This window comes from Harpia harpyja, chromosome 17 (assembly GCF_026419915.1).
Source record: "Harpia harpyja isolate bHarHar1 chromosome 17, bHarHar1 primary haplotype, whole genome shotgun sequence".
NCBI lineage: Eukaryota > Metazoa > Chordata > Aves > Accipitriformes > Accipitridae > Harpia > Harpia harpyja.
The window spans coordinates 24,823,461-24,893,889 of NC_068956.1; the positions used below are offsets into that span (position 1 = coordinate 24,823,461).

Sequence of the window (70,429 nt, forward strand, 5' to 3'; positions counted from 1 at the left end):
GCCAACCTGCTGAGGAGAACTTTAACTAGGAACAAGGAAGTCTCTTGATCACAGACCCTGGGTTTGGGGAGAATTTCAGCCTGCCTGACATCTGCTACAAGCACAACACCTCAGAATGCAAGCAGTTGAGGAGAGTTCTGAAGGGCATCGAGGATAACTTCTTGATACTGGCTGGACCAACCAGGCGTGATTTGCAGCTGGATCTGCTCTTCACTAACAGGGAAGAACTGGGGGATGTGGTAATCAAAGCCTGGGCTGTAGTGACTAAGGAGTTCGTGATCCTGTGGGGCCTGAGGAAGGAGAGCAGCAGACTACAGCCCCTGGCTTTAGGGGAACAGACCAGTTTATTCAGGAAACTGGTAGGTGGGATCCACTGAACAGCAGCTCGGAAGGGTAAAGTTGCTTGGGAAAGCTGGCAGGAGAGCACAAGGATCCTACTATGGAGAAAAACAAATACATGTATTAGTATTTTCAGCAGTGAGAAAGCAAAACTGATGTGCTGTGAAAACAAAAAGAGTGGCTAAATGGGAAATTAAATTCAGGCTGGGGTTATCATAAAATCTGTATTGTTTGGTAAATTCATCCCATTCAGATACATTGTGTTTCAGTATAGGCATAAGTAGAGTTACTTGAAAATACAGTGAGCAGGTCACGTCTGCAGAGATGAGGGACTGTGTTGTGGAGAGCAGTGACTGAAAAGAAATTAAGAGTTGACAGTGGCCAGGACAGCAAAAATTAATTTCCAGTCTAATGCTATGGTATAAGCAAATAATGGAATCCTTGACTATATAACCAGGGATGTGGCAAGTAGGAAGAGACATTGTTTCCCTTCCACAGATGGCATTGGTGAGATTTTTTTGGTAATACTGTGTTAGCCTCTGGTGTCCTTGTTGTCAAAAGAATGCTGAGAAATTATTTGAGGCTGGAGGAAATTCTTTGCATGGAGAGACTTAAAGAGCACAATCTGTTTGGCTTATCAGAAAAAAGACTGGAAGGTGGCTACAGTGATCTTTAATCTTGCACAGTGAGAGGTGTAACAAGAAAAATACCTAGAAACTGAAATCAAACAAATTCAAATTAGAAATTATGCACATTTTTTAACGGTGGAGGACATTAATGGTTGGAATATGCTGCCAAGAGAAATGGCACATCCAGTATCTCCTAAGGGCTTCAGCTAAAGAATAGATGGTTTTCTTACAGAAGTACAGTAGTTGAACAGATAGAATTAATTCCCTGCCCTGAAAGTCCCTCAGAGCATGTAGTTGTTGTTATTACATAGTATTTGAATTACCATAACACCTAGAAACACAAGGCAGAGGCCAGAGCACTTTGCCTCCTTAGTCACTACGTAAAACATTAAGAGAAAACCCCATTCTATGTTCTGAAGAACTTACACTCCAAATGTGCAGAGGCACCAAGAGACACAGAGGAGCAAAGAGAAAATATAACAAGTGTGAACTGCTGCTGCTCATCTTGCGCCTCTCCTTGTTTCATAATCTTGTGGTTTGGCAGGCGCCCAGCTTACTCTGGTGTGTGTGGGTAGGCTGGCTTTAGAAACTGAAGAGTAGGCATGGTACAGGTATGTTTGTGCCTGTATCATCTATCTGTGACTACAGATGGGTTTGGCGAGTCTGGGGCATGTCAGGTTTTTATTAATGTTGCTTGACAAGAGAATTGGTCCCATGAATCTATTTACCCCTCCGCTAACCAGTCAAACCACCAACTAGTCAGACTATTGCTGCAGTATCTGAATGCAGACATATCACATCTGTTGTTGGACTAGTATACAGTACGGCTGCAAGATCATAGCATAATAGGACCATAGGATAATTCAGGTTGGACGGGACCTCTGGAGATCTCTAGTCCAACTTTCTGCTCATAGCAGAGTCAGATCTGAGGTCAGAACAGGTTGCTTTGCGTATATATACCTATTTACTTGTTCTGGAAACTCTTAAATTTGGATCCAGACATAATAGCGGGGGGGGGGGTTGTTACTTGCAAGAAAACCATCTGAATTCACCATCTGTATTTTTATTGACACATAGCCCAGTGAAGGTCATCCACCATTCTCATGATATATTAACCAGCCTTGCTATGGAAATGCACATTTGTGGGCAGTGGGTGTTGCAGGATTCATGCTATGAGGTAATAGAGAGTAAGACATAAAAGAAATTTTCCCCAACTTGTATTTCATAATTCCAAGAAAACCTGAAGCTGCATCAGATTATATAGAAGTGGAATCTTAATGCACTATGTGAGTGAAATTGGATCCTTGGGAACAGAAGAGACAAACAGGAAATATATTTGGAAAGTCATGTTATATCAAACCATCTTGTACTGACTGACAGGTAGTTAAACATCTATATTAGTAGATTAATCTTTGTAAATTATGTTGAGGATACATTTCCAGAAAATACAACTATTTTCATAACAGTTGTACATGCTCTCTGGGAGCCATGACGGGGGGTGGTGGTAGACTAACTAGATATGGGAGGATCTGAGCAAGTTGTTAAACAAGTGATACATTTTATTCGTAGGTTCCAAAGAAAAAAATTCAGTCTTAGTTGTAATCATAAGCAAGACATTAATAAATTATTATCACAGAAAACTATACAAATTATAAAAATCATGATATTACAATTGTACAATAGATAAATATTATTTTATTCCTTAGCACTTTTCATCAGTAAATCTCAGAATATTTTACAAAGAGGTGTGAGAAATAATATTATTAGACCAAATCTGTAAACAGAATAAATTAGGTGAGAGTTCTCTGACAGGGTAAAATTTGTTGATTATGATTTTTTCCTGTGCACTCATTTCAGAAGACCAAAGCTTTCCTCAGTAAGGGTGTTGGGTTTTGTTGGTTTGTGGGTTTTTTTTTTGTTTTTGTTTTAAGCAGAGAGTAATATTTGTTTCTTGCAGTGTTCACACATGGGGATATTTTGATACTTCCATTTTCACGGCTCAGCTGATACTGGGCATCTTGCCATATATATATAGCTGGCAAACAATTAACCTGTTATTACACAAAGGATTACCAGCATCTGAAAAGTTAAAAGAGAAAATAAAAAATTTTATGCTACTAAACTGAATACAAATTTCTACCAACAGCACTTAAAATATACATTGGTTAAGAGAAAGGTCCAATAAGACTGTAAAATATAAGAATTTAGTTGTGTTGAAAATAACAGGACATTTCTAAACTGTTACCACTGTTTAAGTCTTTAGACTCCTAAAAGCAGGTAGAATTCTAACTGAAAATACAGTTACAGTTCTTAGAAAAAGAGTCCATTTATAAAATGGTAACTCTTTTGAAAGATGTCATTGTATTCTGCAAGAAAAATGTGTATAGTTTGGGTCTTGGTGATCTCGATATGAAAGGACGTGAACCAGGCACAAAAACAATAACTGTGTGCTTTTTGACGTTGTTCTGAACAGAATCTTTTGGAGAAATAGGGCCATAAGTATATTTAGAAATAAGGGGTTTTAATATTGTAATGAAATACTTCCAATAATAGAAACTTTCCTTAAAAATTAATGGCTTTGATCTTTGACACAGGCACTAGGGAAACCAGTGTCTCAGTAACTCCAGTTTCTCCTTAGATGAAAACCTCAGGAGTCAGTGACAGTGCTCTAACACTGGAAAAATGGAAAATCCATTACTAGAGGTGAGAAGTGCAAGACGCTGCTTCATTCTCAGTGTTCTCTACCAGAATACCAAGCAAAGCTTCCTGCTGCAGTCAGCAAGATAGTATTTTTGTGATCTTCACAGCAGTTCTCCAAAAGCAGGATTAGCTGTCATGTAATAACAACAGTGATGCACAATATGACAACAGGCAGCCTCCAGGTGAAGAGTCTTTGTATCATTACAGTCCCCCCCACTAATCAGTTCTCTACAGTACCAAGATATAAAGGAAGCTGAGGAGGAATATGTAAAATGCCATGCAGATAGCTACGCAGTGGAAAAAATTATCAATAAGGGGTAGAAAAAATACTGGAAAGAGCTTTGTGGAGATAATAAAATTGCTAAAGAGCATTTACTGTTAATAGCCTGTGTTTTTCATGACACTAATGGGTGGTTAATTATTTTTGTTTTAATTGAAACATATGTCACAGTGAGCAATATTTTGTGCTTCCGCTGATCTAAAGCTATTGTTCAAATGCATGTTGCAATCAGTTCTCAAACAATGCTCTCTGTCAGCAATACAGAAGTAGAATGATTTTTATTTCTTCTCTTGGAAGATTTATACTCTGGAAGACCCACAGTTCACCTCTGTACTTGCAGATGGTCAGTTAAATACTTCCATCTGGTTATACTTGTTTTTCTCTGGTTATACTTAGTTTTTTCTGAAAAAAAAAAAAAAACAAAAACCCAAAGCAAAAAAACCCCAAACCCAACAACCCAAAACAACCAACCAACCACAAGTTATTGCATGAGCAGCAGAACTAATAAAGCTCCATTTCGTATGGATTTGTGCCCTGTGTCTTTATACTGCAGTAACCCAGGCATCACCTCTTTGTCCCGTACGGCCTCATTTCCTCCTTTCATTTCCCCTGTGATTTAATTTCCTCTTCTCCTCCTGCAGCACTTCTTCTGTGTTTGTTTTGTCCTGTTTTGCCCCTTCACCTGCACTGCCTCTCTCCCTTGGATAAGCTGCGGCTGCCATGGAGCAGCACATATGCTAATTAGCTCACTTACTATTTTGCATATTCCATGAAGGACTCCACAGCATTTCACAAACATTAATGAATTGATCCTTAACAATGACCCTGCTCCATAAATATGCACTATTATTCCTACTGTACGTATGGAAAGTTGGTCTAGTTTATCCTTGGTTGGTTGTAGCTTGGTCAAGTTTTATCTTTTGTTAATTCTGCGTTTCACTTCTCCTTGACTAACCATTAATTTGTTCTTTTCTGGCTGTAGTGTTTGTTCAGAGCAGCTGTTGTTGTCTCATTGACAGGGTTTGTCAGAGCGTAGCCAACTCTCATTATTTTATCGCAAGCCTTGTGATATATGATAGTTCCCTTGTAACCACAGTTCCTGGGTTCAGGTGATGAGGATTACTTCAGAAATTCACCTTTTGTTTATTATAACAAGTTTACCGCTCAAGAGGCTAGAAAACTGAAAAATGTGATGGCAGGACTGAAAATGTTCAAAACAGGGTGAAAATAAAAGCACATGTATTTTTAAAAAATACAACTATTTTAAAGCATCTGTACCTTGTGATGTCATGGGATCTGTCTCAGGTTCATCATTTAAGATACTGGCATGTGTAAGACTGCAGAAGCTGGAAAGGAGGCTGGCCTGCAAAAAGCAAATCACTCAGTGAAGGCTGACATTTTCTGACCACAAATTCAAACTCTGCTAAAGCACCTAGGAGAGAATATATAATTGGAATTATAATCACATGAGAAGTGCTTTAATGCAGAGAACAGTGTGGTTTTTACTCCTGTAGTTTCTGTATTTGATTCTGCCTGCCTTTTCCTTCAAGAGGAGGCTATGAAGGCAGGATAGGATTTTCTTTTAGCATCCAGAAGATACGCAGAACTAGAGTAAGACAATAATGTTCACTGAAAGATTGTTACAATCTGCTCAGTGCTTGAGGTTGCAATAACTCTGGTTACTTCATGCATTATTAAAAAGAGCATTCTGTAGCACTATTAAAATCATAAACATTCTACTTTGTCTTTATGTATTTATACAGAAAAACAAATTTAATTTGGCATAGTTTGAAGATAAATTTAAATTTGTGCTTACTGGAATTCAGCTAACACTAAGTAGAAAACATTCCTTTACTTGAAATAAAACTAGCAATATTTTATATAGCCCTTTCCTTCCAGCAAGGTTCTTTGCTATTTCGTACGCAATTAAAAACAATTATGTTAATGGCTCTGATTAGAACAATTAACGAGAAATGCAAATGGCTACCTCAGATGCCAATATGCTAATACAATGCCATAAAGTATTTATAGAATAGGGAATGATTCCACCCACATTTTTACTTTATGCTGTTGTATCCATCAGGCATGCTGCCTTTTTAAACTACAGCACCTGATGTTGAGAAGTTTGAATCACCATAACAATCAAAACAATCTCTGGCACCTATGGAGGTCTTCGGTCCAATCCCCTGCTCAAAGCAGGTCCAGCTAGATCAGGTTGCTCAGTGCCGTGTTGTGTTCTAAATAGCTTCAAGGATGTGAACTCCACCATCTCTCTGAGCAACCTGGTTGAGTTTTTGACCACCTTTACATTAAAAATGTTTTCATTATCTTGAGTCAGAAATTTCCCATGTTCTAACTTCTGTCCATTGCCTCTTCTCCTTCTACTGTGCACCTTTTAGAGGTGTCTGTCTCCGTCTTCTCTGCACGCTCCCATGAGAGAGCAGAAGAGAGATATAAGATTTCCTTCTCCTCTGCCAGTTGAGCAAACCCAGCTCTTTCAGCTGCTTCTCCTAGAAGAAGTCCCTGTGCTTCAGCCCCATGACCATCTTGGTGGCCCTCCACTGGGCTTGCTTCAGTATGTCCATGTCTTTTGTGTCCTGGGGAGCCCAGAACAGGATGCATACTCCAGATGTGGTCTCGCAAGTGCCAAATGGAGGGGAAGAATCCCTTGTCCTGCTGGCTAACCTCTTCCTAATACAGTCCTGGATGTAGTTGACTTTGTGGCAAGGGCATATTGCTGTTGTCCACCAGGACCCTCAGGTGCTTTTCAGCAAAGCCCCTTTCATTGCAGCCAGCCCTCTGCCTGTCCTGTTGCATGGAGTTATTCCAACCCAAGCACAGGACTTTGTGTTTGCCTGTCCTGAACTTAAAGGTTCCTGTCAGCCCATTTCTCCAGCCTGTCTCAGTCCCTCTCAATAGCAGCCCTGCCCTCCAGTGATTTGACCTCTCCCAACAATTAGGCTCAAACTCACCTGAGAATTAGCAGCAAAAAAATTGTTTTGTAATATAGTTTCAGTGAGATTTTATCAGTTCAAACTCAGTGTGCCATTACAATAAACTGTTCTTATATATGATACTTTACATCAGGTATTATATTTCAGCAGCAAAGCTCGTATTCAGATCTACTTAAAGCTAAATCTCTTTGCCCTCCAAAGTTAAGCCTGTCTTGAAAAACCAATCGGCATAGGTTGAGCTTCTGTTAAAATTATACTTTATAGTGAATAAAATGGTCACATGCTAGAAATCAGATAAGGAAAAGGTCAACTAAGTCTGGCCCTCACCCGTCTGCAGTTTTTCCTACAGTATATTTGTTTTGTTTTGGCCAATCTATTTTAAGGTGATTAAAGGCCAATTCTGTCCTGTTTATTCCTTACAGACAAAGATTCTTTGAAGACCCTCAAAGTTTTGCCTGAGCAAAATCATCAGTATATACGAACTGACTTTGTGCCACTGAAATCACTGAGAGGCCATTGCATGAGTGTTAGATTAAAAAATTGTCTCCTAGTTCCCAGCTAGCAGATTAAGGACAAGCACTGAAACATTTACAGCCAGCAAAAAATTCAGCTTCATGTTTCGTGGATTGTGATCATCTTCAGTAATAACAGAAGTATCTCAGAAATAATTGGTGCATGGTAAGTAAGCTAGCTGGGACTGTTGTGTACAAATCTGATCACTGATACTCAAGAGAGATGTGTGGGAATGGGAGCAAATGCACAGAGCCTGCTATGTGCCTGGAGGCTCCAAGAGCCTGGATTATTTAGCTTAGTAAAATGAAGGTGTAGAGGGGATATTCTTCTGTGTAAATAATTACAGAAGAAGGGCAAGCATTGTTGTTCTTCCAGCTAGAAGTACACATAAGATCAGACATAAACAAATGAAGAGAAAATAGTAAGTTCGTAATCATTAAGCCAGTTATTTCTTAAACTGTAGTTAATAGCTCCCAAGAGGGTTAGCAAAGGGCTTAAGGGAGATTGTGAAAGATCAGATTTTTTAAAATATATTTTAATATTAATTCTATACTTATATTCAATACGTTATCAAAAGAAAAGCCCCACAAAAATCTCCACATTATGCAGATTTACTGCTGGCAGCAGCTCAGTTCCCTCATGACAGAGGAGAAAAAAGTATCTGTAATTACCAGCTGTGTCAGCCAACAAGTGGCTAATCACCTTTAGTCAAAACAACTAAATATACAGTGAGGCTGATGCTGACAATATGAGGAGTTGCTTGTTCCTGGCTAGATGGGTTGGACTCAGGGGAGGTTATGTACAGACCTCAAAAAAGTAGTAACACAAGGAGTTTGAGAAAATGCTGCATTAATGAAACCAGTTTCCTAAGAAGCCACTCCATTAGTAAAGGAGGAAAGGGACATTAACTGCTTTTGAAATGAAGTTTGATAAATGGATTATATTATTTGGTACTGGTGAGAAGCTGGTCACAGTTACACAACAGCTTCCTTGGAAGTTCCTGATGATTTCTGTATGGTCAGTAATGCAGTATTCACTGATGCACATATACAAGTAGAATGCTATGTTACTCAAATAAGCAGCTGAATGACAGAACTTGTTCAGTATTTCAGATTTTACGTGGCAGTCAAGATAATGATGAAAAAAGGCCATTTGTTTAGGTTCAGTATCAATCTATCTGCATCTAGTAACATTTTGAATTAGCAATTAATGTGTAAGTAACATTAGCGTAATAAAAACTTTCACCCATGTGTGTGACATGCTGGGCCCCATCACAATTCTTGGTCTGTACAGTTTTTGCCTTTTCATTTCTCTAAAGGGCACGCTGTCATCATTTTCCACTCCTCCCTCCATGGAACGCCTCACAGGCAATGCAGCTCAGTACAACCACCTGTACTGGCACTTCTGTGATTCCACAGTGAGCCCATTCAAGGAGTTTGTACAGTCATTTTTGGAAGGTGGTTGGTTGCTCAGACCCAAATTTTGTTGATTTTAACTCCCATGAAACTAGGCTCCGGCTTAGATTTACAGCATGGGTTTTGTGGATGAGGAGTTGAACTGACTACCAGAAATAAAAAGGTTGTTAGAGCTAGAATCATTGGGGAGCTAAAGAGACCATGAAAGGGGACAGAAGCATGATTCTGAGATGCCACATAACATGATCCTTTTGGAAAGAGTGAACAATGGAACAACAGGGTCAACTTAAGAGGTGACACAGATGACTGGTCAGTAACTTTTTGATCAGAAGCGCAGGGTAGATCCTGCATTTCTATGGATGGGAGCCTGCCATGGGGTAACCAATTAACTTCACCATCTTAATTTTCAATTTACTCTTGGTTTTGCAGCATCATCACAAGAGGAACTGCAGGTTTCAGTCCTCTTTGTTTAACACCTATTCTCAGTTATTTCTGTTAAAATCTTGCTCCAGCCATAATCAGCTATCTTTTTTTTCAAGTAATGAATGCATTATGTGAGACACAGGAGACCTAGACCCTATTGAAGGGGAATATTTTTCATTTTTCACCTCAAAGCCCTTTACAGACTCTCATTAATTTAAATTCCTTCCACAGCCCTGCTGAATAACCTAACACAAATGGAATGTCACACTTGAGATCTCTGTGTGTATCACTTGGTCCTCTGAGCATAGGAGTGAGCCAGATCCCACTGTGCATTAAAATTTCAGTGAAGGATTCCTGACAACCCCATGTGCAGAATCGTCATAGCACATTTATTCTTTAGAGAGAGCTGTTATCCAGACAGATGCTGCAGAGAAGTGTCAGAAACAAAATGGGGCTCTCCCAGAGAAGATATCAGAATCCTGACGATGGGAGCTTGGGGACTGGAAATCAGGGGGTTTTGGCATGGTACACTCTGGAAAACAAAGTGATGTTTATCTAGTCCCCACTCCTCCGACTTCTAATGAGCCCTCCCTTTCAAGCTCCTTTCCCCAGCAACTTTTGAATTGGCTCCCATTGAAGCTGCTTTCCCTGTCTTGCTCTACCTCCAAGCAGGGAGAGTAGGAGGGAAACACAGTCTACCATGGTGTAGTGAGATTTCCAGAGTACATTAATGGGTGGAGCACCAGCCTGGGACCTTCACAGGGTTTTAGATCTTCACCTTAAGCTGGGTGTTGCCACTTGCGCTCACCCCACTCTTGGGGATGTACTGTTTCTGAAGCAGAACCATATGTGGTGTTTGCTCTATAGCCTAGGAGAAGTTGGAGTCTGGATCCTACAACTGCAGTTTGATCAAGGAAGAGCAGTTTAGGCTGGGTTTCTGAGGGCAGGAGGCAGGGCAGTAAGGGGAGCACCTTGCAGTCTGAAATGTAAGGCTGCAGGTCTCCCCCACATCTGCTTGGCTGCTAGCTCGTTTCCAGGCCAGAACTCACCCCACAACCTGTGCACCTTTGTCTGCTGGAGACAGCCATTATTAAGAAATCCTTCTGTGAGCAACGTACCAAGGCTCTGCAGTCTTGTAAGTGCTCGGTAGGCCACAATTTTGGGAGACGGTGTATCAAATGTTGGTAGATAGGATGGACTGATGGACTTCTGGATCAGACCCAGACAGCGTGCTCAGTGAATGATTCAATGGAGACAAGCTGTGAAACATGATTGTTTCTTTGAAATGTGGAGCTAAAGAAGGATCCTGGGAATGTGCTAATTAAGGTAAATTTTATGAATAAAAACATTACTGAAATTTCAAATAAACCTCTCATGCAATTTATTCAGGAAAAAAACGTAGCAAATCCTGATGTCTTTCTTGGCTCCAAATAAAGCAGAGTTCAATTAAGTTCACAGTTACTGCTCCCTTATGGATTACACTTACATGCTCTGTATGTGGACATGAGTTTCAACATGTGGAGTTTCTTCCCCGTTCCTTCCTGCTCGATGTTGAGATTTGCCCTCTATGTAAATCACTGGCAAGAGTAAGGTGTTCAGCTCACTGAAAATGCCTATCTTCCTTTATTCAATAATGCCTTTTAGGATGTGGCTGCCCATCTTTACTTTGCTTGATACCCTCCCTGAAATCTCTCTATCTGTTGCCAATATGCTTCCTCACCTAAGAGCTGTTCAGGCTCATAACTATCTTTACGCTTGGAAAAGTTTCATGGTAGCTAGGCTGAATGCATATTAAAATATACAGTTTTTCTCTGTGTAGATATCGGGTGCTCTAAACTCTAGATTTTTCATGGTGCAGAGCTGGAATACAGACACGTTTTTTCTAAATATAACACTTTACTCCAAGAGATTTCGTGTGGAGACAGGGCCTCTGTCTGTCATAACATGCCCCGTCAACTAGCTTCGCAGGCAGAACCTGATAGTGTATTTAATCCTCCATATCCATTCTTGTGATCCATAAATATTAAACTAGCTTTAAAATGATGACAGAAAGGGCTTAAGTTTTGCAAGACAACATTAGAATAACTGTGAAGTTAGTCAGAGGATCAAATATGTTTTTATATGCCGCTTTAAGTAATCATGCCTCCCCTAAATAAATAAGTGCTTCTTTCATTCAAAACAAAAATTCCTGCAGTAGGGCAACTTCTCGCTGAGACAAGTTTTGAACTGTCCCTGCACGTCTAGCTCAGGGGAAGGAGGCCCTCTTTTGACTCACTCCTGCCTGCAATCAGCTTCCCATGATGATTCCTGTCTGCTCTAACACTGACGATGCACAAACACAATGAGTCACGCCGTCAGCTCTGGAAGCGGCTCACCAGTCCGCTTCATTTTCAGGCACCACACAGCTGATGCAACCTGTGGCCACATAAAGGCTCTTTGTTGAGAATCCGTACGTTATTTATCTTTGTGGAAACATCTGCCACAGAAATTGGAAACTACGGCACTATAATAAGAAGAAACCCCATTACAATACTAAGAAACCCCAAACCTGAGCAGCCTCTTTGCGTCTGCTGTTGGTTTGCTTCTCCCACCATGCCTTCCTGCCCAGGATTACCTGGATCTCCAGTCAGGCAGCCGTGACTGACACACAGTATCGGAAGGCTCACATTACCGCAAATTTAAATTTCGGTGCACTTCCTTAATGTCGTAAAACAACTTCTTGGCTGCTTATATTTTACATCAGCAAACATAATTCCTTATGGACGGCGGGCCGGCCACTCCACCACAGAACTCCCTCCTCAGGATCCCTGACGGACACCTGCCTCGTTTTCCCGCTCCCCCGCCACCCCCGCTGTCAAACCTCTCCTACCCCCCTCTCACGGCACACCCATGAAAAAAAACCCGGCATTTATCCCTCCTGTAGCGAAAGGCTCAAACTTCTGCCGGCGTAGTTCCGTCGTTATTTATCAGAATCGGCATACAAAGGCTTCCTTCCGGAGATTTACCTCACGCAGGCGGACAGGCAGGCGGGCGGGCGCCTCCCCGGGACTTTCTCTCAGGCGCGGCGCGGGCAGCTCCGCCAAGGCCCCGCTGTTAAGTGCGGCCGCGGCACCGCCTCTCCCTTTTCGTCCCCGGCCGCCATTTTGTAGGCACGCACGGGGAGGCTCGCCCAGCCCCGCTCGCCGGCCTCAGGTGCTTCCGCGGCTCCGGGTGGCGGCGGGAAGGCGGGCGGGGGAGGCGGGCGGCCGCCGGCTCTGGCTAGGGGCGGCAGGGCCTTGCTGGGGCGGGAGACTGAGGGAGCGAGGAGGCCGCGGCCTGCAGGCCGCGGTGCGTGGCGCCGGGCCGGGAGGTTGCTGAGGGATGGAGGGGGGCCGCCGAGGCCAGCGGCGGGTGCAGGTGCGGAGGAGTGGGCCTCCGCCGAGTCGGCGGTACGTGGCGGCGGGCCCGGTTAGCCCCGCGGCCGTCGGCGGGATATCGGGGGTTGAGGAGCGGTCCTGCGCAGGCCGGGCGGCTGGGGCAGCTCCCCGGGGTAGGCCCGGGGATGGGGACCGCCGGGTACGGCGGGGGCTCCGGCTTCGCTAACGGGCCCGGTAGCTGGCGTTCCTCGTCGGCCGGCGGGGCGTGTGCGCCTTGTGTAAGGTGCGATAGCGGGCGATAAATCTGGTAGTGGAGATCTTGTCTTTTGGGTGCCTTGTGAGGAGAGGCTGAGGGAACTGGGCATAGTCGACCTGGAGCAGAGATGTTTTTGGGAGGCACCTAACAGCACCATGATCAAGAAGACGGATTTTGGTGCTTGACAGGGATATGTGGCAGGAGCACGAGACAGCTACTTAAGTAAAAATGAGAAGCTCAGACTGCACGTAAGGGGCAGGGAAAAATCCCAGTTTTTTGTCCTGGGAACAGCTAGGCCTCCAAACAGGCTGCCCAGGGAGGCTGTGCAGTAGTCTGTCTCCATGCTTGAAGGGTTTCATGACCTGACTGGAGAAAGCCCTGAGCAACCTGGTCTGATCTCATAGTAGACCTTGTTTTAAGCAGGAGTTTGAGCTAGGTGACTTGATAGCATCCATTCTAATCTCAGTTACCCTGTGGTCCTATAAATACTGCTTTCTATGAATGTCTAAGCTAATAACATGCTCGAATTGACCCAGCAATTTGGAAGCGGTGTCATTCTAAATAGCCTCAAAGACTTGATTTTTCTGAAATGTCTGAAAATGCCATCAGTCAAACTTCTAGTGAATGAACTAGTAGCTCTGAATAATTTGCATTCATTTTTACAGTAATCCGCCAAAATGACGAACACAAAGGGAAAGAGGAGGGGGACACGTTATATGTTCTCAAGGCCGTTCCGCAAGCATGGTGAGTGTACCTTATGGTAAGAACACTTTGTTAAGTTACTGAGCTGTTGGATGTCAGCAGTCCCTAAGTATCATGTGTAAAACAATGGTTTGTGTCAAAGGATTTCTGACAACTTGGGCTAAAAACTGTAGAATGATGTGCAGGTAAACTCTCAGTTCTTACGGCTTATGCGTTGGTATTCTGATTGCTTGACAGTAGTAACAATGCTAATTCTGTCAGTGCTTGAAAATTAATTTGAAGGTGAAGAAAATATTTCAACAGTTACACTCACTTAAAATGTAGTTGTTTGCCTCTTGGCAACAAGCAGTGGTAACAGCTGTGTTCACAATGAAGTAGTAAATAGTTTAATGCCTTTTCAACTTCTGCATTAGGAGCAAGATTAAAGCTGTAATTTTTCCTGAGTTAGCTGGATTTTCTTAAAACTGGGAGTGTGTGAAGAGGTAATTACAGCTTTAAAAAAAAGATAGTTTGATTCTCAGTTTTATGTTTTTGAAATTGAATTTAAATTTGAGGTATTTAAAAAAACTTTATCAAATGCATAATCTGTGTTCCCACCCCGTTTTGTGTGTGAAATTTTGGGCTTCATAAATATCCAAATTTGTATTTCTTAACAGGAGTTGTCCCTCTGGCTACCTATATGCGCATCTACAAGAAGGGTGATATAGTTGATATCAAGGTACTTTCTATGATGCTACATAATTAAAAGCTAAAGCAGTGTAATCCTTTTCGGTGTTCAGTTTCTTGAGATAGTCTTTTTTGTTACTTGGGTCGTGTGTGTCAGCGCAAATACCCACTGCTCACTTTTGAAGCAATACTGGAATGGCGATGCTACTGAGCCAATAGTAATGCTTCAGTGTCACATGCTGTTTTATGTGGGTTTTTACATATATGTACAAAAATAATATATTTAACTGTGCTTCGTTCCTGTGTGTTCAGCTGAAAAAAGTGAGTGAAAGATGCCAGATCTAATACTTGGGTTGCTGTATGGTGCCTGCTAGCACTACTTTCGTAGGAATCCCAGCTGTCATTTTAGTAGATGTTCTGTTTTGCCTGACTTGCACCTGCTATTCAGAAGAGCCGTAGTTTATGGTGGTGTAGCTGATAGTTACGTCTCTGTCTCTGTATCATGGTAGGACTATACTTAAAATAAATGTGTACAGGGATGGTGATTGCGAGGCCACATTAAAACTAGAAACCAAGAAGTAAATGTAAGGATACATTATATATATTGTACAGGGGGGAAAAAGTGAAGCAGCATTTCCCATCACTTGGTATTTTCTAGAACTTGTCCTTTAAAATCAACTACTTTCAAAATTAAGTTCTTAATTCATTGAATCCTTTAGTTTCATTTGAAATGCAGGGGTTTTGTAACAATCACACAGAAGATGGTGTGTAATTTGCTTGTTTGTTGTTTGACTCTGAGAACTGTACTGTTCAGAATTAACACTTCTTGACACACTGGAGCTTGATGATGATTGTCTCCTGTGATTGCTTGCTGAAAGCAAAGTGATCGATCATTTCACCGACACTGAAAGCAACCAGAATTGTCATAGCAAAGTTTGGTAGTCTCCAGATAAAAAATGCATGGTTATAAATTCTAATGTATGAATAAAATAGGAGTATTTTTAAATCAATCTCAAGTAATTTGAAATGTGTACTTTAAACAGCTTCTGAAAGAGAAGTCCTTGATGTTGCTTCCCCTTCCCCCAAGTTAAAGTTTACACTTTATTCTTGTTTTACCTCTTAACAGGGTATGGGTACTGTTCAAAAAGGTATGCCCCACAAGTGTTACCATGGCAAGACTGGAAGGGTATATAATGTTACTCAGCACGCCGTGGGCATTATTGTTAACAAGCAGGTTAAGTAAGTAATGAAATTCCGTGTATTGAAACTTTGTATTTGGGAAAGTTGATCTGTGTAATTGCACCCTCCTTTCACTTTGCCAGTTAGACAGTTATTGTCTTGATTGGTCATTCAAGGTGGGTAAATTGTATATCCTTTTTATAACCCAAGCAAATGATGGTCGTTTGACTTGGATCCTGTCAGAGGAAACAGTTTTTATTTTCCTGAGCAGCACTTAAAGTGACATTACCTAATGGGGATTTTCAGCCAACTTTTACATTGGTACTGAAGCCCTTTTTAAATATTAATTTGTAGCTGTATCCAGCTGGATTTTATACAGTTCAGTCAGAAAAGGACAAGTTGGGCTTTTTTCCAGGAACTGGACTGGAGTACAGTGGTAATACAATTCTTTGCTTGTATGTTACAAGGTTAAAATTATGTGTTCTCCACAATCTTGATCCGAAATTGTCAGCACATTGTTATATATTAATAAGATTTCAGTTATATAAGTTATATCTGATTTGCACCTGCAGCAGTGTATTTTGACTGACTGCCCCTTAAAGAAAACTTATCTGTAATTGAGGTTATGGAGTTACTCATGTAAGGGCCATAAAACTAGCTTTGAAGTAGCCTTTTTTTCAAGGGCAGTAGATTAAAAACTGATTTTCTTTCTTAGGGGCAAGATTCTTGCCAAGAGAATTAATGTGCGTATTGAGCATATTAAACATTCCAAGAGCAGAGACAGCTTTCTGCAGCGTGTGAAGGAGAATGAAAAGAAGAAAAAGGAAGCAAAAGAAAAAGGCATTTGGGTTCAACTGAAACGTCAGGTAATATTTTTATTGTAGTTGACACATTGTTGATTCAGTTCACCAAAAAAACCAGCTAGAACCAAACCAGTTCAGTAAAACGTTCTCTTCCAAAACAGTGTTATGCTGTAAACTGAGCTCTTTCTGTCTGTCTTTGAAAAACAAAACCAAAAAATCCCACCCCACATGAATGAAGCTGTTTACAGCATTCTGAAAAATCCAGGTCTTTGGCAGATTGTGTTGGAGGTGTCTGATGCCACCACCCTCACTTGGGTTCGCAATCCTTTTGTGGCAGGTTGCTGCTTTTTTTTTTTTTTTTTTTTTTTTTTTTGGTAGAGTGGCAGCATCGGTGTGCCTGCACCTGAGCTGTCTGATACATTTGGTGCCTGAACAGAACTGCACTGTTCCTGAATGGAAGTTTTAGCCTTGGCTGTGAACAAAGGGACGGATGCTTCCTGTTCTGTTGCTGATCTGCAGCAGAAGCTCTGGCTGATTTCTAGGATCAGTGTTGTCTTGGTTTAGTTGAATTTGGCTGTGACAGTTTCTGTTGTAACCCTTTAAGAAAAGAATTGATAAATAGACTTTAGAGAGGAGATAATGGCTGCTGCTTCTGGAACCCTAGGGTATGTCATTTCATGATAATTTGGATTAGTAAATTGCAGAGGGTAAAGTGTTGTTTTTTTCATTCAGCAATGAAAGTCAAGCACACTTTCTAGCAGATCGTTTTCTTGCTGCTATTCTTTGAATCAAATTTTGAAGAGACTAGGAATGGTAAAATTACTGTAATGTTTATATAATAATGTGTTAAATGGTTGCCAAAATGAATTTTCTGTAAGGTTGCTTTTGAGTTTAGTGCCATGAGTTTTCTTTTTTTTTTTTTTTTTTCTCCTGTTTACAGCCTGCTCCACCCAGAGAAGCACACTTTGTGAGAACTAATGGAAAGGATCCAGAGCTGCTGGAGCCAATTCCCTATGAATTCATGGCATAATGCATGTTTAAAAAGAAGTAAATTAAAGATCTGGTTTTGGACAAGTGTATGTGATTGTGGCCGATTCCTTTGGTTTTTTGGAACAGATGCTTTAGAAAACTTTTATTTTATTGAACTTTATTTAACTTGCCTTGCATGGTGTTTGGTCATTTAAATAATCTGCAGCTTTTGTTGATCAGTTTAGTCATTTTATATAGACCATAAATCCTGGGGACACTGAAATTTGCTAATGCTTAGTGATGATCATGAGGTAATATGAGAGAACATGGAATATTTCACCAGCAAACTAAGAGCATATACCAAGAATTGTACAGTGTCACTTGCAGGTTTAATTTTTGTGTGGGAAAAGAGATAATGGGGTTCAGATCTCATTGATACAAGCTTTTGGCTAAGGGGCCTCAGATTAATACCAAAGAATTGTGGAAACAGTTTTCGAAAGCAACCTCTTGAGAAATGGCTGTGGGCAGATTTTAGTCTTTTGTCATTGTAACCTGCAAAAGGATTTTTGGAACATCCTCAGGCCAATAACCATTTTTAGGAAGTAGTAGTAGTTTAGAAACAAAGTTTTAATTCCAAAACTGCCAGCCTTTGTAAGTTGATTTTTATCATTTGAATTGGCTGGCATAGCTAAACACTTGCATTTTGTATGTTTGTTGTGTGTCTGTTGAATCTAAGCATCTACCTGGATGTTGTAATGCATTCCTCTCACCCCATTGATTTTATTGATACTTCACAAAAGCCCACTGCTACCTGCCCAGGGTTTCTTGAATGGAAGAACATCTTTAGCTGACTACTTACTAACCAGTGCTGTTTTTGTGAGCTTTGTTTGAAATGGTGTGAAGCTTGCTAAAGAAACTGCTGAAGGTAACCTGCTTAGTTAGCTTTGAACATGCATAAACTTAAGCTTAACTGTGTTATAGATACGGATAAATAATCTGCCTTTCTAAGTGTGATGTAAGGCATTGCTTAGCTGCCTCAAGTAAGTGATGTAAAACTAATGTCTATGTTTAGAGAGAGTAAAATACTAGGGAGGGCAGTGATCTCAAGCAATTTGTAGGTATTGACTGTTGAAAATTATTGTATAGTCAGTTGTAGGACAGCTAGTAGGCTTGGGAGTAAGAAATGGAGAGATGATGTTTGCTTTTTCCCTTAATTCTGAAGTGCCTTAAGCAGAAGCGTTGAAACTGTGTACAGATTGCTTATAAATTAAAGGATAAATGGGTATTTGACTCATAAGTATCATTTTCCATTGGGCTTTGCATCTGAAGGAGTTACATGGGAGTTTTTACTGGGTACAATCTTTGGTGATGGTATTTTAAATTCTCTTAGGCATGCTTGTGTAAGTTATTTTGGTTCTATGTCTTGTACTTATCTGCCAAGATTCAAGTGGATTAGCTGTAGCATCATGATGAAATGGTTAACGGTAGCTATAAGTGGTGGGTAGTTCTAAACTTTTGAATTTATTTTCAACAATTTGGAATAATAAGACTAAACAGCACGCAGTGGGTCTCATTTAAGAGCTGTGCTTCCAGAGGTGCTGTGCATTGCAACAATTTTCAATTTATTTAGTCTTGGTGTTTTTAAGGTCACTATGCCAACAGTAAATGCTCATAAATGCATATTTGGAAGCTGTGTGTGGGCTGGGAGGAGGAGGAGGGAATGCTTTCCTTGGTCAGGATTCCCAGAAATGACTGAACTGGGTTTGTACAGGAAGAGAACAGCCTTTTGGGTGGTTTTGGGGTTTTGTTTGTTTTTTTTTTTTTTTTAAAACAGGACAAATTAACTAAGGTTTAACCTGTCTTGTGTTTATAGACACTACCTATTAGTTGCTCTCAGTGCAGTGGTGGTTTTCCTGGTAATCTCAGGTTTGCAGAAGCACAGCACAGATATTTGCAGATCTCTATCTGCTGTTGAAGTTTGCTTCCTATGTGTTCAGCTGCCCTGTTTTTGCACAGTCCTGACAAAAGAGGGAGATCTGTGAATTGAGAAAAGTTGCTGAAGAAACTGCCTGTCAGGACATCTTCAGTCATGAAACTACTGTCTAAATTGAAATGCATCCTTCTTTATAGAAGAGAGTAGTTTTAGGTGTATGCAGAACTTAGAGAAGATTTGAGAGGGAAGGAGAGTGATTTTGGGCAGTTCAGCCTTTCTGCCCCTCTGGGCGGAGGATACACATTTCCTATGGTGTTTGGAGTTGCAAGTTCCTCTCCCCTTCAGCTCTCCCTGGAAGGGGTTTTACACACTAGACCCATAAGCTGTAACTGCTTCTCTGCGCTCCTGTTCTGAGGCTGTGCCTAGCGAGCAAAAGCTTGCAGCGTGCGTGCCAGCTACAGGTTAGGTGTGTCCGCTCCACACTGTGGCAGTTGAATTTTGTTTCATTCCATGATACTTTGAATTGTGGAGAACCCTTGTGAAATCTGCAAAGCTATCGGTTTCCCATTTAATTGGACACACCTTGAGCTAGCAAAATTCAGGAATCCCTTGTTTAAAAGCCAGTTTCACAGAAGTTCAGTATTATGTGTTGCCTGTCTTCCAGTCCCTTTCTAGCGTAAAGTCTTTGTTATCCCAGAGCTGGTGGACAGGCTGTCCCTGTACAACATGCGGAGAGTGAAGTGCTTGTGGATTAGCACAAGCCGTTACACTTCAGTGTAGTGCTTTGTCTCAGTACCACTCAGCCTAATTAGGAGGTGGGGGCTGAGCTGCCTCCTCCATTCCAGGTTTTACTGCCTCAAACCATTGCAGCTGGTTCCCTGCCGAAGGCCCTACCAGTATCTTCCTGTCTTCTCTTGGAGAAGAAGCAAGGAAGCCTTCTCCCAAGCTGTTGGTTTTTGTCTCTTTTAGCGTATCAGTGGCACCGAGGCCTGAGATTTCCCCAGGGCTGTGTAGGCAAGTGTTAGTGCTAATACTGTGTGTGGCCAGGAAGGTCGCTGAAAAGGCAGAAAGGACAGGGGAGGAGGAACCATGCCCGTGCAAAGGGGCTGCAGGCTGAGGACCCCAGGATGGAGAAGGTGAAGCATGCATGCCTAAGGGGGGGTGAGGGATGTGCAGACACCTCCAGCCCCATTCCTGGGGGGGAGGCAGGTGAGCAGCTGCCATGAGGACGTACAAACAGTTCATGCTTTTGTAATCTTCCTGTTGTATGTATCAGATGGGGGAAACAGTCCTGATGTTCACTCCCTTGTCCTTCTCAGTGCAGTCCTGGACTCAGCATGTTCATGGCCCTCGTGATCAAAAGGACAGCTGGCATCCCAGATGCCGATGCTGTGCTGGGGTGTCCTGACTGGTCCAGAGGATGCCAAGAGCTGTGCATACACCTGCTAGAGAACGTGATCCTCCCTATCCCAGCTCAGGCAGACAGGCTCCCGCTGTCCTTGTGAGGTGCAGTGGCTTCCATAATTCAGGGTGTGTGGTGAAAAGACATGGCTAAACTGGGCTTGTCATTGTCTGGGTAGCACCTCATGACTCAGGGGTGTGGGTAGAGTCTCCCACAGTGCAGAGGGCATCCTACTGATGCAAATGGCTTCCTTGCATGGGATCAAGGTACCGGCAACCCCTGTGATTCTGAGGGTGGTGGTATGGAAGACGCGGATCATGAGCATTTCATGTCCATGCACCTACCTCAGTGGATGTGCTGCCAAGGTCTGCATAAGAATCAAGTTGTAGCTGCTGGGATTTGCGTAGTTGTAACCATCCTTGCTGAAGTGTTGAGTAGGGACATTGGTCCCATAAGCAGCACCCATATAGCTCAGGAACCCAAAAAAATGCAAAGGTCTGGTTGAGGTTGCTGATTTCATTTCCCACTATTTGGAGGAAGAGGCTTTGGGTGATGGCCCCTGGGCCCTCAGTCACCTTTTTGTCCATGCCCACTTCAAACTCTTTAGCCATTGATCATTAGGAATTGTGGAATCTAAGGAATACTGCAGTCTTGAACTTGGGCTTGTGCTCCTGAAAGTTCATAGGAGAGTGGCAAAGCCATGCCAGCTCACAGCAAAGGTTCTCACCACTGCTCCTCTACATGGAAAAGCTTTGTGCCTGCTGCTCGTTACCTCACATGGTCTTGCCAATCTTAAGCCCGGAACTTCTAGCTGACTCCACAACGTCAGCAAAAACTCCCAGGAAAACACTGGGCATTTTGTTTCTTAGAGGAGAATGTTGCTCCAGAGGCTCTCAGGATGTCCTCCTTGCTGCAGCCACAGGAGTAAGCCACCTCGCCCAAGAGTACCTGCTGTTGAATGTTACCAGAGCTTGGAATCGGGAGGTGGGTCAGGCAGCCCTGTGGTGTCCCTGGGACTCCATGTGAGCGGGACTGAGTGGTGGTGCTGTGTGAAAGGGGATAGTGATAGACCACAGGGATGGTGGCATGGTCCATCTGCACAGGGTAGGTGAAAGTACAGCCTGGTGCTTCCAAGTAGGTCCTCCAGCCGAGAAAGTAAAGGCTCCTTGGAATAGCTTTGAGGCTCGTACGTCCTAGGGATCGCTTAGTCTGCAGAACGAGGACAGCTAATCTGAGCCCCCACGTGTGAGGAATTTGAGCCCCAACTGCTTCAACCTACTGAGCTGCTCCTGTTGCACCAGAGTAGGTGTTGATGAAGAGACAGCCTGTTGCTCCTTGGAAATTAATTCCTTCACAGGGTTTCCTACCTGGGTTTGCACACTGTCATCTCTGTGCTCAACCATCACGGTTTGCCCTTTGGGGGTGCTCTCAGTAGCAGGTGAGGCAGCATGAGCTCCACAGCTGCCCAGAACGGGGGAGCTCTTCGAGTTTTGGGAGCAGTGGTTGTTTAATACTACTGCTTTCCTAGCTCAGCGCCTGGGAATCATCTGCCTGGAACGGACTCATTTTGGTAGCGTTCTTCCAAGGGCATGCTGAATGTACTCTGATAGCTCTTTTGTAAAGAAATGCATAAAAATAGCCTGTGTTGGCACTGTGAGCAAGGCCAAAGACAAGTGGTGCTGCATGACAATGGGAGCAGATGACAATAGCATGAACCTCTGGAAACCAAAAGCTTTTAGTGGTACAAGAGAAATCTTGTTACAAAAAGAAAAGGGCTCACTGGCATGATGGGAAGTGAGCTAGAAATTTTAAAGACAATCAGTTTTTGAGGTTAAAAGTGGCCTTGATGTTACCGTAAGGGTTCTTAGGCATTAGAGTAACACAAATGATCAACAGGACTTCTTCCACTGTGCTTTTCTGCAGGCACTACTTTAACTGATATTAATTAGTGTGGTCTTTACTGTGAAGTGTGTGTAACCCTTCAGCAAAGAGCAGTGTGTAATTGTCATTAGGTAGAACATTTCTGGGGCACCAGGGGAGAATCTAAACAGGGCAGAACATTGCTCTCGGGGATGACCGGTCCTCTGGCCACTGGTGGGGTGCAGAGCCTGAGCTGTGCCTCTGCTCCCTGCATGAACTCTGCACCCATGGGAAGGGGGGAGCAGTTCCTCCCCATCCTTGTCCCCACGGTGCCGAGGGTTCACTTTCCTCAGGAACACCTCGGCTCTGGTAGAGCAGAGCTAGTGACATTATGCTGGTGCCCTTGTTCTGAGTTTTCATCACTGGAGGGACTGGGGCTGTGGATGTCCGAAGAGGTGCACAGCAGATCGGGTACCTGGACTGTTGCGTGGATGTAGGGCGAAAGTAAGGGGGAGGACAAGAGGAAAGCAAGGAAAAACATGACCTGTTGTCATTGTGTGCATCTTCTGAGAGCTGTATGGAAGGGGAAGGCGACGGAGTGTAGCACCAGTGCACAGCCCCGCTACTGCCAAGGTTCGGCTCGGCTGCCTGCCTGGGGGTGTCCAGGGCATCAGCCCCTCAGCCGGGGCCCAGCAGCTCCCATGGCGGCTCCGTCCCCCCACGGCACTGGGCTGCGAGACCACAGACCCATCCCGCTCCTTTCGAGTACCAACCTGCTGGCTGCTTCCATGTTGTTTCCTGCTGGCTTGTGTTATCTCCCTGATAAAAATAAAGCAGCCCCTGAATGGTTTATTTATCTTGTAAACACTTACATGCTTGCAAAGCTGTGCGCTGCGGAAGCGGTTTCGCAGGAGCCAGGGCAACGGTTTGCAGAGAGACTGAAACATCCACACAGCTGTTTGCAGGTTTGAGGCTTGTTTAGCAGCAGCCGGTGGTGGAGCGCCTTTCTTTGAAACTTTCCTCCGCTTTAAAAACCCAAGGGGCCTAATCCAGACCTCAAGGCCCCGTGGACCGCTTTGGTTTCAGGGCTAGCCGTTGCTTGATCCACAAGCCGGGATTTCAACACTGACTGTGGAGGGATGCGTCCAGGTGTGGGGAACAAAATAGTCTGAGGTAAAAGAATAAATCATTTCCCTGCGTTCGTGACTCGAGTCCCTCGCTGCGGGGAGGGTGCGTACAGCAGGAGCCTGTTGCCGTGGTTGGGGCTGGCGTGGGGTGTGGAGGTGCACCCTCCCAAACCCAGCGAGACTTGTGCTGCCGTCCGAGGGCGACGCAGGGCAGGGTGCTGCCGTGCCCGCTCCCAAACCTGGGCCGCGGTTTGCATGGCCTTCCCCGCGCTGTTGTTGTCCCCCCCCCTCCCCGGTGCCTGCGCCCACGGAGGGGTGGGGGGGCTACCCCGTACCCTGGGAACGGGGAAGGTAGTGGAGAGAAAAGGGCAGGGGTACAACCAGGGTGGGCAGCGGGGGGGGGAAAGAGATTTTTGCGGGGGGACTGCTGGGCGGGGCGGCCGGGCCGGGGGCGGTACAGCGGGGGGGGCGGCACCGCGCTGCCGCCGGAGCCTTTAAAAGCCGCTGCCGAGCGGAGCCGAGCCCGAGCCGAGCGGAGCCGAGCGGAGCCGAGCCTCCCATGCGCCTGCCGAGCATGTCGCAGCCCTTCCTGCTGGCGCCCATCGCCGAGTGCGCCCCGGGGCCGCCCGGCGCCCAGGTCCGGCTGGCGGTGATGGGCGCCCGCGGCGTCGGCAAGAGCGGTGAGTGGGGCTTGGGGGGGGGCTGTCTGTCTGTCCCCCCTTGCCCCTGTCCGTCCCGCCTAACGCGGCCCCTCTGTGTTTCAGCGATGATCGTGCGGTTCTTGACGAAGCGGTTCATCGGGGACTACGAGCCCAACACAGGTGAGGCGGCGGGCGGCGGGGAGCGGCGGGGACCCCCGCGGCCGCCGCTTGGTGCCTGACGGCTCTCTGCTCCCCAGGCAGCCTCTACTCCCGGCTGGTCCGTCTGGAGGGGGACCACGTTGCCGTGCAGATCCAAGACACGCCGGGGAGCGTCCAGGTACGGAGACGCTTCGGATCGATCGGTTCTTCTCAGGTTTTGAGCCCCAGCCTCCTACAGGGCCGGGCTTAGTCTCCCAAGACGGCGCTCGGGCTTCCCTTTGGACCTGTTGAACGGTGCCGTCTATGATACAGGCTTCATACTTTCACGACCCGATGCCCAATTTGTGCTCCCTGTCGTCCTGCAGGTGCAGGAAGACTGCGTGCAGGTGCTGGACTCCCTGTCCCGCTGCGTGAAGTGGGCAGAGGGCTTCCTCCTGGTCTACTCCATCACGGACTACAGCAGCTACCAGTCAGTCCGACCTCTCTACCAGCACATACGCAAGGTCCACCCAGATGCCAGGACTCCCATCATTATCGTGGGGAACAAAGCGGACCTCCTCCATGCCAGGCAAGTACAGGCGAAAGAGGGACTACAGCTGGCAAACGAACTGGGCAGCCTGTTCTTGGAAATCTCCACGAGCGATGACTCCCAAGGCGTCTGCGATGTTTTCCAGTATCTTTGCAAGGAGGTCAGCAAACTACAGCACGCCGGCAGCACGGACAGGAGGCGATCGTCCATCATCCCTCGGCCCAGGTCTCCCAACATGCAAGATCTAAAGAGACGTTTCAAACAGGCTTTATCTCCCAAAGTCAAATAAACCCCCCCGATGAGATCCTGTGTGACTCCATAGACTTTATTTTTGTAAACTAGTTAATGAAAATCTTTATTTTTGTACTAATGCCAGCAGTATGGAAGTAAGTATGTTGAAGCTTGCAATTTCCTTGCCAGTCCCTCTTGTTTGACTGCTTAGGTTATTTTTACAAAAAAAAAAAAAAAAAAAAGTGCTGCATAGCAACTAAATAGAGGTAGTTGGAGAAGGGGGTTTTTGCCAGGAGGTTTTGATTCCATTTCTGTTTTGGGCTGGGATTTGCTGGTTTACTCTGCACAAATTAGTTTCTTGGGCCTCAGTTTCCTGTTTGTAAAATGGGAATGATGATGATGTAACATTATAAAATGTTTGGAAAGCCTTTGATGGAAAGCTTTATATGGAGAGAAAAAAAAAAAAAGCTTTTTTAGCCTGTAAGAATTCTGATTGTAACAGGATCTCTGTTTTCCCTCAACAACTGCTGTTTTATTTGCACCTGTAATCGCCTGAATGATGATAAGCTGTTAGGAATGAGTTCCAATTTCTGATGTGCTGTAGAGATCTATCCCACAGAATTAATCTTTTGAGCCGAAAGCATTTGACAGGAGGGTTGAGTTTCTCCTACAGATTACTGTAGTGCTGAGCAATCCGCAGCAGGGGAGTGTGTAGGATGGCTGTTGCTTTCTCTGGAGATGTGTGATAGGAAGGACTGATGTGTAGGTTCCCTTAATAAAATAGCTACATTTAAAAGGAATCACATCTTTATCTTTCCCAGGGCAATTTTGTAGTCATTGGAAACAGGTCAGACTTCTTACTCTTATTTCACATAAGCTCTGTACCGTACTAGAATGGTTTTTATTAACTGCTTACTGGATGTCTGAACATGGAATGTGGGGTTTGCACTTCAAATATGCCTCTGAATTATGTGCATGGTATTGGTAAAAAATAAAGCTCTGCTCCATGCTGAGTAGAAGGTGTGGAAGTGGAGTAACCTGTACAGGGGGAAACTTGGTGTCCCCACTTAAGCACAACTCCAGTAAGATTTTTCTTGTTGTTTTGTTTTTTTGTTTTGTTTTGGGTTTTTTTTTTTTCAATCTCATAGATTAACTCCAAAGACCGTTTTCTTCTTTCCTTTTGTTAGGAAAAGTGGGTAGCTGCTGTGTAAGTCCCTGTGCTGCAGGGACACTGCTGTGCCTTGCAGTTAGCGGGCAGTCTCGGTTGTTTCTGACCCCTGGGACGCGAAGCTTTCTGGGACACCTCCACTCTTGATCTGCAGATGAAAGTCTTCCTGATGGTGGTAATCGAGGGAGGGGTGACTGAGCGAGTTAAGGATGATGCTTTGCGAGGAAGCATCAGAGCCCCGTGTTAGCACTGGGTAGGGGTGTGGGATGCCAGCAGCAGTATTCCCCATCCAGGCACGTTACCTGTAGATCTCCTTTTTGAAGGCCCTGTGCCGCCCTGCCAAAGGGAATGGGAGAGCCGAAGGGAGCCAGCTCCAGACCTGCAGGAACAGACTGAAACTGGGACTGCAAACTGGGTCCAAAACTCTTGAGTGAATTCATGGAAGTGCAAACGCATGGTGACAGCCTGGACAAATCAAAGTACTGTTTAGAACACATTTTAAATATTTCTTTGCTGTGAGAGTTGCTTTGCCAGGCCCAGGACTCTGGGCTGGGGGCTCGAGAGGAGCAGGGGGACGGGGGGGATGAGAACGATCACATCCCTGGCAGACTCAAACTCACCACATGGGCCACACGTTCACGGGGAAATTTGAAGGGCAGTTGAAAAATCACAAGTGTGGTATTTATGCAGCATTTCACCATCCTGAAATCAGGGATAACAAATTGTTTCCAAGAGAAATTGCCGCTGTGATACAGTTTTGGTGGGTTTTTAAACTGTAGCTTTTGGTTTTGGAAATGACGAAGCTTGATTTCCTACTCCCGTATCCAGTACAGAGTTTCACCAAGCAAGTTGCTAAAGGTATCCAGCTTATACATGAGCAAAAAATATGCTAAAAGGGCAGTTAACATGTACTGGACCTGTCTGCGTCTCGCCATGGTCCTCAAAGACAAGGTGAAGAAGAGCATTAGGCACCAACCTCCAGTGCCTCCCGCTGCCCCTGGCAAAGCAGGAGCTCGGGGCCCTGCTGTGGGATGGGGAGAATTTGGGCAGGAGCAGGAGGGTAAATACAGTCATTTGCCCCATCTCTGCGATGGGGAGAACCTAAAGAGATGCCCCTCGTTACGTAGGCACCCACGTTCAGGTGGAGACCTCCCGTCCCCTCCCCACGCTTTCCATGCTGTTGGGCTGGTTTGGCCCTGTGTTGGGAGCAGGATGAGGCCCCTCGGGGATGTAATGGGGAATATCACTGGCTAAAGCATGCCCACGGCAGGGAGGGAGGGCTGCTCTGACCTGCCTCCAGTCTAAGGCAGCAGCTGAGCTGGGGCATTCTGGATAACGCTTTTGGGTACAAGTACATAAATTAGGCATTTAAGCTGTTTGTCAGGATTTGCCCCGGCTGGCACAGATTTACTTTCCCCCAGAAGTTTTCAGCCTGGGCAACCCTGAGCTGACAGGCGAGGTGCAGGAGGAGCCCACTGGCTCCCAGCTCATTTCGCCCTGGCGTTTTCTTCAGTCCTGGGCGAGCAGGCAAAGAGGGGCACAGCGGGGCAGGGAGGGAAAAGCATCTCTCAAGTGCTAGCAGAGGAGCTCCAAAGCCTTGTTTCTCTTGGGCCATGGCCACTCACGCCCTTCCTACAGAATACTTGCCATCACCAGTCTCTAAGCCCTTCACCCAGAGGCCAGGGCAGCTTCAGGAGGGTAAGTGGGGTGCAGCCTGGCCTTTCTCCCTGATCAGAAGAAAATGTGCGTCTGCCTCCTTCCTCCCACCACCTCCACTATGAAACAGAATCACAGCAATTTCCCCTGACAAGACGCATGAGTGGGTTTTCAGAAGCAGGGCTGTGTGCGGCATCACGCCCTATTATGGCTGCTACTACATCAGCATCTCCCCCCTGTTGGGCTATTTTGTCTAGTTATCTCCCAGCACTGAAATCATCCAGTAATGCTTTAAGACTTCATGAATTTTAAAATAGCTGCTGCCATCAACCCGTTCCATGTGCTTCAGTTCAGGAGCCACAGATCCCTAGACAGAGATAGGGATGTTTTCTTCAAAAGGCTTTATGGATGTCCCCTTGTTTTCTGCCTTGCTCAAGGAGCTGGGACTCAGGCTGCTTCCTCGCTGCTTCTTGCCAGGGTCTTGGCTATCAGCACACAGGATGGTCAGTGCCGCAGGTCCATGCTGTATTTCTGTGGTTTGTTCGGATGAAGGACCGTGGACGAGATGGACCATGGACAAGAAGGACCGCGTTCACACCGTGGGCAAGAGCTGGGTTCCAGCTTCAGACAGGGAGCAAAAGCAGTCGAGGTTTGGATGGATGGACGACTGGAAATAAATCTGCATCCCATGCTTGGGCCTCCTAGAAAACAATTTTAGTCCTGGGGGACTTTCATAGCTTTTGCTGAAGCTGCTGTTTATTTAGGAAGGTCTGAATAGGTTCAGGATAAAGTCCTTTAGGGAAAGTTGACCTTTTGTGGCAGTTGTTGCACTTGGCATGTGACTGCTGGTGATTCACACTGGTAAGACAGCACGATCTCTTCAGTTGCTCCTAAAACCAGGATCCAAAGCCAGTTGTCCTTCTAGGAGCAATATCTCCCGGGGTGATGCTGTCGCTGCATCACTGCACTGAGGTACATGCAATCCTACAAAGAGCTGTCTTCCCGAGGTACCTTCAGAGTGACATCCCTGAAAAGCTTATTATGAGTTAGAACATGGCTCACAAAACAGCAGCTCAGCTTGGATTGGGGTAATTATTGACAATTCAGACCTCCAGAAAACCCTGTTGATTCTCACACTTGCTCTTCCACCGCTCTCCTCTTTCCACCTATCTAAAAAACAGGAGAAAGCAATGCCTTTTTATTGGAAATGGTTTTGAGATAATTGGTTTATGAAGTTTTCTTACTACATTCATTGCTTGATGCTTTCGACTGAAAGAAGTATAAATGCATATTGTGACTTATTTTGCCAGTGTATATTGTGGAGCATAACCAGTTATGTACTATCTTCCCACAGTACCAAAAGAAAAATTAGGGTACAGAAACTAAGCATCCATTTCGCTGGCCTATGATACTTGATTTACAATTCAAAAACTATGTAGTAAAGTTTGCATAATGATTCTAGAGCTCCATAGATGTTACAGCTGCCGTTTTTAAAAATGCACTTGGTTGGTTGCTAGCCATGTTTTCCTTTCTTGACTGAACATAACCATCCATAGGAGACGTCCTCACCCAGAGGCCCTCATGGTGTGAGCTGCTGTGTATAGGTGGCTGCTTTAGCCCCACGCCTCATCCTTTGGGCTTTGCTGGGTAAGTGCTTGGGCAAAGGCATCTGCCCAGGCTTGTGGGGTCATGGTTCAGCAAACTCTATTTTGCTCTTGATCTGTGCAGAATATTGCCATTAAAATGTATCTGTCCAGGAAATTGCGCAAGGTTATTTGTCAACCTGCATTACTGGGAAGCGGTAATTAATTCTTGAAGCTGGAATATTTCTCTTCTAAGGTATTTGGCTCTTTCCCCGTTACTAAAAACATCCTCTTCTCAGGTTTCAAATGGTTGTTGTAAACATTTCATAGTAATTTCCCCCCCTTGGGATGGTAACCCAGTATCAGCAAATATTGTTTCTGGGAGCAGCTCTGAGAATAGGGGACTAAACTCTCCCCCGGCTGGGGCAGTAAGGTGAATTACAAACTCCGGTCCTGCAGCTGATACGTCCTTCCCCTCCTGCAAACAAATCCCAGCGCAGGCAAAGCGATGTGCTTGTTGTCTGGGGCTCACAGCCCTGAAACCTTCCAGGAGCCTTTAAGAACATGGTTTGATCCGAACCATATTCAGCAAGCAGATTTCCCACTGATACCATTTCTTTCGATATTAAAAAGTCGAAGGTCTCTTTAACCCTAGGAGACAGAACTGGCAGAAGCCCGAAGAGTGCAGAGATCACGGAGAAACCACAGCGACAGCAGCGTGCTCTTGGCAGCCCCACAGGGTCTAAAGCAGCTAAGGAGGTGTTGCCTACCAGTAACGCAACAGCAGGCGATAAATATGGATGCGATTAGGCTCATTTGGGTGAAAATAGGTGAGTTGCATTCAGCTGCTGGGAAGGAAAAAGCCTGGCTGTCACCCCATCGTGCCTAGCGCCAGTGATGGGGGCAGCTGCCCCCCCCAGCCCCCAGGAATTAGCCCTGGGTCCGGCCCTCACCTGAACTGAGACATCTCAGCAGCTTCTGAGCAAAGCGTCCTCTACGGCCCATGAAGAGAAGGAGGCACATCTGACCATTTTGCTCCTTCACAGGGAGGAATCACCCTGTGTGAAGCGCCCATCTTGGGCAGCCCCCCCTTAGTCTGTGCACCCCGGCAATAAGGAGACAAGTCCATGGTCCAGATTTACAGTATTTTGTCATTCTTCACCATCTCTGAGCAGCCACATTTCCTCCACCCACCTCTGAACTGAGTTGGGAAAAAGCTGGCCTGGGCTTTAGACATGAAGTAACCACTCTGTCAGCACAGGCAGGAGGGACATTTGAGGATTTTATATCAGAACTATGATTTTTTTTACCCTTTCTCTCACCCCTTCATGTCTCAGACAGCGTATAGAGGCTAAACCAGAGAGCTTTGTTTGGGTTTATTGCATTCTTCAAGGTGCCCAGTATCCCATTCAAGTGGCAATGTCCCTGCAGATTAAGGGTGCTTAAAACACAGCATTGGTCAAGAGGGAATTTTTCCATCTGTCCAAGTGCTGCTCACGTATGGTCTATTAAAAGACCTCCTAATGGACCGTTTTGTGGCTGTTGCACAACGAGGCTTTGGCTGTTATTTAGAATGTGCAGATGAGCTACAGCACCTGCTCTGTGCTGGGGGCTCCCCATCCCTCGGCCACCCAATGTGGGGAAAGATGCCGTATAATATTAAGGAGGGCCTCAAGAAAGCACTGGTGCTTCTGGAGTGAGCACAAGCAGGTGCAATTCTGAAGGTGGGTTTGACTCCATTTTCCTTTCAACAGGTACCAGCAAGTCATTTGCTATTAAAAAGACACATAAAATGTCAGATCTGGAGTTTTATGTAGTTTTCCGGCACATAGCAAATGGATGCAGATGGAATGTGACTTCTGGAGTCCCTTTAGTATTTAAATAGGAAGATGCAAACGTAAGACATAATCTGAATCTCACGTGCCTATCTCATGCCAATGATCTTGGTGTAGAAGAGCCTATCTAGAATTAAAAGCTATTGATAGGAGGCAGAGGTCTGTGCTAATTCGGGCTCATACCTTGAAGATAAAATATGCGTTTGACTGTTGAGGTGACTGCTAATTTTAGCTCTGGTTTTGAATAATGGAATAGCATTATTGGTCTGATGTAAAACTGTGCATATTTCTTATGCAAAATTGCCATCTCAGTAGTGAAACAGCCTACTTTGATTTTGCCTAGATACTAAAGAACAGAGCACAATAAATATGCATGCAATTAGGCTAATTTGAGTGCACAAAGAGGTATTGCCTAATATAGCTAAAATTCCAAGAACTGATGCATCAGATGCAATGAATTGTTTTCCCTGGCTTTGGATTGTTTCAGGGATTTCTGAGCAAGATTGCTTAGAAGATGTTATAGTCCATTTGCCTTTGTTAATCAGATGTTCAGATACGAAGCTGATAAAATACAAGCGAGATCTGAAACAGAACCGAGTTATTTTAATCTGGGCAATGAACCGTCTTGCTGCCTGCATCATTCTCTTGCACAGTAAGGGGAAAACACAGGAGGAAACTGGCACTTTCCCGGGTCCACCTTCACGTGGACACAGCAGAGAAGGAGAGGTAAGGAGAGGTCACTTCTCCTCCCCACCACGCTGCACAGACACGTGCTTCCGAGCTGTACAAAGGGAGCTGGTAATTGTAAAAGCTTCTTACTTACGTGGAGGTAACACGGTGGGCTCCACCTTTCACTGCTTGTGCCCTCCCTGGTCTTCAGTGTCCTCCTAGAAGGGAGCTGAGCTGGGGGACGGGACCTACAGCCATGGGGGAGGCTTCCCCTGGCAATCGACTGTAAGTCTCCTCGCTCGTGCCTATGCTGCCAGCTGAAAGAGGGCTGGTGACTAAATCCCAGTTCCAGGGCCCAGTGGACTGGTCCATATCCACTCTGCTAAAAGCTAATTGTCCCTAGATTATGTAGGTCTACATAAAATAGCATTCAGTCTTGGGTCTCTTCTGGGACCTCTGGGATACTCAGGTCCCTAATGACAATTTTTTCCCTTTTTTTCCTCCTGCAGTTCAAAATATCCAAAATTATTTGAAAGCTGTGTTTGAGCCCATGAGAGTGGTATTTTTATAATGCAAAACAGGCTTTGTGTTGTCTTGCACGAGGCTTGTGGAGGCATTTTAGGGTGCAATGCCTGACAGGGTCCTATTAAAGGTCATGGGGGAGGACCCTCGCACCACCCTGTCCACGCTGTCTTTTGGGGACAACTCGGGGAATGAGTTGTTCCCAGAGCAGTGCCTGGGCACTGGCTCGGAGGGAGCTGGTTGGGGCCTCCCAAGGCAGAGCAAGGCAGTGAGCTGTCGGCTGGAGTGGGTGGTCAGAGGTCCACCACAGAGGTCCACTCCATGACGCTCCTTCAGGCCCCCGAAGAGACAAACCTCTTCACTCCAGTGAAGACCAGGCTTTTTCTGTATAGCTTGCCACTAACATGGAGAGTTTGGCTCCATTTTTTTGTCGTTCCCCTCCATGTAAGTGCAGGCTGGTTTTAGAACTCTCCTAAGCCACCTCTTTGCCAGACTACCCAAACCCATGTCCCTCAGCATCTCCTTGCAGATTATACGCTCTAGGCCACCGACCATCTTGGCAGCACTCCGGTGGACTTTCTCCAGTTTCTCAATGACCTCTTGAACTGGGAGTCCCAACGTGGGACAACATTTCTGGGGCAGCCTCACCAACATTGAGTAGAAAGGGAATAATAACTACCCTCCGACTACCAGTCACATTGCTCCTAACACATCTCCAGTATATGGTTTGCCTGACTCGCATTAAATTCTCACTGAAGTCTCATAGTAAAGCCCAGATCCTTTCCTGCATGGCTGTTATGTAGGCAATAGGATGCCATCCTACACCAACGCATCGGCTTTACACTGCTCCTGTTGTACTCTGAGGAGTTTCTATTGACACAAGTCCCAAGTTTCTCAAGGTCCCTCTGGATTGAAGCTCTACCAGCTCTGCCAAATGGAGCTGGATGTCATTGCTTCTAATCTATTACCATCTGTAAATGTGCTGAAAGTGCCCTCTGTGTCATCAGCCTGGTGACTGATGAAAATATTGAACAATATCAGCTCCCGTGTCATTCCCTGGGGTCCTCTGTTCATTACTGGTTGCCAGATGGCCCATCACAACATTGATTACTATTCTTTGACCTAATGGTCCAGCTAATTTTCAGTCCATCTAACAGTTTGTTCGTCCAACTCATGTTTGCTCAGGTTTTGCATGAAAATGCTGCGGGAGACTTTCCAGTTGTCAGAGCTGTCCCTGATCACCATGAATTTCTGATGATGGACGGCAGCCATGAAGTCACATTGGCACCCTCAGGTGAATCCCGTCTGCTCACCTGGATCTGAATACTTACAGTTTCTCTAGGTAGACCTTCATTTCTTGCTCCTCCCATTGGTTGTTCCTTTCCTTCCCAAATCACGCTGGACATGTGAAGGTGTGGGAGTAAGCTTTGCCAGTGAAAACATATGCAAAAAAGGCATTAAATGCTTTGGGGTTTTGCCTATTATCTGTCAGTGTGTTGTCTCCCCCATTCACTGGTGGACCCACAATTTCTCCACATTTCCTTTTGCTGCTAACGTATGTGTAGCATCCCTTCATGTTTCTCTTTGCCCCTAGCCAGTCTAAGCTCCAGCTAGGCTTCGTCCTTTCTGATTTCATCCCAGAGTGAATGAACAATGCTTGCATGCTCCTTTTGGTTGCCTGCCCATTTTTCCAATTGTCGTTATCTCTTATTCTGCATGTCAGTTAATTGAGAAGATACTTGCTTAGACAAACTCCTGGTCTTTCTGCACAAGGGGATGGTTTGCTCCTGAGCTGTCGTTTTCATACCCTTTGGGCCACAGTTACTCTTCTCTGACCTCCCAGGCCTTCAGCTGGGCTTAGGGCAGCAGGTCAAAAGCATTCCTCTTTGGAATCCCACCTCCAGACTGCAATTCCCCATCCGTTTGCACTTTGGGCCCATGGCACCAGCTCAGATCTCCCCTCATTTCTGAGATCGCGGGCTTAGTGGTGAGGACCCCTCCTGCCCTCAGGCATTTCCACAGCTCAGCTCCCTCTCTGCAGGGCTTGTCTTCTCTCCTCCGTGTCAGCTGTAGAGAAGACAGCAAATAATGGATTTAAGCTGCAGCACAGGGATTTAGGCCAGAAATTTGGAAATCATTTCTAAGGGTCTGGACAGTTAACTCTGGAAAAGGAGCACAGCAATCCCATAAAATCTCACCCTTCGGAATTTTTAAGAACAGTCTAGAGATATATATAAAAAAGAAGAAAGAAGAGGGCAGTGGGGCTAGGTGTTCCTGCTCTGGGGCTGGCAAAGCTGGACGCGTTCCTGAGCCCTGCTCAGCCCCAGCTTTCTGTCATCTCTTCGATGTACCCTCTGCTTTGTTCAGCTGCGAGTCTCTGCCCATTTCAGCTCCTTCCTCCACATCACCTGGTCCTCAAGGGCCCCCCCCGACCCTCACATTTTCTGGGCTAGAGAAATGCATTTCATTCCTTCACTGTCAGGAGCTCCATCTCTTCATGGCTTGAAACACGCTGGAGCCACACTAGTGGGTGCCTGTGAGAGCACGACCTCCTTGGAGAAATGGCCTGTTATCCTCCCCGGGGGGCTGAAGGCTGCCCACCGACCCATCAGCCCGCCTTCCCGGAGCACCCCGCGAGACGCAGGGAGGGTGTGCTGCTGAACGTGAAAGGGATCTGGAAAAATAAACCACAAAAAGTCTTCTCCCAGCATAGCTGCTCCCCCCCGGCGTTGGGATTATCGCTTTGGGGGGGATGGATGTGGCACCCTCCTTCTGGCAGCTGGAGCTGCTCCCATCTGGGGGGGAACCCAAGCCCTCGTGCGTGACCATCAGCTGTGGCTTGGATACTGCCGAGGGGCATTTTTAAATGACTTAATTTAGAGAATCACTCAGCAAATACCAGCAGAAATCTGGTGTAATTGTCATAATTTCCACTCTCGATAGTAACTCCTTTTTGGTTCCCCCATGCTGAAAAGCAACAGAGCTGTGGTCTGTGGTCCTGCGGTCAGGACACTTTCTCCATCTCCACTTCAGCAGCGTACCATGGAAACATTGAACCGCCTCGTCAATCATGACCAAATGCGGGATGCGGGGCTCTGTGCTCGCTGGAGAGGAAAGCCCTGGGGCTCAGGGTGCAGGTACCCCCTTCCCCAAAATCTTCAGCCGAGCCTGGGCTGAAGCTCTTCACTTCAGCGTGCGCATCTCTGGGAAAAAGTGGCATCTAATCACGTTGACCCTTCCCCAGCCCTCCCGCAGGTCAGGTTTACCCCACGGGGGCCACAGTTAAGGAGACTCGCTGCCATCCCAAGTCACAAATCGTTATCTCTGCCCCAGTTAGCGAAAGCCAGATGTGATAAAAGCAAAACCAACCCCAAATCTCCACATTTCCTAATGAAATCAACCTATTCCTTGGTGAACTTGTGCAATCTGCAGTTTCACAGGTCTTCAAAAGTGGTTTATAAAAATATTAACTCATGGGTGTTCACTGCTTTGTTTTAGTTCCCAGTGAACGCTCAGGATTTGCTGCAAAACTGTAAGCAAGGTGGGATCTAGTTTTGGGATGGTATTTTGCACATTGCAAAGGGTGAGGGAAAAGAAGATTATTTTTTTTTGTGGGGCAAATATTGTACATATAACAGCATGCACTCAGGAAAGGAAATCACGGACCCTACAACACAACTATGCTAATAGTTTATAGCATTTAAACAACATTTAAAATGGGGAAACCTCTGGAGGCCTCCTGCAGTTTGTCAATACCAATTTTTGTCCTAAGGACACTTTAGAGCAGCAAACTTCTTAACGAAAGGTTTCCCAAAGCAAATGGAAACTCTGAAAACTTATGTTTCTTATGTTTCTTATATTTCCTTTCTGCTCCTGAACGTAAACTCTGTATAACATATCCACAAGCAGGTAGACTGAGAGAAGATTTTATTACTGACAAACACTGACAGTGTTTCTCCTGCCTGAATAATAAAGACAGATTGGCATAGCCATTGCTGCTGCTCTCAAGAAAATGCAGCGTTCCTCACCAGAAATCAAAAGCAAGCCAAACTTCTTTTCTTATTCATTTTTCTAAATTATTTCTAATGTCGTTTACTTTTGTGTTTAGAGTACAAGTCCCATGGTGTGGCTTTTACTTAAAAACCCTTGGCTCATGGAGATGAATCTCTCCTGTCATTCAAGACAAATTTCTAGCCTTCACATGTGAAAAGAAAAGTGATGGGCTACGATCTAATGTGACCCGAAGGCTCAGAAAATGAGAAGGTATCCTCAGCAACAAAGCTTGTTTTTCAAATTTTATCATTTTTAAATCAATCTACTGACGCGCAGACAGAAGGAGGAAGGAGGGAGGATGGCTTGCGGTGATTTTTCTCCCTTCTCCAGCTTTTCTGTACTTTAAGAGAATGGCCATGGGAGTGAGCTGGGGAAAGCGGTGTCAGCAGAATTCAATGGCTCACAGAAACCCGGGAGCTGCGGCTCTTGAGAGGACCCTCCTGGGACCTTCAGACGGGGCCGGCTGTGCTTTTGGAAGGGAACCGCTGGTTACTGTACATCATCCGCTTGCTTTCCTGTTACCCTTTTCTTCCTCCAGGTTTGTTGAGCCCCTCGATTCATCCCTTATGCTCAGAGAAAATATTGCTCATTGAGGACTAGGACAGCTTTGTTTAATCTTCCCGGGGCTGTGCTCGGAGGCTTGAGCAAGTTGTTACTAGCAACAGCTCTGATTTGAACCAGGCCCTTGTTGCTATCAATCAACACCGGGCAGAGGGAGAGCCAAAGCAGACAGCCGTCCCTGCCCATCCCTCTCCTCGTCCCTGTTGCTGCACCCCTCACCGGGGTGCTGGGTCCCCTCTTTGTGCCAGGAAGGGGGACAGCACCCCTCCAGCCCGGGCAGGATTAGGTGCTCCATCCTCCCGTCATCCCCAAACGTGAGCTATCGGGGGGGGTGGTGTTGGCTGTGTAGGTTGGTGGGGGTTTTTTTCTTCCTGGAGAAGGAGGTGAAAGGAGGAGCTGATGGGTCAGCGGTTAATTGGGTTTGTTTCTGCTGCAGTAGCCTAAACGGGTGATGGATGGTCCGGGAAGGATGTGCTGTCATCCCGCGCTCCCTCTGAGGGAAGGGCTCTCAACAGGGCAGCCTCTGGGAACCTTCTGGAAGGAAGAATCGTTTGCACACATCCATGGGGACATCCTCCGCACCCGCTCAGTCCGGACACCAAGGCTTGGGAAGCGCCAGGTTTACTCGGACCTTCGTGCTCTGGCCCTGCATGCCTCCCAGTACAGCCTCAAAGTGCTGGCTGACATTTATTTTTTTCTTCAGAAGCCCCAGTTGCGTTAGGCAATCTCAAACACCGTGTTTCCAACTCCTGTGTGCTTAAGTCCTCCTCCAGAGCCAGCGCTGATACGTAGCTGCTGCCTGGTTTTGGCAGGGCTGGGCTTAATGCCTGTGGAGCCCAGACTTGCCTCCTTCTGTCAGTAGGACACGGTGGCCCATACGTCTGGGCTGCTTCAGTTTGCCCTCCAGAAATTTCTGCCGGTCAGATGAGGAGAGAATGTAATTTGCTGATTTAATTTCCCACAGATTACTCTGAAGACACCAATCAAGTTGCAGCCGGCTTGCAGCTTTTAAGAAAAGTGCTAGGACATTTCTGCTGCATGGCTGCTGATGCTCAGCTGAGCCAGGGAAGCTGGGAGAGAGGGTGAGATAAACCGGGAAATGCTGCCATGGAGTTTCACCATCACTGCCTTGCAGAGGCAAACACCACACACCCTCCACCCTCATTTCCTAGCTCGTCTGCCCATTGCAAATGCCCTGCGAGGACATCACGTTTGATGAGTGGCACTGGGAGAAACTTCTTCCATTGTCATGCTCCCCTCTGCCATCGTCCGCTGACTGAGCTGATGCCAAGAGCAAGCGGTGATGATGGGACCGGTGACCACAGATGTAGGGGGGTATGTGTGTGTCGGTTCCCAGCGCTCTCCACCCTCTGTCCTTACACAAGCATTGGGGAAGATGTTTGACACAAACATTTTCCACTTAAAGCAATGAAGCAGAGTCTTGATGACATCATTTGCCAAGCAGCTGCAGATAAACAGCTTTTTTTTTTTGCTTTTTTTTTTTTCCCCAGAATGGGGCTACAGGTTGTTTTCCTCCTACCCGACCCAAGCATACCGCACGCTGACACCGCGTTCAGTGCCGGGGGAGCCGAGGGTGCTTGGGGCACAGAGGGTGTGATCAGCACCGTAATGGCTATGCCGTGCATCTCGCCTGGTTGGTAATATCGGTAATAACGCGGCTGGTATGCCGATACACCCACACGTTGCAGGAGGATTTGGCTTTCCTTCCTCCTTGTAAGAAGTGCAAGCAACTGGTCGAACTGGACGGTCAAACCTGCTTCAGTCTGCTTCTGTTTGCAAAGCAAAACCTCCCAAACCTCCACACAACCCACGGGAAGAATAATTAAGTGAGAGGAATGGGTCAAGGGGCCCTGGGAAGGTACTTTTCACAGCTTTTACCTTCCACCTGTTGAAACTCTGATGCTCCTAAGTGGATGTTTTGCCTTTCCAACATCCAGGCAACTTTGGTATTTGAGCTGCTAAAATCAGAGCCAAGTACTTTCCAAAATGGTAGTGAACTGCTTTGGTTGCCCTGGATTGCCCAGCTTCCCCGCCTGCTTCGCTGAGCAGCCAGCCCGTGAGCTGTGATGCCAAACCTTTCTGGGTGCAATGCCTTTAATCCCCAAGGCCCCTGCTACGCTTTGCAGAGAGATGTTCTGATGGTGTTGCATCGTTCCTGAAAATTGTTCTCTGTAATAAGGGCAGAATTATATCTTAGAGCATGAAATCTTACCACTTCTCAAGACAGCTTGAAAGGTAAGGCATTATTTTACTGACCGTGGTATCTGACCTTCAGAAAGCACACAAGGTTGTACTGGAGGCAAAAGCCACCGTGAAGACCTATGTGCCAAAATGAAGGTTTTATTACAAATGTGTACCTACATCTTCTTTAAAGATTTTTTTTTTGTATAGACATAGATAAATTTCAGTTTGTGCTTAATGTGCTTTCTCATTTTTTATTATTTTCAGATTACTCCCACGTACAGTCTGATAGCTATGCCGTATCTTCTTGCAGTCACTGGCTGACAGCATCATGAGCATCTCTGTTGTGTTCACAGCCATGCGTAGAAAGGAACTGAAAAGTCAGAGTTTGACACAAAGAGAATGTCAGAGGATGGATACATAGGTCAACTCTTTCTTTTTCCTTTTTTTTTTTTTTTGTGAAAACTGCCTTTATTTTTCAGGAACAGCAAAGTGGTACTGTTTCTTTTATAAGAGTACAAGTAAAAACAATTTCACTGATTATGGCTAAGAATGAGACCTGAGAAAAACAACCTTTAAGTATAAACCTGTTTTTATGCTACTGCTCATTTCACAAAAGCTTGCTGAGTCAGGTGCTCTTTCTGGCAACCTGAGGGGGAGAGGGATTACATATTCCACACCAAGAAGACAGAAAATGCTTTAAATGTTTAGCTTGGTTTTTGTTTGTTTGTTGGGTTTTTTTTTTTGAGAACAACTAAATCTTCATTGATTTTTTCTGTAGATCAAAGCTGAGCATGTGTAACTGGAAAGAATAGCCCCAGGGAGAGCAGAAAAAAGAAATGCATGACACTTTACATTGATTTAGCCATTATGTTCTACTGGACAAATGGAATATAGCAAGAAGAGCCATTACACATCGTTGTTCCCAAAGGTGGCCTTGATATTTGCAAGTACTTAAACACAATTACAGCTTTAAGTAGAGTAGCAAGTGGTAGAGCTTTGCCCTTCCCTCTTTACCTTTTAAGTCACAGAATTGCACACAGTGCTTCTTAGTCATCCAAAGGATGTCACAGAGGTGGGCAAAGCATCCTATGTTCCTTTTTACAGGGGAAGTACTAGAAGGGTAGAAAGAAAAAACCCTAAGCAGATACAAAGAAGAAGGAGGAAGGCTTTTCCATGCAGAAGAGATGCTCCTCTGCGTTTTACTGGCTGCCGGCAGCTGAACCTTCCAAAATCCTCTAACTCCCAATTCCTGGGGAACATACTCAAGTTACTGCCTGAGGCACCGAAGAGGAAGTCAGGGTTTGAATTGGGGTTTGCTATTTCCAGCTTCACATTTTGGGCAGTGAAGAATGACCAAATCAGCCAGCTGCTGAAAAATCTCTCCTAAACAGAAGGAAATGTTCTATGAGGACTACTTAAAATCCATCCAGTGATTTTAGAGAAAGAGTTGCCACCAACAGATTCTCATCTCCCTTTTTGTTCCCAATGGAGAAGGGACAAACTCAAGTTGCCTTTGACTGGATAAAAATATATTCGGGGTCAGGGATGGGAAACACTGCACTCATCTCCTTAAAGAGCAATACATTTGCTTTCAGCCCAGAAAACCTGGTAAGTCCTATTTAGGACTGAATCACTGCTTCTCAAGCTTTTACGCACATAACCTCACCTCTATTTGTACTTTTTGATTCATTTGCAGGCTTTCAACCCTATTCTAGTTCCGGGATCATGAGCAGCTTCATATCCTACTTCATGTGATCACGAACCCCTTTTTGGATCTGGAAGTCTAAGGATATGTCCATGTACTGAATACCCAAAGTCTGCATGGCTTTGTCCGTATTGCTAAATACAGTGGAGACTAGACTGGTATTTCTGGAGACTAAATACTGCCGGAGACAGACCCCCAGCCTCACTGCCATGCTGCCCTGGGTGTTCACCCTGCTCAGGGCTAGTCCTTCTGTAGGAGATTTCTCTTGGAAAGAGCTTGTTGAAGAGATCCAAATGGAGCCAGGGAGCGAGCTCAGGGCGTGGACAACTGTGTGGGTGATCCAGCGCTTGAGCTCTCTCCCTGGCTCTCTTTTACTCAGTAGTGTACGTGCAACCTTTAAGACTTTACACTTTAACCTTTAAGTTCTTACACTTTTAGTCCACTTGTTTATGGGGTTTTCACATAAACAAGTGTGGGCCTTGGCCAGCAAAGACACCTGTTTCTTAGACAAAGGTAGCAAGTTCTTACTCTTGTAAGCTCCCTTGTACAGGGTGATGGATGTGGACAGCCTGTGCTAAGTGTAGCCTTGTAAGAGTCACTTGTGCTTGAGAGAAAGTACCACTGGGGTTCAACTTCTGTGTGGTATGCAAAGGAAAGGGATGGAAGTCAGAGGACAAGGGGAGTCCCAGATGACCACCTGTCCCATCTCCTGATTGACCCTATTCAACTGTGCCCCTTCTCTGTAGGCTATACTTGAGAAGGAAAGGATAGATGGATGGATAGATAGACAGACAGACAATCTGTTTGATGTGTTAATTGCCTGAACTGCTCTGTTCCCTGGGTTGCTTTCTGTCCTTCTTAGCAAATCTTTAGAACAGAGCAGCAGAAAAACTGAGCTGGAGCTGTCAGAAACATGGCAGAAAATGGGAAGGGCTAAGATAATGTCAAGTCATGGTCACGTTGGTCACCGTTGCCTTTGAGGTTGAAAGGGATACCACCAAATACATGGTATGAGTACAGGAATGCCTGGATCTAGTCTCCAGGACTTTCTGTCTTGTGGGCAAGACCCACCAAAGTCCATTTGACTCAATAAAATCCGTAACTGCTGTCCACGGCACTATCTCATACATCCAGGGCAGTATCTCATGCATCCACCGTTTGGCTACCAGTACTTCCGCAGGTATTTCCCTGTAATACGCCTGCATTGCACACTTGCCCCCCTCTCTTTTCCTGACACCCTCTCTCCATAAGCAAGGCACGAGGACTGTACCTTTGCTAAAACAGTACCTGCTTCGTTCTGGGGACATTTGTGGGGTAAGCGTCAAGACCTTGGGTATCACCTCACCTTTGCTCAAGGACTGTATTTAAGTTGAGGCCCTTGCCCGTGGTCCCTGCCCGAGCCCCGTTGCAGGCATGCCTGTGCCTGGCCAAGTCCCCTGCTGAGCCTTTTCTTTTGCTGCTCCCTGACAGCGAGGGCACACGCTCGGGACACAAAAATAAGAAGAGGCCAGGATCTTTTGACCTGTTTGCTGATGTGAAGTATTTGCAAATCTGTGGAACAGAGAGTCGTCCTACGCTTTGTCCCCTTCGATTAACCGCACTGGATCCCATGACATCTTAGCTTATAGCTGTATAGGTATAGCCATAGGGCTGCACGCTACCGAGCTGCTGCTCCTCTGCCACAGTCGTGGAATCCTGTTTTTGTTGGACCGCTGTGTGATAAAGGTGTCATTCACTCTGTAGTGCTGTTGTTCCCTTCCAAGTGGCTCTTATGTTTCCTCTCCCTTATTGCACTGCTGCAAGATCTTTATTATGAGGAACTAAAATAGAACTAATTCATTGTTTGCTAACAACTCCAGTGTTTGCGAGGCAGCTGCACACTTACTCTCCATAAAATAAAGAATTCCCATCATTGTGGGCCTGGCTTGACCCTCTCTGGAGCCAGTAGGATTTTGTTTTGATATGACTTAAGCCTCAGATGCTGAGACTGATATCAGTAAGTACAAAAAGAACAAGCCCAGCTTTCAGAAGTATTGTATAGGATAGACAGAAGCACAGTTGCTTCAGAGCTGGATATTGGGCATTCTGGTCAGCGGGGCTGATCTTGATGTTCACAGCCATGGGCTGCCCTCCCAGAAGTGATGCTGTTAATTAGCACATATTTTGCCTGCCAGAAGCCAGTCTCTGCTGTAGAAGAGCCATAATGCAGTTCACGGGCAAGCAATTGTACCTGGTGTTTTATGAAACTAGTAAATTTATCATCACAACTCTGCTGAAAGGAGTATTGGGCAGGCAATGACAAAGCCAGAGGAATTGTCTGGTCTAATTCCGCAACCCGAAGTGCATGGCATAACTTTCACTGCAACTGATGGTTTTGGGGTGGGTTCCCTCTTCTGACAGCGTCACCAGCTGTAATGTTCCTATGCCAAGCTATCAATCCCTGTTGATTCGGATGGTTGGCCACTGCTTTGTGCAGTGATCTCCTAAGTTTCCAGGCTGGCTTCCCAGGCTCCTCAATGTCCATAAATTCCAGATAAATGGCCTTTGTGGTTATATAGTGGATCTGCTGCTTCTTTGACATTGGAAAGCAATTGTGCCTGTGTTGGTATATTGAATGATCTGAGAGCAGACCCTGTCAGTCTTGACTACAATTGTTTTGAATAATTTAGTAAAGCTGACAAAGTTTTGGGAAGGACATCTGGATTTCCATGAAGTTTGCAATTATTTCATCAGACTTAAGTTTACTTTACTGATTGCAAAGCAAGCCTGTTCATTGTTTTGACTGATTTGGTCTCGTTCACGAACAGCATGTGGTTTTGGAGAGGCCTCTAGTTTTTACGGAATACTCTGTGTTTCACAGCTTCTCTGCCTGAGCTGCGTGCTCCAGCCACTGTTACGAGACCCACACCAGTTCACACGCAGCATGACCCAGTGGAAATGACCCAGTGACTTTTGGACAAGGAATCTGGCAAGGTTTTTTTCTCAGCTTCCCTGGTGCATCTCTGCCCACATGATTTTTTTTGCTGTACCTAAGTGTAATTGCAATAAATATCTGCTCAGGTATAAAACAATCACCTACCTCATAAAAGGTCTCTGGTTAAATTGCCCATGTTTGTGTGGGAGTGTTTTCTTTTCTGCTGGCAAAGAGTCCGTATAAGGAGTAATAACACTGAAGAATCTGTTAAAGAAAAATGTTTATTGAAGGTTTACTATTTCACAGGTTTTACTGTAGAATCATTTACGCAAAGCTGTGAGTCACAAGCTGAAGTTCAGTGTCTGAAATTGCTGGCAGGGTGAATGAATTTTGTGCATGACAAAGAGATCAGTAGTCTGCATGTATTACAGTCAATTCGTAATTGCTTTAAAATCACATGACAAGTGATTATTATTAGGCCAGGAGCTGTTAAAATCAAGAACAAAAGAAGGCCAGAACCTGAAGCTATTTACTGCTACGTTTCTCCTTCTTGAAGGTTTATGAAAGACGTCCTAACTGGAAAGCACAATAAAAATCATCAGTGCCCCTTCCAACTGCTGCAATGTCAGTAAATTTGGCAGAAATGTCTGTGAAGTGCAACATTTACTCGTGGTACATGTCACAGGGACGTAGGCATAAAGACCCAAAATAGACAGGTCTTGACAGCAATAACTTCATTGTCCTGCCTTGATGGTCGAGCCTACCTAGCGAATTGACATGACCTCTGTCTATGGCTGTTCTGTCTCCTCTGCATCCAGGGTGTGCAATATCTATTAATACAGACCTTCCTCTAAGGGGTTCTTTCTCTAGAAGCAAGAAGGAGAGTTGTCTACATGTAAAGGGAATATCTCCAAAGGTGAAAGATGCCTCGGGAAAGTACGTGTCACTCTTGAAAGAGGTGACTATCCGTCAGCCCCACAGACTAGAGGAGGACTGAGACCGCAGCTAAGTGACTAGAAAAAACAGAACAGAATGGAATCTTGAAAAGAGATATTTTGGTGATAGAGGCTAAAACAAACCAACCCCCCTGCCCCCAGCCTGATAGTGCAGACAGCGATCGATTACTAGTCAACGGGTTAATGCAGTGGTGATACAAGAATGAACTCAGCCTACACAAGCTCTTGCCGTGGCCCCCGTCTCACTGGTGGTACAGAGACACGGTCCCTTTCCCCAAGGTGCTCAATGCCCCAGGACATGGTGGGTGATGGCAGATCTCTTGGCAAGGTGAGGAGCTGAGGGAGACACTGGGACAACTTCGAACACATGCGAGGTGCTGATGCAGCACATCAGCGGCTGAAATATTGCCCAGAGTTTTGAAGCCATCAGAGCAAAGACAAGGTTTTAAGGGCGCCTTCATTGCAAGCGATGGCTGTTGCGTCTGGGTATTTGTGCTTTATCCATGTGAACGGTGGGCAAGCTCCCCCAGCCCCATGAGAGTGAGAAACTTTCTGAAGGTAGCTCTGCGCAGGACAAGGATGCTGATTCCAAAGTGTGTAGGCATAACTGGAAGAAGTGAACTCACTCAGTTTACAGCAGCTGGTACAGATCATTATTTAACTGAATCAGAGCAGAGCAAATGTTTCCTACCCCATAAATCCAGATGAACCTGATTAATTCTTGGGAGATTTTATTATCAAGCGATTATATTTACCCTTCATTTGAGGATTTGTTTGAGGGTCTTTTTTGGCAAGGCCAGCTGTTGTGCCAAGCCTGCTTTCTCACCTGTCTAGCTATCCCCAACACTGTGCACTTTGTCACGGAGACATGCCACAGAGCTGCCGTTTTGGCGATGTCAGCCCAGGGAAAGGGGACCATTGCCCACCCCACCGCTGGTGTGCGCAGCAGTGGAAGACCCATTGCTCTGCAGCCGAGAGATGCCAAGACTGACATCCCAGCTTTGGTTCTGTTCTTAACCACAACTTCCATCACAAACACATGCCCAAGAGAGGGCTAATATTTTCTCTTCACAGATGAGACAGAAGGCATATTAGCAGGCAGTTGCTGCTGCCAGGAAAGCATGAGTCTGGGAGGCTGCTGAAGCTCCTCAAACAACGAAATTTTCTCTCTTCTAATGACTCCTGGATGACACAGCAACCGCTCTTACCTGCTAGCCTGCAGTTTATATGATAATTGCTTTAGGGTCCCTCTAATGTGTGCTAAGATGAGATTAATCTGAGGAAGGACCCTCGCTTCTCTTTCCAAGGATCTGGCCAGGAGGACTTTCTCCAGGTGACATATTCTGGATCACACCATCTTTTTGGTCTCAGCAAGCCAAGGCAGGCAATTCTCCTGCCAGGTTTCTCCTTCCTTCTGCCATGCCTTCTGTAGTAAGGAAACAGGAATGGCTAATTCTTGCCTGCATGAGGCTGACCCCCTTCTTTTCCTAGAATTAAGAATATTCCTCAGATGTTTTGGTGGAGAATTTAATAACCTTCCTGAATAGCACGAGGAACTCCAGGGCCTGGAGGCATCATATTTAATACCAACAATCAAGCATGCTGTCATGCCCAGATTTAGCCTCCCTGTCAGCCACACAAGAACTAGAGAAAAGAAACTTCAGTAGGATCCGTGCATTTTCATTGATACCAAATCCAGACGACACAGGACCCAGACTGATGCTCTTTCAAGAGGCACGTGCAAGTCACTGCAGCTGTTCCCAGGATATGAAGTGTTTGGAGTGATGCCCAGAAGATCAAGGTGCCTACGCTCTGACACAGCTCAGCAGCAGTGAGGCCGTGCAATGTGCACCATCTTGGCAGATACAGCTGGTATGATGACTATGGAGACAATGCTAGTTAGGAAGAAATATATGTGCTGTCAATCACCAGCGTAAAACCAGATGTTATGAGCTTACATTTGTGGCTAGCTGGCTGATCAAGTGACAAATCCTTCATCTGCAGGAATAAGAGAGTTTGGCATACAGCTCTTTCTTTTGACATGGCAAGGAAGAAGTCTGATGTGTCTCAATTAATTGGTTAAGCGCAGGATAAGGCGAAGGCAGCAATGGACCTGAGATCAAAACCACTAAGTACAAAGAGACAGTTTAGATTCCAGGTGCTTTGAATTTGTGCATTTGTAAATAATTAAGATGATGCATGAGGGGTTATGATAGTGATTTTTATTTCCCCTTATGTGTGTTTCTCAAGCCTCTCTTGCAAGCCAGACTTGATGCATCATCTTATGTTACAGCATTTGTGCTTGTTTCTTCTCTTCTTTTCCCCAGGTCTAGAACAAGATTAGTCTCTGATGAGGTGTGGTAGTTCTGTAGGAGGGAAATAGTAGTCTAGGACAGCTTTAATCCAAAACTCACAAGCTTATATGGTCTCTGTTCATCTGTTGGAGAGACCAAAAATCAGCAAAACAGACACAGGCAATGAGTTTTATCAGGCTGTCTATAACAGGCAGGTACTTGTGAAGTCTAGCCATGTTTCCAGCGTGCACTTGGAGCCACTGGACTTCTGTTTCCTTCTAGAAAAGAACAGTAATAGGCACTATAAATGAATGGGATGGGATATCTACATCCCGCATGACAGCAGCTTAGCAAAGGTTCAAAGGGGCTTCTTACAATCTCAGCTGCATCCTTCAAGTCAGTTCAGTGTGGCTCAAGCAACCTGAGGCAGGGTATGCCATTATTCAGAGGGACATCAAGCCTATGATGGGCTGAGGAACAGGGAAGGAAGGAAGCAGTGATAAATGGTATGGAGCACTCTTCAGGAGCACTCTTCAACAGCTGAACCTTGAAGACCGAATCTGACTTTATTCCTTGACTTCCTTTCAAGTGGGGAGAAGATGGCTATGAAAATGAAAGCCAAAAAGAAGCCAGACTGGAAGAGGTCTAACACTTTGTCCTGGTTTCAGCTGGGATAGAGTTAACTGTCTTCCTAGTAGCTGGTACAGTGCTGTGTTTTGAGTTTGGTATGAGAAGCATGCTGATAACACACTGATGTTTCCAGTTGTTGCTCAGTAGTGTTTAGACTAATGTCAAGGATTTTTCAGCTTCTCATGCCCAGCCAGCAAGAAGGCTGGAGGGGCACAAGAAGTTGGGAGGGGACACAGCCAGGGCAGCTGACCCAAACTGGCCAAAGGGGTATTCCATACCATGTGACGTCATGTCCAGTATATAAACTGGGGGAGTGGGGGCTGGGGGATAGCCGCTCAGGGTCTAACTGGGTGTTGATCAGTGGGTGGCGAGCAGTTGCGTTGTGCATCACTTGTATATTCCAATCCTTTTATTGTTACTGTTGTCATTTTATTAGTGTTATCATTATTAGTTTCTTCTTTTCTGTTCTATTAAACTGTTCTTATCTCAACCCACGAGTTTTACTTCTTTTCCCAATTCTCTCCCCCATCCCACTGGTGGCAGGGGAGTGAGTGAGCGGCTGCGTGGTGCTTAGTTGCTGGCTGGGGTTAAACCACGACACACTGTCCATAGGACCACTGGACGTCAGAGTGCAGCTGGACTCTTATTGCCAGAGAGGGGATGAGACATCAAACATCATGGAGATATTTGACAAGGATCACGTCTCATGGAAAAGTTAACCTGCAGATGTTCCTAGTGCCTCTTCACATTTGGCATGTAGAAGAAGATTCCCCAAGGATATCAATTATTAACCATCCAGTGGGACAGACACTCAAAAGGAAATTCCCATCCAGAGCATCTTCAGTTGTGGAGGAAGATGTGAGTCCAGTTGTTTATTCAATAGGCATGTCATTAGAAAAAGCAAACTGCTGAAATAGCCAGGTTGCTTTATGCAACATCATGCATTATTAGTCTGAGTTATACAGACTTACAGTCAACTTCTCTGTCTCCTGCCAGCAAGCTCTCCAGTCTCACATACCAACACAGTTCATGTGCAGGGTAAATTTATTGAATTTCTCTCAGCTATCGGCTAACCAGCCTCATTTGTTTCAGTCTTAGGTTTTCCTTGAGTGGTAAAGGCGCAGATTTCTACATTTTTGAAGAATGTTTAAGCAATTTCCAGGAAATAGATGCATATCTGGACATACTCTAGCATTACCTAAATAGTCCTTAAGAAATAGGCAGCAGATGTTTTAAGACAGAAAACCCCAGTATTTCACAAACAGTCTTAAGTTCTGTTTATTTAAAAAATGTACTTAGTAAGTCCATTGTGAACATAATCGTAAATAAACTGGATGCATTTGCTATGACATTTTTAGCTGGAACTTTTCCGGATTTTGTTTTCTTTGGAATTCAGTGAGAGCTGAAGACCCAAAAGGTGACCTTCATAATTCATTAATCATCACAAAACACTTCCTTGAGGGAAAGAAGTATGAAAGGTATGTGCAGTGCTGAAAGAGGGCGGCTTGCTTCACAGCAGATTTGAGCAGATTTGATCTGGGCTCCGAGCCAGAGGATGATTTTTCTTAAAGAAATGGTCCATCCAGCCCCAATGTGCATGGTGGGTCCATCCAGCCTGGTGTGCATGGTCGTTGCCCCTCTGCCCTGCCTGCTCCTTCCACCCTGACACCTCCTGCTCGCTCTGCAAGGGGCCAGGCTCACCTCTCTTGGCAGCTCAACTGAAATGGACGGGACGGTGTCTTGGCTTGGTACTCCAGCTACGGCTTAGCTCTAAAGTTGTCACCTCCGCCCGAGACTGTCCTTGCCCTGCTCTTCATCAGCCACTTTCCAGCACAGCCCGTCTTCTCCTGGGCCTCCTTTTGATCTCTGGCTACACTTATGCAAGCAAACTAGAAAGGGACAGCACATGGGCTTTCACCGCTGGCCTGCAGCTGTCCTGGTGGCATACTTAGCAGCACACTCCCTGGCATGGTTTTGGGCCCTGGCAGCTACCCCTCTATGCAGCAAACGCCTGGACATAGCTCAGCTCCCAGTAGACCCAATGTACAGATAGACCCAATGGACTGTACGGATCTACACCTTAGCTGGAGGTGAAGTCAGGTTAGCCAAGAAAATGCAAGCTGTGCTGTGCCACTTGCCCTCACAGGCTGGAGAAGAGGCTGTGGACATGTTCACTTCACACGTACAGTTGCAGTCAACGGAGTCTATCCTTCTGCACTCCCTTCACACTTGGTTGCTCTTGAGACAAGCAGAGACAATCTGTTCTGGTACAAAAGAGTCAAAAGGAGCAAACAGGCATCCCAGAAGAAAACTTCTTTGGCCTCTTGGGCTCAGTAACACAAAACTTGTGAAATCTGAACTCATGGTAAAATAAGCCTGACAGACAGAAGAGCCCAGATCTACCATCACCTTGGAGGTGAGGCTGCCCTTGTGCTGTGTGTGGGTGTTTCAAGGATCCCAGTAAATTCCTCCACCAGTGCCGCCAGCGGCAAGCCTGGGTCTCCTCACCGTGAGTAGAGCCATGCCTGCTCTGGTTCAGTGAGTCCACGTGCCATCTGCAGCTGGGGCAGGACGGCAGCTCCATCGGCACACACCATTTTTCACCACGGGACCGCCGGGTGTCCTTCACTTTTCCCCCACCGCATCTTCCTGCTCTCTGAGCTGTGCTTGTGGCCACTTTACTATCTGACTAGTGCACATGAAGCCTCTGGTGAGTGTTGCAACTGCTCGCGTGGTCTCCTGGAGTTCGAACGTACTGATATCGGTTTTCCCTCACACCACAGATGTTACGTCTTCAAGCTTATGCTATTTGAAGCAGCCACCAACATCTGTCTGCCTTACCAGTGCTGTACAGCCAGACATGAAGAGTCTCAGCTCTTTGTTGTAGGCTGTGTGTCATCAGAAAACACGGCCCAAGCTACAGATCTGTAGAACTAGCGTTACACTCCTCAGTCCATACTTGGACATCTAAATAAAGTAGATCAGTCTTTAAAGGCGCTCAGCGTTGCAGATCTCTCTGATTTTGTCAGTTGTTCACTTAAAAGGAATGAGAATGTAATTAGCACAGTACAACTCCTCATAACTCATCTGGGATAACTCCTTGTTTCCTCAAGCAAGTCTCCTTTTAGCCTAGTTTGCTAGTAAAGCTCTGCAATACCATGGTTTAGGCAGAAGAGCATGTGTGCAGGTGTTCCTCTTTATTACTGCACTATCAAACTGTGATTGACATGAGCCAATGTGTCCCAGAGCTCAGTTTTTACAAGTTTCACAAAAATAAATGGCTAAGTCCAGGAGAAAAAGAGACCCTGTGGGTGTCTCTGTGGGGAAGCAGAAGAGAAGGACCAATGTCTTCGCAGATACCAGGGAAGCACTATGGGAGACGTACATTAGGGCTACCTCAGCCACCTGAAAAAGTCTTGAAGTTGGCACAAAATAATCCAGTGACCCAGCAGAAACCCCCCAGGAAACCAGTCCTACACTCCCTGCTAGCCACTTCACCTACGTTCCCACTGTAAGTCATATTTTCTCAGAGTAAGTGCTCTTTTTAAGCTGGACAGAAGATAACAAGAATGTGACTTGGCTTGGAGGAACATGAGTTTGTTCTGGAAAGTTACATAAGCCCCAAATGTTTGTAGGGAGGAGAAGCACAGACACAAGAGTCCGTCTGGGGACACTGAAGTGAGAGTGGGCAGCAAATCAGACAAATACTTGCAAGAGAACACACCCCGAACGCTATTCACACACATGCATTTTGTCATGGAAAAATGGGTGAAAAGTCCTTTTTTTAACGGGCACGATGCAGAATAAACAGAACCCTCTGGTCCCACTCCAGCACAGCAGCTGAGCAAGGTTTTATTTTAAGGACGTGTAATCTCAGTAAAGCAAGTAGGATTACTCGTGGGCTTAAAGTTAAGCGCAGGTTGAAAACTGCTTCTCTGGCTGTGGGCCAGGGTGCTCACCATGCAGGTCATCCTTGCTGCCTTCACAGCTTCTAGGGGTCCCGAGACCACCGTCCCGGTGGGATGACAGAGTCTGGAGTAAAGCCACAATCTCAGGAGGAGAGCAGAGTGATCAACTTCTAAGGGAAAAATCATAAAGCTAAATAGGGTTTGTCTAAAACATAACACTGTGTGTGGGCAGATGTGAAAATAGTCTGTAGATATCTGAGGAGAGTAAACACCGTTGATAGAGAAAAATTGCTTAGGCAAACACACTGGCAGTGTAATTAGGGTAAACGAGAGGAAATTAAGAAGAGGAAAACTCAGATTAAACACTATGAACATTATTGATGAGAGAGTTTATACTGCTGTCTACAGTTTTGCTAACTTCTGCAGTTCTGCTTCTCATAAAGACATCAGGCTGGAATTGAACAAATTAACATTAATACTGTGGATTTTTAATTTGGTTTAGTTTTAATTGAAATGTCCTTGCATGGTTCAATGTATTTCTGTTACACATCAGACCACTCGATACCACCTTTACAAGAAGGGAGATAATGAGCCAAATTATGCTGTGAATGATACCAGTATAATTCTTCTTCACCTTCACTGGTTTTGGGCAAGGGATGTTAGAGCAATGGAGATCAGATGCTGTTCCAGGCTGTTCAGGTTTAGGTGATGTAACACATTTTGGATGTCTCTTTTTTTTTTTTTAAAACCTTTCAGTGTCAAAGAGCTTGTTGTATCTTCACATAATCACTTCTATCATCTAAAAATAGTCAAGTTTTAAAAAATCATTCACACAGCTGTTTCGCGTGGTGAAGCAAACCACACACTGGGATTTTAACGTGAGCCGTCTGCCTAAATGTTATGTGTCATCAAAGGAGAACCAAAGACTGGTCCTGATGCCACAGCCTGCAGCGAAGGCAGGTCTGCCATTACCTGTGGCTTTGTCTTTCAGATAGCTGACGGCTTTGCTTTCACAGAGGACGTGTTGCTGGTTGATAGGTCCCTGGATCCAGATCCATGGGACAATTTGGTCCCAGTGGGAGGACTGGAGGACTCCAAATGCCTGTGTTGAGCTAGACGGTGCTGTCTAAAAGTTTGTGATGAAGCCATCACCCCTTGGCAGTGTTGCGTCCCAGCTTTAGGCAGGGCATACCCTGCTTCTGCTCCCACCCTTGTCCTTTAATTCTGCTTTTGTTTCTGCACAGAAGTAGCCCGTGCCGTAGGATCACGGGGAGCCCAAATAAACATCATCCAGGGCCCAGACCCGTGGGCATACGCGGCCGGCAAAGCAAGCTCCCAGAGGAATGGTTCCCACTGGCACCATCAGCTCCTCTTTGCCTACAAACCCCCCCAGATCTCTTGGGGATGCTGCACCAGAGTTGGGCGAGAGCGACTGCTGCAAGGACATAGTGCCCGGTCGGGTCACAGCCCACGCTGTCCCTACCTGGGAGCCGGTGTGCCAGGGCGAGGAGAGAGCCCAGCTCAGCCCACGCGTGCGGTCCCCCCCAGCACCCCCAGCCGGGTTACCCCAGAGCTTGCAGCCGCTCCTCCTCCCCCAGTGGGAGTTAAAACATTACAAGCACAAAGTGTGTTTTACGGCTTGATTCATTGCTGCGAGTACCTTTCGCTGCTATTTGCCTCCTGGGGTTGCTAGAAGGAGTTGCGGTGAGAGCAAGGTTTGAGGCTTTGTTTTTCTTCCATGGTAATCCTCTTCTTGGCAAAAGGACCTCCTGTCTACATAAGCAGCTGGTGGCTGAGCAAATAATTTCAGGGGAGCTCAGTCTCCGAGGAAGCATTGCATGTGCCCCTTACTGTAACACTCCATAAACACTGGTGTCAGTGCGAGATCGGACGGCAGTTATCGCTGTGTTTCATGATAAACACAGATGGTGTTTATGTTTAAATATGCCAAATGTGGTAATGAGAGCAAACTTTGAAAGGATTTATTTTTATGTTGTTTCCATTCTGGCCCCTGATAATTAAGGCTGCTGTGACCTGCCTTTTGGAGGAGGAAAATATATTTATGCAGTGCTATTCAGGTTTCTAAAATAAGTCAGGGAGGTTTTGTTTGGTTTTTGCTGAAGGACACTGAGCTCCCGTTTCCCAGGAGGTTTTATTGCCCTGTATTGAAAACTGTAGACCAAGGTTTACAGGGATAATCTGGCCATTGGTTTATGCACATCTTAACTGCTTCTAAAGCACCATTTTAAAAATTATTATTCTTTTTTTCTCCAGAAAAATGAGGTTAATGTAAGAGTTGGAAAAGTTTTACTCTATTCTATGTAGGTTCTTACTCCATGCTCACGCAGCAGCGTTGACCACCAGTGAGGAGTGTGTTCAGCCGTGTATCTGTCTTCTGGGGCACGTCTCTTCTCTCATCTCCTCTGGAGGTGAGCGTGTTGGGAAGCCCTGTTTCAGATTAAACACCGACACGCGCAAGTATGCACACAAATGTTTATGCTAGAGGCAAGATGTAAGAAACAAGTCCTACATGCTGTGAAGAAGGTGATGGTATGTCCCAGAGCTCCCTTCACAGCTACAAGCATCCCCGTTCTCCTTGTCCCTAAGGAAAGGCACTCCTGCAGGGATGAGCCGGGGTTGCTTCACACACACGTTGCTACCAGCCATCTCGGAGGAGACCCTGCTTCTCTGTAATGTAAGGGCAAAACTTCCCCTGGATTACGGTGTTGAAAATCTAGACTAAATCCATGTGAGGCTGCTCTGAAAGCCAACGCATGGGAAATCTTTCAGAGCTAACGCAACCTTGTGCCACTGGCACTGGCACTGGGTGCTTGGACTGAAAGAAATGGGCTGTGACATTTCAGTGGGGTCAGCGTGGAAAAGATGTTAATGTGGCATATCAAGCAAGCTATGACAGACAGCTCCAGACATGCCTTTCCTCCGAGGGCCCGGTACGAGCCATGCTGGTTGTGGGTCCTCAGGATTTAAATTTTGATCCTTGTTATCCCACTGTCTTATTGCACTAAAGGTCACAGACTCCCAGGCACCTCTTCTGTTATCAAATATAACCTGTAGCAGAGCCTCATACACTGAGTTCTTAATTAGCTGTGCCTAAATGTCACTGTTCTGGGAGGAGACTGCGTGCTCAGAGACTGCATGCTCTGTTAGTACAGAGCTACTGCAGGGACAGTAAACTAAGCAGAAGAAAAGAAAAAAGTATAATTTCTTTATATTATTTAAAATTTTTGAAATCATCTTGAGGTGACTATATAATGCAAACAGCTTTTTAACCATTTGAAATTCCAAGAATCCTGGCTTCTTAGAGGAAAACAAAAGTCTCACTGCATATTTTGTGTCTTTGAGATAAAAATAATACCTTAAATCTTTATTCTCTCTTCCTGTGGCTTGCACATACAGTGAGGAAGATGCTAGGGTGGTTATTTGCTTCTACAATTGTTACCATTTAGGTTGTGGCTGACAAGACCTGTGTGTAATGGTACTTTCAGGAGTCTATAAGACAGCAGCTACATTAGAGACACCTGTATCTGTTTTCTTCTTTATTTCAGCTTGGCATCTATAGCTGTTTTTATAGACTTGCCCAAGAGGCCTAATTTCCTGCACTGCCAAGCATCTTCAGCTCCCACCTTTGAAAATGAGTGTGGATTAGGGGGCTGAACACTGGAAGCAAGAAATATGGACTTCCATGGTTCCCTCAGCATCACAGCATCAATCGGCAAGACACTCAAATGCAAACCACAGAGCGGGAACTGCCGATCACACCCGTTTCTTTTTCAGTGCTACACATAAGTCTATAGGATGCTACTGGTCTATGGAGTCTGTTCCCGTAAAAGCTGACCCAGCTGAGGATGTTAACTTATTCTTCTAGGGTCAATGCAAAAGTTACTGTTGGAATGATGACTGGATCGCTGGAAAGAAGGTGGTGTAGATACGGGGGTGTTACATGCTTTGAGTGAATAACCTATGATGAAAGCTTGGGTGAAGATTAACTTTTGCATGTGTGGAAACCAATGAAAAAGGCCTGGCAAACTGGTCACTCACAGGGGCAAGCTTAAAACCAATTCCAAGTTATTTGTTAGCGTAGCTGCTAAACGCTCAAGAAACTTAGACTTTCGGTTCTGGTTTTCCAGATCCCCCTATGACCTTCAGCGATTCACCTCATACTAGTTTCGTATCACCTAACTTCATGTATTTAGGATCCCTCTGTAGTCAATGGAGAGAGAAAGGCACTTCAGAGATAATTCATCTGCCTTACCTCCAGGAACACATACATCTTGGTGGCCTCTGCTGAAGTCACCCTGGCTGGCTGATGTCTTTCCTGTGCTGGGGAATCCAAAACTGGATGCAGTATGTAGATGTGGTCTAGCAAGTGCTGATTAGAGGGGATAACGCCTTCCCTTGATCCACTGCAGTGCTCCCGTTATTTCAGCCCGTATGAGCAAAGGCTGAGGAACGGTCTGTGCGCCTCATCCTTTTGCCCAGCTTGTATGAAGTGATGGGGCTATGAAGTATTTCCCTGGCCCTGTTTCCACCCCATGGCAAAAGCAACACTACAGCTCCGCTCTACATGGACCTCCAGGCTTCCCCACAAAAGTGCAGATGAGTTTTAATGTTTAAGTTCAAGCAGGACTTAATTTTACATCCAGTCTCAAAGATGGGAAATACCTGGACAGCAGTTTACTAGGATGTGAGCAATACCCGCCCAGCAGAAAGATTCTGGCCCACCTTGTCATCAGGGTCCCAACATTTTCCCTCGAGAATCCCATCGTCATAACGAATAACTGCTTTCTTAAAAGGAACACTGGAATTTGGTTTGATTTTGCAATGGCTAGGTAACAAAAATAGTCACAGCCAAACATTAATCCAAAAGAAATGAGACATGAAGGATCAAGACATAGAGATCACTAGATTTTCCATGTCACTTGATTTTAAACAGTTGTTAGGAACAACGGGAAACAACAGAAGCACTCGTCTTTCTATAAAAACAAAATTTTTGAGGGAATGCCAACTGCCCTACAGCATCCTGAGCTGAAACCTAAAATAGGCTATTGAAGTGCAGTGCAGAAACATGAAAAATATTTTAAGAGCCGTTGGAAGAGATGGGAACTGAAGTCCTCGACTAGAAACAGAGGGAAGAGGTCCCGGGAGCCGTGTTTAACTGATCCTGACAACCTCAAATCAGGCTGATTTCCCTGGCTCCGTCCTGCCCTTGTTTCCCCTGCCTGCTGGCACCATCTCGTGGCACCCAAAATAATACTATTTATTGAGAAGCAGGGAGGGCTGCAGGCGGAGCAGAGGGCTGCCAGAGCCCAGCAATTCCTTCCTCTGCAGGAATGGAAAATGCTTCAAGGGAATGGATAAATCAAAAGCAGAGCAAACTCTATTCCGGCTCTCACAGCATGATTATTAGGAACTATCAATCAAAGCAACTTGCCCTAATCACTTTCTTATCCAAAACAGTCACGTTGCACTTATATCCAAATTCCTGGCAATATCATAGCTGGGCAGATTTCCAAGATTTTCACATAAGTGGTATTTTACAGAATACCACTGACATTTATACAGCTGTAAATTCCAAAAGACTTTAAAAGCAATAATTATAAGGCACCATTAAATTCTCTCTGGGCTGGAAGATGTCAGCTGGGGGTAGGTGAGCAGTACATCTAACGGGAAAAGTGAGAATTTTGCCAAAGGATATCTGAACTAAATCACGTTGTAAAAAAAAACCAACACCACCACCCCCCCAAACCAAGAAAACCCAGTACAGGAACTTAAAATGCAGGAGCTTTCCCTATAGGAGCTTTCTTTACAAGATCTTATCCAAAAGAGCACCACAAACCAAGCTGCATTAAATTTCAGCCAGTCTAGCATTTGAAATCAGACATTAAAGCCACTAAACACTCTTCTTCCACATGGTCGACAATGTGAACAAATAATTTTCTGCATGATTTCCATTCTTATATCTCCAGAAGGAGTTTATTTTATAATTCACAAGATGAAGCATAACATTACTTATTTGTCTCGCATGTAAAATATACTGTTCTTGCTTATAGTGTCCCAATTTTTAGCACTGACTGTTAACTATGGGGGAGTAGTGATTAATAGATGAACTAACACTCTGCTTTGGAGCATAGGGAAGCTTTCTTGGAGATCAGATGGAAGTAATCCGGAGATATTTAGATTAGAAAAAATATAAAAGAAGTAATAAAGGCAGTTTAACTGGGCTTAGCAACAGCAAAACCACAGCAGAAATTATGACAGGGTGAATAACGAAAGCCAAGGAAGTGGATGTAAAACAAGAATAAAAAAGCACATGGATCTACAAAAGATAGGTCACACCAGATCAACCTGCCATCTTTTTTGGTAGGGGAAAAACAGTATTTGATCTCTGTAGGTACCTGAAAAATGTCTTACATGATGCCCTAGGAGAAATTATTAGGCAGCTTGTAGAAAATGGGATCCAGCACAGCACATACATAAGGCCAGGCTTTGGGGCAGCAGCAAACTTGCAGCATTCTTCAAGGACTGGTCTTGGACAGAATTTCCTTGGTGGTCCAGGCGGATAACAGGACCCTGGGATGGTATCTGGAGATGCTCGGTCGGGACATAGGAGGACTGGGGCATTGTCGGGGAAGAACTGGTGGCCGTGGAGACTGGAACAGCAGCAGTGAGATGGGGGTCAACTGTATCAAATGGAAAGTCACACTGTTGGGAAGAGATGCTAAGAAATTGAGAGTAATTGATGAGTGCTCATCTTTCAGGAATGGCCAACAGTGAAAAAGAGGTGGTATCGCAGAATCTGTCTACACCCATGTTTAGGACTGCTCTCGAAGCTGCCTACCCCCAGCCTGAACCAGCTCTCCCATCTTCAGCTCACTTTTTAACCCGTATCACAGCTTGGCACTTTACTCTTGCTGGTCCTCCAGTAGAACTCCTCCTGTCCCAATCTTACACTTTAGGAGCTGAAAATAAGTGTGAAGAGGTAACATAGGAAAAGAGGACGAGCTGGATTAACATTTATGGTATTGCAGATATTGCAGTGGCTGCAAGTGGTATTATACTGGGTGAATGCCAAAGTACTGCTTGTACAGTCTCTACAGCAGCCTCACCTTGCCTAAACACAAATTATATGCCAGGTGCCAAAATAATAAAGGACTTAAAAATCACAATATTTGAAAGAACAAGTGTTGTTTATTTTCTATCCGCCTTTGAATTTGAGCCTTTAAGTACTGTATTTACAATTTTTTTCTTTGCAGCTGCACCGGTTAAGAACTTGCAAGTAAGCAAAGCAAGCTTCAGAGTCTCATGCAAGAACCAAGACACGAAGAAATACTGCTCCAGCTACAGCCTTCTGGACGGTCTATGCCTGCAGCCAGGCACTTGGCGAGTTGTGTCCAGCCAGGGCAATTTGTTGAGGATGGATCCAAGAGTTATTACCTGAAGCTTGACTATAATATTGCATCACACCAGAAGCCACCAGCTCGGAACTACTTTTTTAAAAAGGACCCCTGTATTTCCTTTTTGCAACTAGTTGTTGGATTAATTATTATTCTGGGTTTTGGAGGAAGTTAGGCATTTGCTTTTTGTTAATATTACCTTCTACTCTTCAAAGGGTAAAAAAACATTAGAGAAATGACCATTAGTTTGCCATTTTTAAACAAATCCTAGGACCAGCGGCAGCGTTTTTCTGTAAAGAAAACTTTACTGGTTTTTACTGCCCATGTTTAGTTTTGCTCTGGACTGGTTGTGAATTTTCACGTAAAGAAAAAAATCAAAGATCCAAAAATCTAATCTTAATTACAGGGGAATAAATCTCAGGGGAATAAATTACAGGGGTATAACTTCCATTCATGTTTAAAGATTTCTCACAGCTTTGCACCGCTCCACTTGAAAAAATCAAGTCTCCGCCTTTGGTCAAAACCTAGAGAAGGGCCCTGATGTGGGGCACACAGCCTTCATGCAGTTATAAAAATCATTTATTGGCTTTTACCCTGGGACAGGTAAATGAGCAGTTACCACAGCACACAACCTCAAGGATCACTTTATTGGCACGGTTTAATTTAGAGTCGTAAAAGCATAAAATGAAACTGAAGAGACGGTCGGTAGATGTCACCCATGCATCAAGGACCAACCACGCAAACCTCAGCCCACAGCCACCCAAAATACCACTTTCCTGCTGCAGGCAGGAGCCAAGGCCAGGCAGGGAGGCTTGAGAGGAAGGTTTGTTTGAAAAACCAGCCCATGGAGGGTCCGGGGACGTTCAGAGGGCAACCAGCCGTGGTGGCTTTCCATGCACGGTGGCCCTGGTAGCCTCTGTGCATCCTCTGACCGGGCGAGCCGTGGGCAACCTGAGAGGGGGAAACCCCCGTGACCCATGTTGGACGTGGGGAGAGCACCCAGACTTCTGCATCCACTGCTGGTACCTGTGCGAGGGCTGAGCCCGAAAGGGAGAAGTGTTGCTGTCTGCTCTGCTGAGCACAGGGAGACCAGCCCCAAGCAGGGTGCTGGCACCCAGGGGAGCTGGTCTCCACCATCACCCCATCTTCTGTCCCGGCCGCCGATGGAGGTGGCAGGGACGGGGCTGGGGATGTCCCCGGCAGAGCATCACCCTCTGCAGCCCTGAGCCCTGAATGAGTCGTGGTCCTCAGCCTGACAGCTCGAGACTGCTAGCCCTGTCACTCTTTGCACACGTGTTTCATGGAAATGAAACTTCCAGCTTGTTTTTTCCCCTCTAAAAATCGATTGAAAGCAGCCCAGTGCTATCCAGCTTAATTATTAATAAGCGCTGAGCTGGCTAATGGTGTTTGTTCAGTGTTTCCATAAAACATTTAAAACCAAAACCCCGCAATCCCCCCCAAAGCCTGTCCCCAAGAGTCTCATTAATCCCAGACATAAACACACTGCTCAGCCCCTGCATTTTTACTGCAAGAGATTTAGAAATAGCCAAGCTTATGCCACGTTCTGCTTATCACAAGGTCATTTGGGCTTGGCCCAGGGTTTTGCTGCTGTTCTTGTCTGGCAGAAGGCAACTGCTTTGGCTGAGCACCTCCTGCCTCTCACCAGTGCCAGAGATGAACTTTGCCGTCTAACCAACCCTCACATTTTACAGACTAATGGTGATTCCTGAGCAAAATGTTGGGAACTTCCAGCCTAAAGAAATGGAAACAATGTCAGTTGGATATACCGGTGGCTTTGGCTATTGCTTTGGGTTTGCTACTGAGAGCTCTTGAGTGTTGAGCAGGAGCCTGGGGAGCAGGAGCTCCCTGCAGTCCCTGTGGATCTCTGTGCTCTGGTGTGCAAAATCATGGGCTTTTCGAGCTACCTCTGTGGTTTACAGGAATTTAGGCATTGAAATATAGGATGGAAAAATCTGAATTTAAAGAAAAACAAATTAGCCAAGCAGTGTGAGATGTGGTCATCCCTGAATATATCAATGGATCAAAGAACATCACTGATGTTTCTAGGGTTTTTTTGCATATCAACCAAATGGAAAGATTTTTCTACCACGTTGACTCCAGCTAAATAATCCCTCCAGGATCCCTGATCACACATGTTGAGGGTAGCAGCCACAGTTACATGTTGGCTGCAACAGATTGCTAAATATGATTTTTTTCTAGACAGGATAACAGGGTTTGGAAAAAATGAAGCATTGCTTTTCGGACCCATACAGCAGACCTAGACTTCATTTCCCAAATCAGAAGCTTAGGAAGGGGACGAGGTCACTTTGTTTTCCTGACAGGAACAAGAAACTGTCAACAGAAATCAAATGAACCCGACAGAGCAGATTCAGTCCTGCAGCTCCTTGCACGGGCACAGGGGCTCCTGACTGCTGGTGCTTTCTGTGGGAGCCACTGGATAATGATTTCAAAGCTGCTTACCCTTCTGCCCAGGTGTTGCCTGGCTTGGTTCGGTGCCACAGGACCTTCCCTCAGGGTTTCCAGGAGGAGGAGAATGGTCTGTCGTTACCGTCCTGCTTTATGTTTGAACTAAGGGGGTAGAAACCACCTTCCCGTAGTACATGTGGGGAAAAGAGGAGAGGGCCGTTTCTATATACAGAAACCCAGCAAATACCTGGGTTCAATGAGCTGCTGACTTGCAGCCTCTCCTGGGCCATATCCTTCTTGCTTGCTGAGCAGCTCTCCGGTGATGGCTGACCCAGCTGCGTGGGGGGAATCCCTTGGTCCTCAGGTCTGCTCTGTCTGACGCCTGCCTATCGCCACCCGGTCTGATCACATCAAAGGCCATTTAATTCCTCTTTGCTTCAATGAAAGATGCTTGGCCTAGCCTTCAACCAGCTCTCCGACCGTAAAGCAGAAACCTGCTGTAACCTTTTTTTCTTTTCAGTAGCGACCCAAATATTACTACCATTCACATGTGCTGCACAGATTATTTTGAGCTACGGGAGAGGAAGACCCAGGCACCCCCCAACGCTGGTTGTGCTGTGACTGACACTGAGATAAAACCTTTTATTAGACTAATCGGTGTGGCAGCAGGTCCGATGTGGGGCACAAGATCGTGCTGGGGCTCACAAGCCACCCCACAGCAGGGCCTGAGGTCGCTTCCACGAGGTGGGGCTCTGTCCCCAAATTTTGCAGCTCTTCCTGCTCTCCTGAAGGCATCTCCAGCTTCTTCCTCTTGGGTGCTGAGGGGGGTGGATAGCAGTGGTGCTGGAGGTGGGAAGGGGCAAACATGGGATGAAATTTTGACAGGCCGGTGATTTGGGATGCTCAGTGTGAGGATGCTCAGTGTCAGCCTCCTGAAAGGCGCTGATTCCCTGCAAGTGCTCAGCACCCCCCGTCTCCGCAGCGCAGCCCTGGGGGCGGCTCAAGTCAGCACCCAAAGTCCAAAGCACTTTTTGCAAATAAAAGCACTGAGCTTGTGCTTGGACTGGGCCTGTGGAGGCCAAATCCTGCCATGTACTGAGCGCTTTTCCACCCCAGGTACCAAGGATGTTTGGTCAAGGCGAGATGCTTCACTCAAAGGGGTTTTCTTAGCAGGAATGATTTGCTTCAGGTGGCAGGCTCACAGATGCGGGCATTTTCCCCATTTCCCTGCTCTTGATACAACTCGTGTTAACATCCCAGTAAACATGTTTTCTTTTCAGCTACACTGCTTGTGACAGTATTTGCCTGAATTAGAGTGAGTTTGCTCTGCAAACTGCATTTACCTTTCCCAGATACAGAGCAGCTGTTCGCTGTACGTTCTCGCAAGGTCCTTGTTTGCACAGACTTTTGTCAGCAAATACACCCCCCCTGAACAAGCCACTCACTTTGACTTTCCAGCACTGATAGGGGATTGTGAGCCCTGCAAGACACCTTCATCCTTGTCTTTTTGTTTCATTAATAGGCACCTGCCTTCGAGACGGCGCCAACAAGGCTTTGCTCATGCCATCAATCATGACGCTGGGGTTGATCGAGTCTTGCAGAAGTGTGAAAGGAAGAAGCAGAGGTTATTAATTCTTCCTTCGGTGAAAGCTCTTCGATCACACCATGCTGACACTCGCTATGTCTCCCCACCAGCACAAACACAAAGGTCGCCAGCTCCCAAGTCAGTACCCAAAAGAAAATGTCTCCCCCATGCCTTCCCACATGGATGACAGCATTTACTGCCTCTCGGGTGCAATCCTGGCCTGTGGAAAACGCCAAGGCAGTGGTGGCTTGCTGGGATGGTGGAGGCAGAGGGAGCTGTGCAGGGGGCTGCCCTGATCCCCAGTGAGCTGGGCTGAGGGCAGAGCAAGGGCTGACTGGGAACCTTGTAATGATAGAGCTTTCCAGGCTTGAACATCAATCTGCAGGAGTCAGAATATTCTGAAAAATACACTCATTTCAATGACGCGTGAGCACGTGTCCGTCAGACGTGACCGTGAGATGCTGCCAGCTTGTCTTGCAGGCAGTGAGGCAGCCTGGACTCAGACTGGGGACTTGGTGGCTCCTGGGACTTGGAGGTTCTCAGGACTTGGTGGCTCTCAGGGTTTGTAGATGCCTGTTGCAGAACTGCGAGACGGAGCCCAGGCTCTGGGGGAGTCAGAGAAACCACCTTGAGCATGGATCCTCCATGCGGAGGTATCAGTGTCGCCGCGGGAGGTATGGAAATGCTGACATGGTGGTGTGTGCTGGGGGCCTCATTGCCCCCACGCTTCTTGCTGCGCACTCAGGAGCCTGCACTCCTGGCTCCAAAACTCCGGCTTTCCAGTCTCATTCATGTCTGCCAGGACTTCAGCCTGAGATTCAACCTTTGAGGAATGTATTGATCACTGGGATCTGGTGGTAAGAGAAGTAATGAGCTGCCAAAGGGTGTCACTGGCTCCAAAGAAGCGTTGTCTTCATACAGATCCTGAAGAGAAGAACGTTTCACGGGTATATGTGTGTGGGGAGGAAGATACAGAAGAGTCAAGAGGGCAAAGATAACCATGAGGGGCTTTTCACCTCCATCTTTTACCACCTGACATATGTCCCTGAAGATACAAGATGGGGCTCTAGAGAAGGCCTTCTTCTCCCTCCAACCTCACGTTCAAGAACTGTTGTTCTAGAGACCTGTGGGAAGAGCCACTCTGAGTTTGGATACAAGTAGAGACTCCAGCCACTGGTTTCCTCCATTTCTCAATCTGCCTCTCAATTCTGCCACAGAATATTTTGGTTTTGAGGTGAACAAAGAGGGAACACCAAATGGGGCTTCATGCCATCTACTGTGGGCATCCTGTTAAGCTGAAGTTCAGAGCATCTGTTGGAACCTCTTTCCTACAAAGCCTAGGGAATAGGTGGCTTTCAGAGGGGTTAATCAGAGCATCAATAACCATCCATGGAAAGAAGTTAAGGTTTCTTCAGACTGCTTACTAAAGATGCCATGACATCTTTCTCATTGCACGGAGCCTTGAAGCTCTGCAGAGTGGGTGGCCTGGCTCACCTACCACTCTTGTGCATTCGCACGTGAGAGTAAAAGTGGCAAACGCAGCCGTAAAGGACCTGCCCAAAGTGTCAGAGAGAATCTGGAGTAGAGCCAGCGACTGCACTTTGATCTCCTAAGTCCCCACTCCATGCCTTAACCTGAAGACCGTCATTCCTCACAAATAGTTGTGTCTGATGACTTAGCGATGAGACGCTGACTGACACGAGACTAACACAGCCCCGTTCCACAGTTTCCCTGCAGCGCTGCACTGGGGGCTGAGGGACTCGGGTGCCTGAGGTGTGTGTTCTGGGACTGCCTGCCTGAGCAGCGCAAGGCATGGTTTAACTGGAGGTCCCATCACAGCGTGCTGCTCATGACGGACCCTGGTTTGACAGTACTGAGGAGGGACACCTGGCCACAGCTGGGGAGCTGGCTTTCATCTTCCTCATCTTGAGGAGGTCCGCACTTACTGCTTCTTCTGCTCTCAGGGGCAGATACACCCACAAACACACACACCTGTGCTCTTCCGACCCCAACCAGAGCTGCCAGATGCTCAGGCCAGCTCGCAATGTTTCTTTGAAATGTATTTAAAAACTTACTCTTCATTGAAGTCAAGTTGTTGCCTAAAATAAGAATGCAGTTTATTACAGCATCCACGCTTTCATGCCTATTGCAACTAATTCAGCTGGCCCCAGGTTCCTCAGAGGCAAAAGCAGATGTCCTGGCAGATGAGTGCTCTGGGGACACCTTCAAGGGCAGGTCCAGCTTCCAGGGAGATGTAGGAGGTCCGTCATCCCGTACAGTCAGTACCCAGTGAACCTTCCCAGAAGACATTATTTTCCTCGCTCTGAGCTCCCTGTCACGGGAGATCTCCACTGCCTTTTAGCTGGAGAGGGCTGGCCATAGCTGCCTTTAAACTTCAGAGGGGATGAAGGCAAGATATGGTTCTCTTCCCGGAAAGTGCCTGCAGCAACCCCACCCTGTGAGCTGGCTTGATACTATCTGAAGTCATTCAAGCAGACATTGCATGAATAAAGAATGTTATACATCAACCGCACACTGAAAGACAGTGCAGTAATGGTATTTGACTTCCTCTCCAACGGCTTGAGCTGTTGTCCCTGGCCTATCCTGGTCAGGAGACGCATTCCCATCTCCTTGATAGCAGTCAGGCACAAAACGGTTACATTAGTGATTCATACCCTCAGCTAGTTCCACAGTCATTTCCAGGTCCAAGAGTATTTATTAATCCGGACTGTTTTGAACTGGCCAAGGTTATCTCAGAGGCCTCCTCTGACCATGATCCATTGAGAGATGAGGATGTGGCATCTATTACAGACCTGGATGCAGGTGGTTCTCAGGTAAGGGCTGTGGGCTGCGGTGCTACATTAAGAGTCGGGCTGAGCCCAAGAATATGAGTGCTGAGGACAGAAAGATAAAGGCTGTTTTCTGCACTGATCGTCCAATGTCAGGAAGAAACCACGACGATTTTGCCCGTATTAAATGGAGTGGTTGAGCTAGGTGGGTCAGATGGAGCTGGAGCTGGAATCCAGAGCTATTTCTCACTGGATGCTCACGGTTCAAAGCAACTGGGGTCAATAGAGAGGGATAATTTTTGCTATCTGATGAAAGCTGAGTAACTTCAATCCAGTTCCCTTTGGGCAAGTGTCTACCACCGCAGCTAACATCTGCAGGTGATCCAGCTGGCTCTCAGCACAGGTCAATTACTTGTAGAGGCATGCAGCTTGTAGCTCAAGCTTACCTGGGACCCCCTCAGGGCTGGAGCTTTTTAGCAAGGACTTATTCTGGTTCACATATCTAAATCTGTCAACAAAGGATGTTTTAGAAGCAGCACAGTGAGATTGCATAAAGGTCATGTGGCATCTCTTGCTCTGCTGAAAGGTTATCTCAGCTGGAAAGCTCTGACTTGGTGCATTTCCAATGGATATACTTTTGTGCAATAGATATAACATTCCACTAGATGTAGGCTTATTTTCTACACATGTTGATGCCTTTTTAAGGAAGTTTGAATGTGGTGCTAAGAGAGATCGCTGTCCATCTTTGTTATCACTGCCTTCTGACTATTCAGGCCTGTTAAACTGAGAGAGCACCAAAGAGACATTATACCCAAATGACCATGCCAGGGGAACTAAGCCAATCATAATTTAAGGCTATATCAGCTGAATCAAGCAATTTGTGAAAGAGGCACAAAACCTGCTCAGCATGTTATCGCTTCTTATCAGACTGGGATTTGGAACAACTCAGTTCATCACAATAGTCAATGGTGAAGAAAGGTGGGGGAACGTGGGGACAGTCACATTAGCCTAGAAAGGCGTTAAAATGAACCAATGAATCCAGAAAAGGAGAATGAAGAACTAGGGAAGTGCAGCATGGAATATGAACTGTTTGCATAGTCTTTAGGAGAATTATATTTACTGAGTAATCTTGGTTATCTAATGTACATGAGCAGGGCATGTCTCTTATTACGCGTCTGGACAGCAGCTGGCAAAATGACACATAAATATCACTGGTGATAACTTTATATTAATAACCACAAGCATAAAAGCAATGGAAGATGATGTCTTCGTGCCTTCACAACAGCAACCGGCAAAGTTTTAAGCTTGTTGTCCACAAGGATGTAGACAGCGTTCAAAAGAATATATGGAAGCTGTACAACATTGGTGTTAACTTACAGCATAACTGCAAAAAACTTAAAACATGTACCAGAGGCTTTCAGTTTAAAAAATAGTAGGACCCACCTCTAAAAGGGAAAGTAATCTTTTTCACTGATTTTTGAAAAAGAAAGGAAGATTTCTTCTTTTCTAGTAAATGGAAGTTTGGTAGTTCTGGATTGTGAAAGTTAACACAGAATAATTTAAGCCCAGTAAAGCACTTTGATGACTACAGAAATGCCAGCTAATCTTTATCACATTAGTGTAAAGATAGAAAGTATCAGAAATATTACTATTTTTGATTACTTTTTGGTTTTGTACAAGTAATGTCATTTAAAGACAATGGCTATCAAAGGATGTTTCAGAAACATCACAAGGACAATACATAAGCTCATCTGTTGATCTGTAGCAGTGAACAAGTGTGGTTACATTTTTATTATGTAGCTTTCTGAAATGGGGAAAAGCTTTCCTGGGTTTTCAGTAGGTGAAGAATTGTAGTTGCTATGCATAGATTTGTCCAATCTCACTGTTTGTGACTGAGTTTTCGAGCATTCTCACCTGAAAACTTATGGCTGGTACCAAAATGAGGCAAAGACACAACCGAGGGCTTTGAGTCTTTAGGACTAACTAAGGTTAAAAATCAAGAAACTTAATATTTAACACCCCCCTCCTTCCAAAATCTGACATATCCGCATAACAAACGGCATCATTCTCAGATCTGCTGCTTTAAAGAGAAAAACACCAATCTGAATGCAAGAAGATGCGTAAAAGCACTTCTAAATACAGGACTGTGTCTTTTCGTTTTCCTGCATAACAGAAGAAATAAAGTGGTGCTCGGGTGATCCTCTGAAGACAGTCTAGGAAGATGCTTCGTAAGAGAGTGAGTTAGATGATGGAAGACCAGGTTGTTTGTGTGTGGTTGCTACGAAGCAGATATAGATATGCTGTTTTACAGCTGGGAAGAGCCTGCTTTCTCTCTTTTATACAAAAGCTTAAAAAATGTAGGCGTTAGATATTGCCATCTGGATGGTGAATGAGATGGTGGCAGCCTGCAGTGATTGATCGGTGCTGAGAGGCAGCGAAAAAACAGACCAGTGCTCCCATATTAATGGCATTGATTTCCCTCCACAGAGCTCCATTAGATACCCTGGAATCAAACACAGCACCTTCCTGTACCATTTAAAGATCCCGCTCAGATGATACGCTAGGCATTTAGCAGTGTCTGTGTACCTATTCCCAGGCAATCTGTCTGCACAAGGGAGCTGCAGGGAAAGCCCTCTCTCCGGCCCCATGTCCCCGTGGAGCAGAAGAGGGGTCATCTGGTGGCACAAGCAGAGCTGCTTCACCCAAGCCATGAGATGTACAGGGGACAGCCACCGATGTGCAGCGTGACTTTCCTCCCTGCTTGCATGCCTGGGTTTCCTTTGAGAGCAAGTCGGGGTGCGCTGGGAACCCACCTTTGGTCCTGACAGTCGGGTCGTCCCCCGTGTAAAACCAGCCCCACCACATGGGAAAGGGGGCTTTGACACATGGTGGGTGGCAGTCGAAGCCTGCCCCAAAGCACAAAGAAGAGGTCGTACGCTCTGTGATTTTCACGGGAGACACCCTCAGCTTCAGGTCAAGGAATAACCCCCAAACTCACCGGGAAGAACCTTGGGTGACTGCGGTGGGAGGCAGGAGGAGGGAAGGGACAAGTCTTTTCATTCAAATATATATATTGCACTAGCTAGAAGGATGATAAAGGTAGGCTGCCACCCTGGGAAGACCCAGCACCAGAAGGACTTGCACAGGCATCCTTCTCCAGGGGCAATAGCTGCATGCACAAGGTCTGAGAGGAGAACAGGGTGAAGCTGACCACAGTGCCAAGGGCTGACATTGAACATTACAGCATGGGCACCTCAGCTCATCTGAGCTCCTTTGACAGTCCACAGGTGACACAGAGAGAATGGAACACTACAATAGGGCTGCTGGTCTCCATCACACGCATGAAAGGTAATTCAGATGCTTCTTCCACCATCCGCAGAAAGCATAGGAGTAGGTCTCCACACGGCTGATGTCTCAGGTACGGCATCCTTCCACATATCCATGCCTTAGTCACCACGAACAGTTCCAGGGCTGTTGGCTTTTCCCTGGTACAGGTACAGATGACAACCAGGGGCAATGCAGAGAAAGGACTACGCTGCACGGGAGGTGCTGGAGAGAACAACACTCCTCTCCTGGACTGAGGACTGTTACGGTCTCATGTGCACACTGTATAATGACACACACAGATCACTGAGTTAACTGGGGCTGGAAAGATAGAAAAGATTCCTTTTTCCTCATTGTGCCTTTTCTTGTGATTCAAAACACTTCAAATATCTCTTTAGTTTTCTCCTATTTTTCTTATTCTAGTTTTTCTCATTTTTACTTGAGCCCTGGAAGTGATGTGCTCAGGTTTTTCAAATCTTTCCCAGCTAGTTAAGCACATATCAGCCCACGGATTTACATTTAAGTTTGAAATTAGGCTCTTAATTCTAGATACTGCAGAAATGGGACCTCCAGACATGGTTTGAGTTTCTTTCACAGAGCATCAAACATCTTCTCTGGGAAGTGAAGGCACGTGGCAGCCCAAGCAGCTGGGTCCATGGTGAGCTTTGCCTCTGAAATGTGATGTCTGTCTTCCCAGTTGACTGTGTCAGATGCTTGATCTATTGGGGGATGATAAAAGAGGTAAGTCACTTGCACAAGGCACATTAGGGTCTGAAATGTAGCATGATTTTCATGTAATTAATTTTATTTCAGACAACTAATAAACATTGGTAAATATTGGCTCAAAGAGAGCAATAAACTAAATATCATGAATTAAACTTTAAATGTTTGACTACTGTAAGACTGCAGGAAGATCACAGTCTGAATCGTTCACCAGCTAATGTGCCACGGACAATTTAGGAAGTGCTAGATGATTCAGTGTGGAATGGTCTCTTGAAATGTATTGATCCTTCCTTTTTCTTCCTCTCAAATGCATTGTTGTAGCAACTCCAAAAGCAGCTCATCATGTATCATGCAAAGAAGAAAATAAGCACAGCCTGCCTGGTTCACTGCTCCTTTTCACTGCAGTATTGCTTTCGCTGAGTAATGCCAGCATCACTCTGG

General features: G+C 45.7%; 2 protein-coding genes, 1 long non-coding RNA gene and 2 other non-coding genes across 8 annotated transcripts; 4 read left to right on the top strand and 1 right to left on the bottom strand.

Annotated features, from left to right (window-relative positions):
* Positions 1–320: 320 nt before the first annotated feature.
* LOC128153340 (uncharacterized) lies at positions 321–11,761 on the bottom strand. Of its 3 annotated transcripts, none has more exons than XR_008238934.1 (3): positions 10,740–11,761; positions 5,227–5,311; positions 321–437 (listed from the first exon to the last, which is right to left on the bottom strand). It is a non-coding gene; the product is annotated as an uncharacterized LOC128153340 (long non-coding RNA). The 3 variants fall into 3 exon arrangements; XR_008238932.1 differs by lacking the exon at positions 321–437 and adding an exon at positions 2,461–3,047; XR_008238933.1 differs by lacking the exon at positions 321–437 and adding an exon at positions 3,347–3,798.
* A 544-nt stretch (positions 11,762–12,305) lies between these two features.
* RPL21 (ribosomal protein L21) lies at positions 12,306–17,294 on the top strand. 2 transcript variants are annotated; one of them, XM_052812616.1, is made up of 6 exons: positions 12,306–12,445; positions 13,531–13,609; positions 14,224–14,285; positions 15,360–15,472; positions 16,128–16,278; positions 17,156–17,294. In XM_052812616.1, exons 2-6 carry the CDS (start codon positions 13,543–13,545, stop codon positions 17,243–17,245), a joined length of 483 nt encoding a protein of 160 aa, XP_052668576.1. In that variant the 5' UTR covers positions 12,306–12,445; positions 13,531–13,542; the 3' UTR covers positions 17,246–17,294. The 2 variants fall into 2 exon arrangements, with proteins under 2 accessions (XP_052668576.1, XP_052668577.1); XM_052812617.1 differs by having other exon boundaries at positions 12,379–12,402.
* Positions 15,072–15,146, top strand: LOC128153616 (small nucleolar RNA SNORD102). Its single transcript, XR_008239028.1, has one exon. It is a non-coding gene; the product is annotated as a small nucleolar RNA SNORD102 (small nucleolar RNA).
* Positions 15,534–15,666, top strand: LOC128153610 (small nucleolar RNA SNORA27). Its single transcript, XR_008239022.1, has one exon. It is a non-coding gene; the product is annotated as a small nucleolar RNA SNORA27 (small nucleolar RNA).
* Positions 17,295–24,035: 6,741 nt separating the features above from the next.
* RASL11A (RAS like family 11 member A) lies at positions 24,036–26,079 on the top strand. The gene is made up of 4 exons (XM_052812944.1): positions 24,036–24,186; positions 24,271–24,327; positions 24,405–24,484; positions 24,672–26,079. Exons 1-4 carry the CDS (start codon positions 24,066–24,068, stop codon positions 25,122–25,124), a joined length of 711 nt encoding a protein of 236 aa, XP_052668904.1. The 5' UTR covers positions 24,036–24,065; the 3' UTR covers positions 25,125–26,079.
* The last annotated feature ends 44,350 nt before the right edge of the window (positions 26,080–70,429 follow it).

Bases quoted from the DNA above. Each gene is read 5' to 3' on its own strand.
- RPL21 (XM_052812616.1), top strand. From the start codon at position 13,543: ATGACGAACACAAAGGGAAAGAGGAGGGGGACACGTTATATGTTCTCA. The intron at 15,473-16,127 runs GTAAGTAATGAA...TTTCTTTCTTAG, and splicing joins ATTGTTAACAAGCAGGTTAA to GGGCAAGATTCTTGCCAAGA. The intron at 16,279-17,155 runs GTAATATTTTTA...TCCTGTTTACAG, and splicing joins GGGTTCAACTGAAACGTCAG to CCTGCTCCACCCAGAGAAGC.
- RASL11A (XM_052812944.1), top strand. From the start codon at position 24,066: ATGCGCCTGCCGAGCATGTCGCAGCCCTTCCTGCTGGCGCCCATCGCC. The intron at 24,187-24,270 runs GTGAGTGGGGCT...TCTGTGTTTCAG, and splicing joins CCGCGGCGTCGGCAAGAGCG to CGATGATCGTGCGGTTCTTG. The intron at 24,328-24,404 runs GTGAGGCGGCGG...TCTGCTCCCCAG, and splicing joins GGACTACGAGCCCAACACAG to GCAGCCTCTACTCCCGGCTG.